The sequence below is a fragment of the Lactuca virosa genome, chromosome 8, assembly GCF_052849685.1.
Source record: "Lactuca virosa cultivar CGN04683 chromosome 8, Lactuca_virosa_CGN04683_v6, whole genome shotgun sequence".
In the NCBI taxonomy this organism is placed as follows: domain Eukaryota; kingdom Viridiplantae; phylum Streptophyta; class Magnoliopsida; order Asterales; family Asteraceae; genus Lactuca; species Lactuca virosa.
In genome coordinates, this window is record NC_136433.1 from 21,130,911 (window position 1) to 21,202,999 (window position 72,089).

The following is a 72,089-nucleotide window of genomic DNA, read 5'->3' on the forward strand; positions in this document are numbered from 1 at the left end:
TTCGGAGGAAGTTGGGACATCTATTTTCCCTTGGCTGAGTTTTCTTATAACAACAGCCATCATTCCAGTATTGGTATGCCTCCCTTTGAGCTCTTATATGGGAGGAGGTTTCGGACTCCCGTCTGTTGGGGAAAGGTAGGGAATAGAGTGATGGGTAGCACTGAGATAGTGCTCAAGAGGACTGAGCAGATTTAGCAGGTCAGACATAATTTACTGACAGCTCAGAGTCGCCAAAAGAGTTACACATATCGGCGACGATCCGAGCTAGAGTTCCAGGTTGGAGATTTTGTCCTCCTGAAGGTATCCCTGTGGAAAGGGGAGATTCGATTCAGGAAGCGGGGAAAGTTGGGTCCTAGATATATCGGTCCTTTCAGAGTCACTGCCAGAGTGGGGAAGGTAGCTTACTGGTTGGAGCTACCTGCAGAGTTAAGCCAGATTCATAACACCTTCCACGTATCTCAGTTGAGGAAGTGTGTAGCCGATGAGACGGCGGTGGTGCCCTTAGAGGATATTCAGGTAGATGCTAGCCCGAACTACATTGAGAAACCGATATCAATTTTGGATAGAAAAGTTAAGACCCTGAGGAATAAGGAGGTGCGGCTCGTTAAGGTGCAGTGGGAGCACCGCAGAGGATCCGAGTGGACTTGGGAGCCGGAATCTGAGATGCGTGAGCAGTATCCAGAGCTGTTTCCGGAGCATGACTTCGAGGGCGAAGTCTGATTCTAGTGGGGGAGACTTGCAACATCCCGACTCCCAGGTATAATATTTATACATTTATTTATGAGTTGTATGAGCAACTCGACGAGTTGGATGCCCCAACTCGTCGAGTAGAGACGAATTTAACCAGGTGGGTTTTACAACCAAATCGGCGAGTCGGAGAGACCAACTCGGCGAGTTGGCGCTGTGAGAGGAAACCCTAATTCTCCAGGGTTGGGCCCTATTTAAAGGACCTTAAGCCCTCATTTCCGCCTCACCAGCCACCTTACTCCCCTGTGTGAAACCCTAATCGCATGTATTGAGCTGAGAGAGAGAGAGAGAGAGCTAATATTTGGGCATTTTAGTGCACTTTTTGAAGAGAAGAATGGAGTATCAAAGCAAGGATCAAGAAGAGACTGTTGGATCTGGTGTTATTTCATCTAGAGCTTCTGTTGAAGGTAAAAAGTCGCTACCTTGCTCATTAGTTTGATTAGATCTCATTTTATGGAGTTTTAGGGCTTATTCTGTCTTTCCTTGAGGATTTGAGTGTGTTGAACTTATAAAGTGGTTGAGACTTCAGATTTGGACTTTGTGAGGTCCCTAAAGTTCAAAGGTCCGAGCTTTATCTAGCTAATAAAAGAGCTTTCATGATTAAGACCCTAAATGGAAGTTGTTTTGGCATTTCAAGCCCTAAGTGCCATGCATGGACGTAAAGCTTGTAGCTTTACGTGGTATATCAGCCTTGGGAGGCTAGATCTAGAGTTTGGGGTTGTAAATCTGCCTTAAAACGTCTGAATGAGAAATAGGACTTAAGGGACTCGCCGAGTTGATGAGCCAACTCGACGAGTCGGCTAGGGTTTTCCCCGATGAGTCTGACATGAGTAACTCGGCGAGTTGATGAGACAACTCGACGAGTTAAGTTGGGTTTTCATGACATTTCTGAAGGAACAAGGGGACTCGATGAGTCACATAGATGCACTCGACGAGTCGGGTCAACCTGGACTGTTGAGTCGAGTGTTGACTTTAGTTGACTTTAGGGTTTGGTCAAGACAGGGTGTACAGAGACCATGGAGGGGTAGAATGGTCTTTTACCCATTCCAAGTGTTAGAGAGAGGGAGAGAGAGAATAGCCATTGGTTATTTAGAGTTGTGAATGGTGTGTTAATTAGAGATAATTATCATATGTGTTAGGTGGAGGCTAGATCGGTGATTTGTGTACGAGATTCATTTGCTTGATTTCGAGGTGAGTCTTCTCACTATACTTACCTTGAGTGGTAATTTTGTGTGACCGGAGGGTCTTATGTGCTTATATTGAGTATTGTGATATCCTGCATTATGTCTTTGTGATTTATGTTGTGTATTATTCTGAGCTTACTGAGTTAGGACCGGAGGGTTCACCCGAGTTGTGGGACTAGAGGGTTCGAATGAGGCACATTGACCGGAGGGTCTTGTTTGAGTATAGCCATGAGAGGCTAATGAGATGTATGTGGTATTTTGGGGAACTCACTAAACTTCGTGCTTACCGTTTTATGTGTTATATGTTTAAGGTACTTCTCAGGATCACGGGAAGGCACCGGCTTGATTGTACACACGAGGCAGAGTTATGAGGATCTTGGATTGTGTTTAAACAATTATTGAACATGTGTTTTTGATACATTGTCATTTTGGGATTTGTGAACTATGTTTATGAGAAATATGTGTTTTTTTTAAAATGAAAAATTTGTTTGAAAATTTACGGTGTTACAAGTTGTAATAACTTGGCTGGGTGTGTCATGGAATTTTTTTTGTTATTGACATATGTGTAACATTCCGTTTGAAATTAAATAAAATAAGTAAATAAATAATAAATTCTAAAACCCCGAGATGTAAATGATATTTTTTTTATGTTATTGTAGCCAAAATCAATAATAATTTAGCAAGGTGTTGGCTTCGAGGAGATAAATGTCATAATTTTGGAATAGGGGGTTAAAGTGTAATTTCCAGGGTAGTTTTTGTAAAGATTTTCAGAAGTCAGGGAGTGTTTGGTAACTATTGGACTTAAATTGAAAGGATTTTGGAATGCTGAGGGCTGAATGGTAAGTTAAGGATTTATGTTGAAAGGAATTAAGAAAGAGTGGATAGAATTGTAATTATGAAATAAGCTTACAATTGGACGGGTATAAACCCGTCACCTTCTCAAACCAAAACCTAAACCTAATCTCTTCTTCAGCCGCCACCATGAGAAGCCATCCCAACTGCCGCCGCAACGTCGATTTCGACCGCCATTCCTCCACCTTCTATCTTGCTGTCGGCGCCAACCTCAACAACTCCTGCCGCCGGACATCGTGTGTAGCCAGGATAAACCACCGAGACCGATGTTGTAGTCGTGGGGAGACCAGCTGAACGCGTTCTGTAGCCGTCATTTCTCCCACCGTCGATGGCGCAACCCCCAGTTCTACCTCCTTGCTGCTACCGATGTGTCTCGCCGTCGCCGTTGCCGCCATGCAGTTGGTTCGTTTTATTGATATCCTCCGACCGCCACCTGCTGCCTCAAGGGTGGCTGTGTTGGGTGCATGTTACAGTGGCCTCGTGAAGGTATGTCTGGCTTCCGCTAGATGAATGTGTGTGTGTGTGTGTTGTGTGCTCGGGAATCAAAAGAGAACCACCACCACCACCGTGAGGTGGTGGCTAGCACCTCCAACCACCGCCTGCCGCCACGAGGGTGGCTGAGCATGTGTGTGTGTTTATTTTGGATATTATATTGTATAATCGTATTTTTGGCTAGAATAATCAAGGAAATCGCCATCACCACCACCGTGAGGTGGTGGCTGCCGCCACCAGCCACCGTTTTGGGTGGCGGTGTGCATTTATGTGTGATTGGATTGTTAATTGAGTTGCTTGGACATGTGTTGGACTAGAATCATAACCACCACCACCACGAGGTGGTGGCTGCCGCCATGAGCCGCCGTTGACCACCACTACCTGAGGTGGTAGTGGGTGGTGCCCGACTTATTTAATACAAATTGACCTAAAAACTTAACCAATGGACTAGTTGGCATGCGATTGGGTTGGAAACCCTAATTAGGGTTTACAAAACCCTAGTTTTGGATATGTTAGTTGTAATTGTGGGGACCCGCGTTTGGACCATTGGATTGATGATATGACTTATGGCCGATTACATTGTATGCTTGGCGTAGTGGGGTGATGGACTTAAAGGATTAAGTCCTTAATGAGTTAAGTAAGAATACTTAACCCTAATCGTCATTTTATGTGAAAACCCTAATTAGGTTAGGGTTCTTGTTGGGTCATTTCTTGGACTAAGTTGTTGTGGGCCTTTGTGGGCCAATAGGGAACAAGTTTATGGATTAAGGAAATTATTGGGCTTTAGGATAAGGCCCATTGGAAAGGCTTGGGCCCAATTTGGAAAATTGGGCCATAATTGGGCCTTGATTATTATGAGATATTGGACCATCGGAATGCCAAGTGTTTGGACTAGAATTAATGGTTGGGCCTTAGGGTAAGACCATGTAGAGGTTTGGACCCAATTTGGAAAATTGGGCCATATGTTGGGCCTTGGTTGATTATTTGGCTTTTGGGCCTTGGTTTTGAACCAAGCTAGGTTAGGGGTAAAATGGTCCTTTTACTCCAAGTGTGGATTTATGGTTATGCATTGAAACCCAAATGGTTAATTGAGTGTTGTTTTGATATGGACAGTTCGGGAGTCTGTCATCGAACAGCTAGATTTTTATCCGCAGGACTTCAGCAGTGTGAGGTGAGTCTCCTCACCATACCAATGGGTCGAAGGCACCAAGGCCGACCCATTATGTGTTATGTGGTATGCTAGTTGGTTACATGTTAGGTGGTATACTAGTTGACTATGTGGTATGTTATATGCTAGTGTCTTTGTGATACTTACATGAAAGACCATGGGGGTGCCCATGTCACTTGGTTATAAGATCATGTGGGGGTGCCCATAGAATTCCAAGTAAAGACCATGGGGGTGCCCATGGAACTTGGTTATAAGACCATGTATGGTGCCCATGGCATTCCAGGTAAAGACCATGGGGGTGCCCATGGCACTTGGTTATAAGACCATGTGGGGGCGCCCATGGCATTCCAAGTAAGACCATGGGGGTGACCATGACACATAGGTGTAAGGCCATGTGGGGGTGCCCATGGCATCATGGAGTAAGACCCTCGAGGGTGTCCAGGGCATCCTTATATGTTTATATGCATGCCTTATGTGATTGACATGGATTATGTGATTATGTGGATTATGTGGGGTATGCTCTGGGGAACTCACTAAGCTTCGTGCTTATAGTTTTGTTTATGGTTTCAGGTATCATTGGTTTGGAAGGAAGGGCCCGGCTTGATCGCAGCGCACACACCCGTATTTTCCGCATTATGTGATTTCGGGACGTAACTCTGATGAATGTTTTAATTAAGCAATGTTTTTGAATGATTGGATGAAGTAACATTTGTGTTTGACTATAATGAAAAATGAAAATTTTACCCTTGATTGTTAGGTCGTTACAAGTTGGTATCAGAGCCTTGGTTTGAGGGATTCAGACATACTTTCGGGTGTGTCTGAACTCAGACTGAGGATCTGTAAAGTTTTCAAAAGAAAAATGTTTTCAAGGAAAGAGTTTTCTAAGACAAGAAAGGGTGTGGTGCATGCACTCGGCCGAGCTCAAGTAAGGTTTCCCTAGAATACCCATATATGTTATCTGTTATGACTTGATTTATGAATCTGTGAATCGCATGGTAGTTAGGGATAAGAGAGATGCCTTTATATGTTGTATGAGCTGGTAGACTTGCATGCTAGTGATGAGTAGTTAGCGATAGATTGGCCTGATATGTGATGCTTGTAGCCTTGGGGATACTGGATGCCATGATGGAATGAGAATGACTATTGGTATTAGTAATTGCTAAGTGTATGCTTTGAAAATTGTATACGGTTAGGATCTTATAGCCTTAGAATAATTGATTTGGCCTTATTTCCTGTTCCTTGTCTGGTTGTGGTCCTAGGGTAGAGGCTATTATTCGACAGTCTATTAGACCCTGTTTTGTGTATAATTTGCATGCATAAGGCAGCCGGCGGTGAGGATGGATGTGGATAGCATGAGTTGTGGTATGTGGGCTGAATGTTCTATGATAGTTTCATGGGTTGGAGAGTTACTGCACAAATGCTGCTTGCTTTGTGCTTTGTGGAACTCTTGAATGATGGGAGTCGGCTACTAAGTGGATATGAAGATATCCAAGAGGTGGATGGTTGGCATCATGGGGAGTTCTTCAACAGCTGATGGCGGGTTGAGGTTGGGAACCTAGGAAAGCGTAGGATATGCTCCAATGAGTTAGTGGGGGTGGTTCGGTGAGGTTGGGAGCCTAAGAGTTGCTTCGGTGGGTATCGTGCTGCTGTTTAGCGGATATTTGGTGCATCAGTGGAGTAGGTGACTTAGAGGATTCGATAGTATTGCTGAGGAAAGTATGGATAGGTGTGGAAGGTAGTATTGGGCCCGCACTATTGAAAGCACAGGATCCATACTCGAATCGGTGAGAGTCTTGGAGAATCTAAGAAGATTATGGGAAGGAGAATTCTTGGTTATGTTTTGATCGTGGGAATAGCTGCTTTACAAGATGAGGATAAGCACGCATGGGGAAGGACCATGGTTTGGTCCCGGCTCCGGTGGTGAGCCAGTTAGTGGAAGGATTGACAGATGTTTGACTTCACGTTGGATTAAGGAAATGGAAAGTGTTTTCCGCACTAGTTCCTACCCCTTAGGAGTTAGGATTCGGTTCGCCTTGGATCTCTTGTATCAGGCGGCAAGGATTGATTGTGCGATCTATTGCACTTTCGGGATTGTATACTACTGATGGGTTTTGAGCACAACATCAATCCTATGGTGTACATGCAACCCTAAAGCTTTGGATCTAGGTTTTCTCTAATTATACATGCAATAATCATCCAAAGCCATAACTCTTATCTAGCATGCTTATTTGAAAATTGACATAATAAACAAGTTAGAATGGTACCTTTCTTTATATATTGAAGATCTTTAACCTTTGAGAGCTTTAGTATCACAAGTGTAATACCTCTAATCGATCACAAACACCAAGAGCAAGTTGGAAGAATATGAGAGAGAGGAGGAGGGATACTAATTTTCGGCTGGAACTCTTCTTAGGGTTTCTAGTGGCCGAAATCTAGAGTCCCAAGGGTCCTTTATATAGCTGAGCTGCTAGGGTTTCAGTCGAAATCCTAATCCAGTTGCTTAGTCCTTAAGCAACCCATAGGATCCTTCCAGAAGGCCCCTTGGACGAATTCTATGTGAGCTTCCACATAAATTTCATCCATCCCTTCTTTAGGGATCCTAAGCCCAACTTTGTAACTATCTTATAATTACAATATCAGTCCCCTTTAACTTAATTAATATCTTTTTGACCACAAAATTAATTCTAAATTAATTCTTGACCAATTTCAATTAAATAATATGATTTCTCTTTTAATATATTATTCACATAATATATTAATAAATCATAATCAACCTTTTTCTCCATAATTCATCCAGTCAAGTTGCTTTGGTGAAGGCAACCCAAAAAGATTATGCTACTATCGGGTCAAGTACATACCAAATATAGTTATGGGCTTAGACACCTAATCCAACAGTCTCCCACTTGGATAAGTCTAATAAATATAAATGCAAGTATGACTTCAAAATCCGATTAGCAATCGTAGCTCTCAAAAGCGGCTGTCGAACTCTGACATGTCCTATTGATAAATCATGTAGTCCTCCGTTCTCAAGATATCATGTGGACAAATAAATGGAACATAGTCATACCTATTGTCCAACAGTTTGTTTCTTGATTTCTGATTTGTATGACATAGAACTTAATTGAACACATCAATTTAGTCATGACCGGGCCCGACACAGAAGTCAACACAAAATCATCGAGGGACCTAAGATATCGCTTTTAACCTCTTAGGGTAAAAGGAACAGATAAACTTTGACTTATATGCTTGTACTATTTACTCATCAAATCATACATAACAATATGTTTTATAACATCAAGTTACTGATGCGTTTACACATTATCAATGCACAACCAACTTGTAAACAACAACTCATATATCTCTGTTTAAAGACTATACGATATTATTGTCTCACAATCACTCGTGATAAATTCCATGAAGTGATTCATGTGAGCGTGGGTTTAATCCAATACTCAAATCTTATTTCAGGAGCACTCATGAACGTTGCATCAAACTTTTTTTTATGTCTAAACACTCAGACAATCTACAAGCCAATTCATGACAGTCTTGCCTCAATAACTACTTCCAAAGTATGATCGACTGTGGATAGTTTGAATAATCTTATTATTCTGGAAGTCAAAACATGCAAAGGAAACAATAGTAAACAATCGACACAAGACAGTAACACTACTTATAAATAAAACTCCTTTATTTAATCATCAAATGTCCATTACATTTTATCTATTACAAGTTTCTAAATAGCTATCTAATCAGTAAAACTAATATCGTCCTTCAGCCCAATACTCCTAGCATGCTGTAAGTGCTTAACCCTACTCAGTCCTTTCGTAAGAGGATCTGCTAGGTTATCCTCTGACTATACCCTCTTCACTACGAGGAGTCCCTCTTCTACCCGATGTATGATGAAGTGATATTTTCTGTCAATGTGCCTGGATCTATGATGATCCATCGGTTCCTTGGTTAAGGCGACCACACCCTCATTATCATAGAAAATCTCCATAGGCTCCTTTATGGCAGGTACAACTACAAGGTCTCTGATGAAGTTCTTTATCCATATTGCCTCAGTCGACGCTTCGCTCGCTGTTATGTAGTCTGATTAGCACATTGAATCAGCTACGATCTCCTATTTGGAACTTTTCCAAGTCACTGCTCCTCCATTCAGGGTAAACACCCAGCCCGACTGAGAACGGAAATTATCTCGGTCGGTCTAAAAACTGGCGTCACTATACCCTCACACTCTCAAGTCATCACTCCCACCGAGGATAAGAACCCAATCCTTAGTCCTCCGCAAGTACTTAAGAATGTTCTTTACCGTAGTCCAATGAGCTCTACTAGGGTTCCCTTGATATCTGCTGACCATGCTCAAAGCGAAGGCCACATCAGGGCGAGTACATGTCATATCATACATGATTCAGCCAACTGCGGAAGCATATGGTACTCAGTTCATCTTTGCTATCTTTGTATCTGTACTCAGACTCTAAGTCTTACTCAGTTTGGTATTGCCTTGGATTGGTAATTCCCATTTCTTGGAATTTTCCATGCTAAAACGTTTCAGCACTTTATCCAAGTAAGTACTTTGACTAAGTCCTATTAGTCCTTTACTCATATTTCTCAATATCCTTATCCCCAAAATATAAGTAGCTTCTCCGAGGTCCTTCATATCGAAGCACTTCCTAATCCAGGACTTAACCTCCTGTAAGGTTGGGATGTCGTTTCCTATGAGCAGTATGTCATCCACATACAAAACGAGAAAGCTAACTATACTCCCACTGGCTTTGACATATACACAAGACTCATCCTCGCTTCTAGAAAAACCAAACTCTTTGACTTTCTCATCGAAACAAAGATTCCATCTGAGAGACGATTGTTTTAATCCATAGATGGATTTATCAAGCTTACACACTCTATTAGGGTGATTCGCATCGACAAAACCCTTTGGCTGACTCATGTAAACATCTTCAGCCAACTTCCCATTTAGGAAAGCGGTTTTGACATCCATCTGCCATATTTCATAATCATGAAACGCAGCTATGGCTAGCATGACCCTTAAAGATTTAATCTTCGCTACTGGTGAGAAGATCTCATCATAGTCAACTCCAGGAGTTTGAGTAAAGCCCTTCGCAACCAATCACGCCTTATATGTGTGTACTTTCCCATCCATGTCGGTATTCTTCTTGAAGATCCATTTGCACCCGACCGTCTTACGACCTGGCACATTGTAAACCAAGTTCCAAACTTGATTGTCATACATGGATTGAATCTCGCTGTCCATCACCTTTTTCCATTTCGCAGACTCCGGGCCTGCCATGGCTTCCTTGTAATTGTTAGGTTCATCCAAATTTATTAGTGTACTATCACTAATAAACGTATCACCCTCAGCAGTTATATGGAAACCATAAAAATCAGGTGGAACGCTAGCTCTACTGGAACGTCTCAGAGGTAAGGACTCGTCAATTGGTTCAACAGGAGTTTTCTCCTCAGGTTGAGTGCCAGTGTTAGAGGTTCCTTCATCACTTTATTCTTAAAGCTCTTCAAGATCAATTTGCCTCCCACTGTCCTCTTGGCATATGAGTTCTCTCTCTCTCTCTCTCTCTCTCTCTCTCTCTCTCAGAAAACCCTTCTCCTCGCAACGAAGACAACATTGTCACTCGGTCTATAGAAGAGATATCCAAAGGACTTCTGTGGGTAGCCAATGAAAATACATCGCTCGCTACGAGGTTCGATCTTGTCGTGGGTCTCTTGTCTTACGAAAGCCTCGCAACCCCAAACCTTGATATGTGCCAACGAGGGAACCTTCCTTGTCCACATCTCGTGAGGTGTTTTAGAAACATTCTTAGTTGGGACTAGATTAAAGATATACACGACAGTCTCTAAGGCATACCCCCAAAATGAGATAGGTAATGAAGCTCGACTCATCATGGAACAAAACATGTCCAACAAGTTTCGATTGCGCCTCTCAGCTACACCATTTAACTGCGGTGTCCTAGGTGGCATCAATTGCGAAACAATTCCACATTCCTTGAGATAGTCGTGGAACTCGATACTAAGATACTCACTACCTCGATCGGATCGGAGCATCTTTATCTTCCTGCCTAGGTGATTCTGCACTTGTTTAAAATCTTTGAACTTTTCAAAAGTTTCCGACTTGTGCTTGATTAAGTAGATATACCCATATCTGCTATAATCATCGGTAAAAGTCACATAGAAGCAGTTCACATCCCTTGTGGTGGATCTAAAGGGCCCACATACATCAGTATGTATGAGATGCAATAAACCCTCACCCCTTTCACAAGAACCAGTGAAGGGTGACTTGGTCATCTTTCCAAGCAAACAAGATTCGCACGTGTCATCGGACCTAAGGTCAAATGACTCCAATACTCTATCCTTTTGGAGTTGGGCTATGCGCTTCTTGTTGACATGTCCAAGAAGAAAATGCCACAAGCATGCTTTGTCCAAACCATTGGACGAATTGATATGCAACACATTATTTCCTAAGTTGTCTACAACCATCACAGTTTCATATATACCATTACAAGGCAATGCTTCAAAATAGAAAGTACCATTCAAGAAAGCATTAATAGAACCAATTTCATTATATAATGAAAATATAAAACCTTGTTTATACAAACCATGGAAAGAAATAATGTTTCGTGTCATTTCTGACGAATAACAACAATTATTTAACTCTAATCCTAACCCACTACTAAGAACTAAAGAATAAAATCCAATCTTGGTGACAGGTGACGCTTTCCTATTTCCCATGATCAAGTTCATCTTCCCATGCTCCACATCCCTACTTCTTCTTAGACCCTGCAAATCAGAACAAATGTGAAAACCACATCCTGTATCAAGGACCCAAGAAATAGCATGTGAGTTGTTAGATTGAATAGTGTAAATACGTGCGAAGGTGGGCTTTATCTTCCCATCCTTGATGTCTTGCAGATATTTCGGGCAGCTTCATTTCTAATGCCCTTTGTCGTGACAGTGGAAGCACTCTGCATCCTTCGGATTAGAAGAGGGAGCAACAGAACCACCTTTGATCCCACTTGAAGAGGATCCATCATGGGACTTTCCTTTGTGGCTCTTAGAAGGAATCTTCCTCTTCTTCCCTTTCCCTTGTCCAATTGCCAAGACAGGAGCAACAGCAGTAGGAGTAGATGCAACAGACTTACCTTTCAAACTACTCTCATGTCACATCCCAAAACCGTAACAGCGGAAATGTTCTGGGGTGGAGGACGTCATGTTTAGTATCACAAGTCATGCATCATAGTAAGCAAAGTAATAAACAACCATTTCATTAGAAAGAAAGTGTTTACAAAATATGTGATTCACATAATATAGAATACATAGAAAATAACAAAAAGACATGAAGCTATACTGCTCCATCTTCTGAATCCCAGTGCGCGTACCTATCTACTGGTCTCCTGAGAATACAAGTTATTTTGAAAGCGTAGATAAACATTTAAGCTGGTGAGTTCATAAGATTTTAGTGATGTAACTAAGTAGTAAGAAAGTTGTAGTAAGTGATAGTAAGTTCTGTGTAGAAAAGTTTGTCTGTTCCTCCAGGAAATCCTATATTTCCTGCTTTGATGAAAGATAAGTAAAAATGATTCTACAGTCCTTTCTATGAGTACTAAAAGGATACCAATTATATAAAACTCAGAGTAAACAAACAATCAGTTGCGTGTATCTGCCCTAAGCCCACGACCAAACAAGGAACATGAAATGAAGCGGAAGACACATATCCCATTGTTTGTTAGATCGTCGTTGTATATAACCCTGACGTATTCACTTGGTACTCACGGAGTTAACTGTAATAGTTCCTTTATATTTGATGAAAAGATTCTTTAAGAAAACCCTTATTTCTTTTAGTAAAAATGGTAACCACGGTGGTTCCTTCTATAATCACTTAGTTTATACTAGTTATATATAATCTAATATCGAAGAGATAGTTAATTGTGTGAATCTGCCCTAAGCCCACAACCAAACAAGGAACAGGAAGTGAGGCGGAAAGCACACATTCAACTACTTATCGGGTATTAATTATATATAACCCTGATGTATAAACTAAGGTATTATAGAATTGACCACCTAAGGTCCTTTAAGTTATACTGGTTTAATAAAATGGATTAAACCCTTTACTGGTTAAGTTTATAGTTTTGTATACCAAAAGTTCTTTATTTGAAAAGTATGTTTTGTACTAGAAAACGGTGCATTGAATTAGTGTCCTAAGACCTGACCCATACATGGTACCCCTTATGATTACCTGGTGTATACGGAATATATACATAGCTAAGGTCGGATAGATAGTAGGTTGGGTGAATCTGCTCTAAGCCCACAACCAAACAAGGAACAGGAAATGGAGCGGAAAGCACACATCCTACTACCTGTCAGATCTGATTAATATATATCCCTGAATGCATGCACTAAGGAATCATAAGGTTAGCATTATAGGTCCCTTTCTACTGAATGTACTAGACCCGACTGTTCTGTTTGTCGTTTGTAAAATGTAAGTTTTCCATAGTTTATAACGATCTTGACTCGAAAATAGTTTGCATTAACTTTCAAGTGGAACTGTCACAAAATGAAAGTAATGGGAAAAATATAAGTACACAGTTGTCTTTTGAATTGACAACCTGCAGTACTGATTACCTTAAAACATGTTTGTTTTATTAAGGTCATAGTGTGATGGATAGTACCCATACTATACGCTCTCCCTGCAAGAGATTCTAGGGACCAAACGTGACTTCCGCAAACAAATTGCTAGGCCGTGTAAATTCACATTATAGTTTTATGATCATGTATACCCAATTTTACTATCACCTTTTGTTTAGAACAATGAGTTAGTGATTCATTGGTATAATTAGATCCTGTGGTTCTTATGCTATAGCATCTTAGTATGTTCGTTCTGTTATAGTATCTTAGTATGTTCTCATTGTATAGTATATAGTATGTCTCTCTGATGTATTGTATCTACCTCCCTGTTTCTCTTTATAGTATGATCTCTATGTTATCGTGTATTAACTGAACCTCTAAACTATACCCCTTATAGTTTACTAGTATTTACTTGAACTGTTACTGAAAAGACTAATTTTTCTACTAAGTTATGCTTGTACTTTAAGAACGGAGTTTTGTTAAACTATAAAGTAACATAACTTGAAAAGAGTTTTTGAAATGTTTTGATCACTTATAAAAGACATAAGCAATCTTTTGAAAGATGTTTATAACAAATAATTACACAATTATCATTGTGTTCAACTTGTATTCCCCCCTTAAAAGCATTTCAAACAGTTAAAAGATTCATTATAGGGGTATGAACTCAGCTTATGTGGGTGATTCAAACGAATATGCGCATAAGGATGAGAAGTTCCACGAAAGAAGTCCCGAGACTATACGAGTCCTAAATGACATATAATGGCATATATTGACATAAATATAGTGTTTAGAAGCAACCAAATGCAATGAAACACCTTTAGGGACTAGGAATCACTTTGACAAAGTGTTAGAATCACACGTGATTCACTTAAAGGGAGTGTACGGCCATATGAAGGAGTGTGCGGCCATGAGTGTGCGGCCAAGGAGTGTGTGGCTGCACACTCATGGTAATGAGTGCACAAAAACTTTTTCCAAGGGTAGGGAGGCTTGTGGGACAATTGATCAACAAGTGGTGAAGCTGGAATGCACTTTGAAGGCCCCTTTAAGGGTGTTTTGAGGGGTGTACGGCCACACCTGGGTGTGTGGCCACACACACCATTTGATCATGAGTTCTAGGCATTTCTAAGGTGCTAAACTAGTGTTCTAAAAAAGATTCAAGCATAGGGAAAGGGTACTTACGATCCGGAAGCTCGAGATGGCTCAAAATCACCAAGAACAAGTGTGTGTTCTTGGTGGTCTTAGTGAAATGGTTGAAGATTTAAAGATCTAGCCAAAATATGATTTCCAATGGATGAAATCAAAGGATGTTACTAGTTTAAAAGGATTAACAACATCAAGGGAAGAACACTTACTATCTTGAAGATCTAGGCTGAAAATCAGATGATAGTTGAGAGAGAAATCATGTTCTTGGCTTGGGAGGGTGAAAAGGGATGAATGAAGGCTAAGTCCCAACCTTATACACATAAGTGTGCTGCCAGGAGAGGGGTGTGCGGTTGCACACCTAAGTGTGCGGCCGTACACTCCTCATGATGGAGTGTAAGGCCTGATTTTGGTGCTAGAAGTATACGCGATCCATTCTTATACTCAATGCTTGAATGTACTGAGCTTTGAACCTTTAAATGGACTCTAAACAAGGCTTAATGATAGCAGAAACGAGTCTGAAACTTAGCTGAGTTGACTGCCTGAGCTTTACAAGTCAAAAATTTTCGGGTTGTCACATCTCAGAAGTTCGCAGAAGGCCTTGGAGCCATCTTAGAGTGACCTCCTCCTTGTTCATATGACAGGTCATACAAAAATGATCATAACAAGGAGGCAAAGAGTGTAGAATGATATCTATGGCCAACTCTTCGTCGAAGTTAACATTAAGCTTCAGCAAGCGATCCACAAATCTCTGCATTTTCTATAAGTGGGCGGTGATGGACTCTCCATCCTTCATCTTGGTGGTGATCATGGAGGTGATGATCTCTTACCTTTCCTACCTCACACTTTGATGGTACCTTTCCATCAAATCTTGGTGCATCTCATAAGGATAGTAGTCCTCATAGGACTTTTGGAGTTCGGTAGTCATGGTTGCGAGCATGATACACGACACCTTTGTCGCGTCCCTCTCATGAGCATCATATTGAGCGATTTGCTCGGGAGTAGCAGTGTTATGATCGATCTCCTTAAGCTCATTGTCGAGAACATACTCCTTGTCCTCGTAGCGGGTGACCATGCGGATGTTGCGAACCAAATCATTAAAATTGGATCCATCAAATATCACCCTCCCACACAAGTTCATTAGTGAGAAAGAGCCAGAAGGGTTCGAGCCAGAAGTGTTGTTGTTCGAGGTAGACATCTGAAAAGGAAAAGAGACAAAGTTTAGATTAGATAAGAATCCCTAATTTAACACCCAAATGAAAACTAGGGCTAGGACCCAATACAATATTTCACAATTCAGAAGAGGGATTCCGTAATCCAATTGCAAAATATTTGAAGGTATGTAAATGACGATTTACCAATTTCCACCATGAAAAACGAAAAGAATATTAAGTTTTAGATGAATTTGAAATTCCTAGATTCTTCTGAGATTCAATGAACTTTTCAATGGCATGTTTAAATCTCGATTATGCCCTTCAAGTTTGTGACTGGGATACCGAGGATCACAAACAAGGTGTGAATAACTATGCAAATGTGCTTGGTACTCTCGATGTCATTTATCCCTAATCAATGTGTCGGTTAACCACACACGCTCCATTAATCTATGATCAACATCGAGCTACCCTTTGCCACCCTTGCTAGTCCCACATTAGTGTGTCGGTTAACCACACACGCTCCATTAACAACTTGGCAAGGTGCAAAGTGCAATTTCATGGAATAGCATCATTTTCACAATTTTCCTAAAGTAACTAAGATTGGAAATTTATGAAAACATTTAGTTACTTTATAAATCATTATACTTATTAATGAGGAATTAGTTTGTCCTATCCTACCCGTTCGGCTAACGACCCACCACCAATTAAGGAAGCGGTGGGTGAGAGTGGACACCCATTCAACCGCCATTTTATAGACAATTTCCTTATACCCCCCTTATAGATTAGATTCGTGAATGAGGCCTACTAACGGTAAGACTGACTCATCTTATACATATATATAATAATTAATCCTTTAATATTATAATAGTATAAGGGTTGAAATTTAAACTTTTTAAACTCTAGGGTTTAGAATTTAAATCTTTCAAAATTAAAACCTTTTAATTAAAACTTAAATTCCAAAACTTGTAGGCAAGTTTTGAAACTTTTCGAAACCTTCTAGATCAAATTAAAATAATTTAATTAATCAGTAAATTTTCATTATCTAAATTCGACCTAATTCAACTAATGGCAAGATAATTCACATCAAATAATAAATAATTATCTTAATCATATATACAAATAATTATCTTATAGATCGACAATTATCTTCTAATTGGATTAAGATATGCATTACCATAACAGATAAAAACGAATTTTTAATTAGAAAACAAATTATGGCAATCATCTAAATCCAAACTTAGCCAAAATCCCGAAAATTTTCATTCTGACCCGCCACCACGTCGTGGCAAGATATGCCACGTTGTGGTCAGCAGGCAGATGCAAAATCGAAAATCTTTTTGCTTTGAACAATTAAACATAGCATCAAATACAATAGAAAAACGACCTAGGCTCTGATACCACTGATGAGTTTGGAGCATAACATCAATCCTATGGTGTACTTGCAACCCTAAAGCTTTGGATCTAGGTTTTCTATAATTGTACATGCAATAATCATCCAAATCCATAACTCTTATCTAGCATGCTTATTTCGAAATTGACATGATAAACATGTTAGAATGATACCTTTCTTTGTAGCTTGAAGATCTTCAACCTTTGAGAGCTTTAGTATCACAAGTGTAATACCTCTAATCGATCACAAACACCAAGAGCAAGTTGGAAGAATATAAGAGAGAGGAGGAGGGATACTAATTTTCGGCTGGAACTCTTCTTAGGGTTTTTAGTGGATGAAATCTAGAGTCCCAAGGGTCCTTTATATAGCTGAGCTGCTAGGGTTTCAGTTAAAACCCTAATCTAGTTGCTTAGTCTTTAAGTAGCCCATATGATCCTTCTAGAAGGCCCCTTGGACGAATTCTATGTGGGCTTCCACATGAATTTCATCCATCCCTTCTTTAGGGATCCTAAGCCCAACTTTGTAACTATCTTATAATTACAGTATCAGTCCCCTTTAATTTAATTAATATCTTTTTGATCACAAAATTAATTCAAAATTAATTCTTGACCAATATCAATTAAATAATATGATTTCTCTTTTAATATATTATTCACATAATATATTAATAAATCATAATCAACCTCTTTCTCCATAATTCATCCAGTCAAGTTGCTTTGGTGAAGGCAACCCAAAAGGACCATGCTACTATCGGGTCAAGTACATACCAAATATAGTTATGGGCTTAGACACCTAATCCAACAACTATGTCTTGGGAGTAGTTTGTAGTTCGGTTTAGGTCAGAGGTTGCTCCAGCTATTGCAGTTCAACCATTGACGATTGAGCTGGTGAGTGTGTCAGGGTGCGAGACCGTGAATGATATGATTTCTAGAGCCGAGGGCAGTAGATCGACTTGGGGTACCTCGGGAAGAGAGGTTCAGGTCAGTTGCATATATTGGAGGGTCCCGGGAAGAGACCCAAGATCTCAGATCAGCTTTTGAGAGGCCAGCAGGGCCGGATTCAGTGCAACACTTGCGGGAAACTACACGATGGAGTTTTTCGTTCCAAGGGTTTGGGTAAGTGTATCTTTGGGTTTGTTTCCCTGCTTGTGTTTGGGTTATATCTTCAAGTGATCTCACATGCCATTTGCATATGATGAATTATTGGTGGTTAACGAAAGGTTATTTCCATATTTGAGAGTTGGGAGTGTTCAGTATGATCTTGGTTTATGGCCGAGATCGGTTCAGGGGTATTATGAGGAAGGTATGCGGTCCGGGTTCCACAGGATGGCTATTCATCATCGTCATGATTCGGTGGTTTTAGTAACCGTTATTGCTTGACTGATGGAAGCGCCAAGGGAAGTGGCTCGTTGATGAGGTAATGGTTGGAGCATCTGTCTTTTCGTCTTCAAGATTTGAGTGTGGTATCATTTCAAGCATCAGGGGATATCAGTTTTTGCTGGGATTCGTGAAGTGTTCATCTGGTCTACAGAAGTTGTGTGGTCTGTTGGGGATTGGCTAGTAATGGAGCACTAGTTGGTAAGCGCTGGTTGTCATTGGACCTGTCGTTGGAAAGTGAGAAGGATTGGGAATTCTTCAATTCTCATATGCTATGAGAATTTATTCGAATCAAAGTAGGGGAGAATCATTCATGTATTCAGGAGCGGGAGCGGTTATAAAACTATGATGAGTTTTGCATCCCCGTCAAGGAGGAGGGCCGCCGAAGTGGCTGTTTGGTTTGAGGGTTGCGTGAGTTGGAAGTTCGGTAAAACTCCCCAGCATGTAAATCGCGTCTTCTTGGTGCTTGATAGCAGAATTTGGGGAAATCAGGTTGGGGTTCCAGTCATGAATTGAGTTCAGTTTGGGTGTTCGGTCGAGTACGTGCTCGACTTTATGTGCGTTTCGAATTGAAAGATTAGGGGTAAGGCATTGGGCTGCGGTTGTGTTAGGGCGAAAGTGTTGTAAGACTATGGGGGAGCCGTAGCATTCACTAATGGCCAACTGGAGTGAAAGTGTTGTAAGACTACGGGGGAGCCGTAGCATTCACTAATAGTCAGTTGGGGTGAAAGTGTTGTAAGACTGCGGGGTAGCCGTAACATTCACTAGTAGTCAGATAGTGTGGGAGGTGTTGTAAGACTACGGGGTAGCCGTAGAGTTTACTAGTGGCAAGATAGTGTGGGAAGTGTTGTGAGACTGTGGGATGACCTGTAGCATTCACAGATTATTTTGGATGATTAGGCCAGGGTGGGCCAGTTCGCAAGATTGTGGGTAGACCACAACATGGTTGGAATCAGGAAACGGCAGGTCGTTGGAGACTGGGTATGATGTAAGACTACATATATTCTGGTAGCATTCACCTTTTTGCGTCGGATTCAGTGGCGACAGGTTGTCAGCCTATCATGATCGGATGGGTCAAAAGGATTGAAGGAGCCATGAGTGGCGATATAGATAGGGAAGTTATTGTTAGACGATGTATCCTTCAGAGGTCGCATGGGACTGTTGTGTGTATTTTTGGCCCAATAATCGGTTAGGTGTCCGGTGTTTCGAGTAGTTGACAGATAAGGTGGGATCAAAGAGGCCTCAATTGCCTCTGAAAAGCAACAAGTGGTAGCAAGAAGAGTCGAAGTGGGTTCAGTGACTTGGGATTCATGTGTGGAGTTTCTTGTATTCGGGGTATATGCTAACTTGTTTGCAGCTGGATTAAATAATCTCAGAGTGGTTGATTTGACCCTGTTGTGCAACTTTCGTCTGAGTCTAACCGTTGCAGGGATAAGTCTCCTACTCGAAGGATTATCTGAGCTTCTTGTCAAGTATAAGTGTACTGTAGGGAAATTTGGTCTGTAACTCTGTTTTCTAGTGGGAACCTCAAGTTATCAGAAGTTGAGTAGCCAGTTAAGAGATAAGCGCATTGAATTCGGCGATGATTCAGTGTGGGCGGTCTGTCCGGGAGACAGACCATCTCGAGACTACAGATTTCAGAATGAGTAGATGTGATCATGTTGCAAGGAACTCATTCATCCTTGGGTTTTAGAATCCTATGAGGGATGGTTTCGGTTGCCTTCGAAAGGCTGGGATATGCTTGTGGTTGTGGCCGTGTTGCTCAAGTTGTTTGGTGTGTCAGGAGTGGTAAGGAATGATTTCGAGAGGGGCTAGAGTTGTAAGTTAAGGATTTATGTTGAAAGGAATTAAAAGAGAGGGGCTAGAATTGTAATTATGAAATAAGCTTACAATTGGACGAGTATAAACCCGTTACCTTCTCCAAACCAAACCCTAAAGCTAATCTCTTCTTCAACCGCCACCATGAGAAGCCATTCCAGCCGTCGCCGCAACGTCGAGTCCGACCGCCATTCCTCCACCTGCTATCTTGCTGTCGGCGCCTCCTCAACAACTCCTACCACCGGACGTAGTGTGTAGCCAGGAAAAACCATCGATACCAACACTGTGGTCGTGGGGAGACCAGCTGAATGCGTTCTATAGCTGCCATTTCTCCCACTGTCGATGGCGCAACCCCCAGTTCTACCTCCTTGCTGCTACCGATGTGTCTCGCCGTCGCCGTCGCCATCGTCGCCATGCGGTTGGTTCATTTTGTTGATATCCTCCGACCGCCTCCTCCTGCCTCGAGGGTGGCTGTGTTGGGTTCATGTTACAGTGGCCTCGTGAATGTGTGCGTTGCTTCCGCTAGATGAATGCGTGTGTGTGTTGCGTGATCGGGAATCAAAAGAGAACCACCACCACCACCGTGAGGTGGTGGCTAGCACCACCGACGACCGCCTGCCGCCACAAGGGTGGCTGAGCGTGTGTGTGTGTTATTTTGGATTGTTTATTTTGGATATTATGTTGTATAATCGTATTTTGGCCGGAAAAATCAAGGAAATCGCCACCACCACCACGGTGAGGTGGTGGCTGCCGTCTTCTGCCACCACCAGCCGCCGTGTTGGGTGGCGGTGTGCATTTATTTGTGATTGGATTGTTAATTGAGTTTCTTGGACATGTGTTGGACTAGAATCATAACCACCACCACCATGAGGTGGTGGCCGCCGACGTGAACCGCCGTTGACCACCACTACCCAAGGTGGTATTGGGTGGTGCCCGACTTATTTAACACAAATTGATATAAAACTTAACCAATGGACTAGTTGGCACGCGATTGGGTTGGAAACCCTAATTAGGGTTTAGAAAACCCTAATTTTGGATATGTTAGTTTGGAATTTTCGGGACCCGCATTTGGACCATTGGATTGATGATATGACTTATGCCCGATTACATTGTATGCTTGGTCTAGTGGGGTGATGGACTTAATGGATTAAGACTTATTGGGTTAAGTAAGAACATTTAACCTTAATCGTCATTTTATGTGAAAAACCCTAATTAGGTTTGGGTTCTTGTTAGGCCATTTCTTGGACTAAGTTGTTGTGGGCCTTCGTGGGCCAATTGGGAACATGTTTATGGATTAAGGAAATTATTGGGCTTTAGGATAAGGCCCATTGGAAAGGCTTGGGCCTAATTTGGAAAATTAGGCCATAAGGTGGGCCATAATTGGGCCTTGATGATTATGAGATATTGGACCATCGGAATGCCAAGTGTTTGGACTAGAATAAATGGTTGGGCCTTAAGGTAAGACCATGTAGAGGTTTGGGCCCAATTTGGAAAATTGAGCCATATGTTGGGCCTTGGTTGATTATTTTGCTTTTGGGCCTTCAGAGTGTGAGTTTGGGCCTTGGTTTTGAACCAAGCTCGGTTAGGGGTAAAATGTTCCTTTTACCCCAAGCGTGGATTTATGGTTATGTATTGAAACCCAAATGGTTAATTGAGTGTTGTTTTCATATGGACAGTTCGGGAGTCTATCATCCACCAACTAGTGTCTTTGTGGTACTTACATGAAAGACCATGGGGGGTGCCCATGACACTTGGTTATAAGACCATGTGGGGGTGCCCATGGAATTCCAGGTAAAGACCATGGGGGTGCCCATGACACTTGGTTATAAGACTATGTGGGGGTGCCCATGGCATTCCAGGTAAAGACCATGGGGGTGCCCATGACACTTGGTTATAAGACCATGTGGGGGTGCCTATGACATTCTAAGTAAGACCATGGGGGGTGCCTATGGCACATAGGTGTAAGACCATGTGGGGGTGCCCATGGAATCCTAGAGTAAGACCCTGGAGGGTGTCCAGGGCATCCTTATATGTTTATATGAATGGCTTATGTGATTGACATGGATTATGTGATTATCTGGATTATGTGGGGTATGCTCTGGGGAACTCACTAAGCTTCGTATTTACAATTTTGTTTATGGTTTCAGGTATCATTGGTTTGGAAAGGAAGGTCCCGGCTTGATCGTAGCGCACACACTCGTGTTTTCCGCATTATGTGATTTCGGGACGTAACTCTAATAAATGTTTTAATTAAGCAATGTTTTTGAATGATTAGATGAAGTAACATTTGTGTTTGACTATAATGAAAAATGAAATTTTTACCCTTGATTTTTGGGTCGTTACAATATGTGACACTCATTTACATAACACTTCACATCCTTTTATATACTAACCCAAAATCATTCCCGAGCTAGTCATTGGAATGGTTTGAGTTCAACCTAATATCCATTGGTTGCAGAATCATGATAGTTAAAGAGGAGTTTCACAATATGAGAAGAATTTCTCAGAATAACCAGCCGCCTTTTATAAAACTACCGCCCTTATTCAACTTCAAACTGAGGTAGTGGTTGATCTTGCAGCTTCAACTGTTCAATTGTTTTCCGGATAAAAGAGTCTGCTTCTATTTCTTTGTACAAAGTATCCATAGGAAAAATGTAATAAAAAGTAACGGTACTTAGTTCATAATCAAAGAAATTCTTAAAGACAACACACCCACAACTTTTGTTGGCAGCTCCTTTCTTGTATCGTATGTCAAAACTAAAGCCCAATAACTTGCAAACCCACTTTTAATACTCGCTTCCAATCTCACGCTTCTCTAATAAGAACTTCGAATGTTTTTTATCAGTTCGTATAATGAAATGTTTCCCAAGGAGATAATGTCTATACTTTTGAACTACCATGTAACGACATGATTTTTCAAAACAAAATTTTAAATTTTAAAACTCATAAAATATATGTCTCATAATTGATTCTCAAAAACAACCAACAAGTTTTCAATACAATTATTCAAATCCAGGATCCACAATCATAGCTCCCTATCAAGAGTGTGTGTACAATCACGCCGGTGCCTTCCCGTGATCCTCTGAGGTACCTGAAACACATAACACATAAAACGGTAAGCACAAATGCTTAGTGAGTTCCCTAAAATACCACATACAACACATATTAGCCACTCGAGGCTATAATTCTGTACGACCCTCTGGTCAATGTGTCTCAGCGGGACCCTCCAGTCCCGTAGCTCGTTGGACCCTCTGGTCCGGTCTGGTTGAGAACCCTCTGGCCTCATAATTCGTTGGACCCTCCGGTCCGGTCTAAGCATAATAATATAGCATATAATACATATCACACAATCATGCATAACTCAAGCAAGCACATAAGACCCTCTGGTCACACATAGATACCGACCTAGGTAATGTATAGTGAGAAGACTTACCTCGGGTAACTCGAATGATCTCGAACTCGAAACACTGATCTAGCCTCCGCCTAATCACATACAGAAAATATCTCTACTTAATAAAAGCTCTCAAAGGCTAGACTAATCCCTTCCTATACTCTCTCAGAAGGGTAAAAGACCGTTCTACCCCTCCAATGGTCCAAAAGTCCATTTGTTGACTAAACCCTAAAAGTCAACATAAGTCAAACCTAAGGAGTACGCGGCGCGTACCAGACTCCTACGATGGGCGTACTCGACCGCTATGCTGATATCGGGCTGATTGAGCCCTACGCCCCGCGTACTGGGATTTACGCTCGGCATACGTCCCAGTTTCACCGTTATCTCACTTATGGTCTTAATCAGTTAAGACCTTGGCTCAAAATACAGATCTGGACCCCTTACAGCCTCCTAATCCATAAAGTCAAAGACTTTATGCCTTTGCATGGCTGTAATGGTCATCAACATCAAAAACACACCACTTCCTTCACTAAAGAGCTCATATCTCATGCATGGCTCACTCCTAACGTCCAAGATTGGATTTTTATGGATCTATAACTCTTTACACACTGAATATGGACAGATCAAGGTCTTATGGAGCTCCTTTACTCATAAAGTCTCCACCTTTGGGACAAAAACCCTAGAAATGGTCCATAAAGCTCAAATAAAAAAGGTTGAGAAAGCTTTGAGCTTTTTACCGCCAAATGATGCTCCAACCTGAGAAAGTTCAGATCCAAAGCTTACCCTCCAACTCTAGCTCCTTCAATGGCACCTCCTTCTCTTCAAAAGCACACAAGAACACTTTCAAGCTCAACCACACTCACACTAGCTCTAGAATGAGGGTTAGGGCCACTTAGGGTTTTGCTCTCTGGAAATGGTGGCTAAAAGTGAGGCCATAATGCTCCTTATATAGGGCTCACCCCCAATCTGAACCTAGTATGCACAGCGTACACTATGGTACGCCCAGCGTACTAGGTAGACTCTGCGTCAAGAATACGCCCATGAGTACGCGCAACGTAGTCTCCCTTACGCCCAACGTACTCGAAAGCCAAACATTCTATTCAAGGACTAATTTGGCAACTTGAGAAAAGAAAAGGATCAAAGAGATATACCTGAATTTCGGGATGTTATAATTCTCCCCCACTAGAATCAGACTTCGCCCTCGAAGTCTTGTTCAACAAATAACTCAGGGTACTGCTCTCGCATTTGCGACTCTGGTTCCCAAGTCAAATCGGATCCCCTCTGATGTTGCCACTGGACCCGAACCAGGGATACTTCCTTGTTCCTCAGAACCTTCACTTTCCTATCTAGGATCGCGATCTGCCTCTCGATGTTATTCAGGATCGCGTCCACCTGAATGTCCTCTAATGGCACTACTGCCATCTCATCAGCCACACACTTCCGCAACTGGGACACGTGGAAGGTGCTATGGATCTGGCTCAACTCCTCTGGTAGCTCCAGCTGATATGCTACCTTGCCTACTCTGGAATTCACTCTGAAAGGTCCAATATATCGAGGCCCCAACTTGTCCAGCTTCCTAAACCGGATCACCCCCTTCCATGGGGAAACTTTCAGAAGCACGAAGTCTCCGACCTGGAACTCAAGCTCGGATCGCCGTCTGTCCGCGTAACTCTTCTGACGACTCTGGGCCGTTTGCAATCTCTGTCTGACCTGCCGAATCTGCTCGGTCGTCTTCAACACTATCTCAGTGTCGCCCATAACTCTCTACCCACCTTCCGCCAACAGATGGGAGTACAACACCTCCTCCCATAAAGAAGCTCAAAGGGAGGCATACCGATGCTCGAGTGGTGGCTGTTGTTATAGGAAAACTCAGCCAGGGGTAGATACGAATCCCAACTCCCACCGAAATCCATAACGCATGCTCGGAGCATGTCCTCGAGCGTCTGTATCGTCCGCTCACTTTGTCCGTCTGTCTGCGGATGGTAGGCGGTACTAAAATGCAATCGCGTTCCCAACTCCTCATAGAACTTCTTCCAAAATCTTGAAGTAAAACACACATCCCTATCCGACACTATGGACGTCGACACTCCATGTCGTGCTACCACCTCTCGCACATAAATCTCTGCCACCTTCTCAGTAGAAGAGCTCTCACTAATAGAAAGGAAGTGAGCACTCTTCGTCAACCGATCCACAACCACCCAGATTGCGTCAACTCAACGCGCCGTTCTCGGTAATTTAGTGATAAAGTCCATCGAGATCTGCTCCCACTTCCACTGGGGAATCTCCAAAGGCTGCAATGGACCATGTGGTCGCTGGTGCTATACCTTGACCCGACGGCAGGTCAAGCACTTCTCGACCACCCAAGCAACATCCCTCTTCATACAGGGCCACCAATAGCCTCTTTTCAGATCCAAATACATCTTAGTGTCCCCGGGATGGATCAAAAATCTCGACCTATGCGCTTCCTCCATCAGAGTGCTACGAGCTCCGCCCGTATAAGGTACCCAAATCCGACCTTGAAAGGTCATAAGTCCCCGACTATCCGTCACAAACTCAGATACTTGCCCAATCACCCGCTCCCTCTTGCGGTTCTCCGGTCTCACGGACTCCGCCTGGGCCTCTCGAATGATGTCCAGCACCGGAGTCATCACTGTCATCCTCATACATATATCCCGAATCAGGGCACTCTCCACCTTGCGACTCAGGGCATCAGCTACCACGTTAGCCTTGCCCGGATGATACAGAATCTCACAGTCATAATCTTTTACCACGTCCAACCACCTCCTCTGGCGCATATTCAGGTTGGGCTGATCCATCAGATACTTCAAGCTCTTGTGGTCCGTGTATATAGTACACCGAACCCCGTACAAGTAATGGCGCCGGATCTTGAGGGTGAACACCACTGCCCCCAACTCTAAATCGTGGGTGGGGTACCTCGTCTCATGAGGCTTTAGCTGCCTCGATGCATATGTTATCACGTGACCTCTCTGCATAAGCACTGCACCTAACCCCGATATAGATGCATCAGAGTAAACCATGAAGTCCTCTATTCCCTCAGGAAGAGCTAACACTGGAGCTTCGCACAATCTCTGGCGAAGAGTCTCAAACGAGATCTGCTGCTCGGGACCCCAAACAAAAGCAACGCCCTTCCGGGTCAACTTGGTGAGAGGAACAACAATCTTGGAGAAATCTCTGATAAACCTCCGGTAGTAGCCGGCCAACCCCAGAAAGCTCCTGATCTCGGTGGGGGATCTCGGTACCTCCCAACTCATAACCGCCTCAATCTTAGCTGGGTCGACCAAAATCCCATTCTGATTAACGAGGTGTCCCAGGAACTGGACCTCTCGTAACCAGAAATCACACTTGGAGAATTTGGCATAAAGCCTCTCCGATCTCAATACTCCGAGAACCTCTCTCAAATGCTCCTCATGCTGCTCTCTAGACCTCGAATACACCAAAATATCGTCAATGAACACGATCACCGAACGATCCAACATAGGCCTGCATACCCGGTTCATGAGATCCATGAATGATGCTGGTGCATTGGTGAGTCCGAAAGGCATCACCACAAACTCGTAATGCCCATAACGAGTCCTAAATATTGTCTTCTGAATATCCTCATCACGAACCCTCATCTGATGATAACCAAACCTCAAATCAATCTTGGAAAACTAAGATGCACCCTGCAACTGATCGAATAGATCGTCGATCCTCGGGAGTGGATAACGGTTCTTGACCGTCAGCTTGTTCAACTCCCGGTAGTCAATGCACATTCGGTGCGAACCATCCTTTTTCTTGACAAAAAGGATCGGTGCTCCCCACGGCGAGTTACTCGGCCGAATAAATCCCTTTCCCAACAGCTCCTGAAGCTGCGAGAATAACTCATGCATCTCTGGCGGCGCAAGGCGATAGGGTGCCTTGGCGATAGGTGCCGCCCCCGGAAGTAAATCAATACGAAACTCCACCTGCCTCTCGGGAGGCACATCAGGTAACTCCTCGGGGAACACGTCCAGTAACTCACTCACGACCGGAACCTCAGCGACAGAACTCGGTCTCACTGAAACATCCCGCATATCCGCCACATACGCTAGAAAATCCATGCAACCCTGCTGCAAGCTCTGCCTCGCTTGAGCAGCCGAACAGAATGCTGACCCAGATCGGGTACCCTCGCCGAATACCATAAGCACTCCCCCACTAGGGTTTCAGATGGTCACCAGCTGACGCTCACAGTCGATCATAGCTCCGAATCGACTCAACCAGTCCATGCCCACAATGACACAGACATCCCCCATTGCGATAGGTACCAAATCAATCAGAAACTCGACTCCAAAAATCTCAAGCACACATCCCCGGATCACATCAGTCGCAAAAACTGCATGCTCATCAGCTATGGAGACTCTCAAAGGTCGACTCAACGCCTCTCGTCGGATACTGATGTGATGGCTAAATGCTAGCGATACAAAGGATCGACTCGCACCCGAGTCAAACAACACCAAAGCAGGTACATGACTTACAAGAAAAGTACCTAAGCACAACACAACAAGCACCATATATATATATATATATATATATATATATATATATATATATATATATATATATATATATATAAACAAAAGAATAAGCAAAAGATCACATACCAGCAACGTCGGGTGCTGCGCGGACCTCCTCCGCTGTCAACTGGAAGGCTCTACCGCGAGCCTTCGGTGCCTCAGCATTCACGGGCCGACTCTCTGCAGCTCGAGTAGAAGAAGGCGCAGATCCCTGAAGCAACTGCGGGCACTCGGCCTTCCTATGGCCAGTCTGGATGCAATGGAAGCAAACTGAAAATCCCTTGGGGGCAATCCCTCACGATATGCCCCTACTTCCTGCACTTGTAACACATATCTGCTCTGCACACCCTATCATGGCTTTTGCCGCACTTCCCACAAGTGCGGCCCTTCTGACCTCCCAATCTCGAATCAGCGGGCTTTGCCCGCTTGGCCGTCGGCTGAGACTGCGCCGGCCGCCTATCCCTCCTCTGAGACTCCGCCTCCTCCCTGGCCTGAGTCTTTAGCTCAATCTCCCTCTTCTGGGCATTTGCCTGGAGCTCGGCAAATGTCCGGTATGTCGAGTTCACCACAAACTCTCGAATGTCTCTCCTCAATATGCTCAGATATCGAATCATGCGTTCCTGCTCGGCAGACACGTGCTCAATGCAAAACAACACCCTCTCATGAAACATCCGGGTGATCACAGTCACAGACTCAGTTCCCTGCTTGAGAGACAAGAACTCCTAGGCCAACCGTTCCCTCTCCACCGGGGGAACGTACTCGTCTCGAAACATAGCGGTGAACCTCTCCCAAGTCACCGCGGTAAGCTCTGCAGTAGTGAAATCAGCTGTCACAAACTTCCACCAGTCCTTCGCTCCCAAGCGAAGCTGGTTCAGCGCGAACCGAACCCTCAAATGTTCCGGGAAGGAACAAGTGTAGAAACACCCCTCAATATCGGAGATCCATCTCATAGCAGCAATCGGGTCCTGCGTCCCGTCAAACTCTACTGGCTTCGTGTTGCTGAACTCCCGGTACAACAACGAGTCACCCCCCTGTGGCCTAGCAGCGGCGACGGCTGCGTGGCTGCAGCAACAACAGCCTCGGTCAGAGCAACATATCGCTCGTCAAATGTCTCAATCAGCGTGGTCTTTATAGACCCAAACATCTCCGATATCTCAGCTCGAATGGCTGCGGGGCACCTCCTCGTGAATCAACCTACGAATCTCTTCATCACTGGTACCACTGGTACCACTGACTCCTGGGTTGTGGCGCGTGCCCACAATGATGCCTCTGAAATACAACATAAAACAATCAGAGACTCGATCGAGATTACTCACACCCGATCACTCAACCCTACTTGTTCCTTAGTACCATAAGGATTTTTACTTGGGATGCTTACCGATCCGGTGCTTTCAGTAGTATGGGCCCAATACTACCTTCCACACCGTATCCGTATCCACCCCAAGTCCTCCTCCTAGGATCCCAACTCGCAAGTACTCTACACTACACATAATACAGCCTACTCTCTAGCAGACTTCTCATAAGCTACTCTCTGCTACCTATATGCACTCAAAGCAACTCACAGTAGCAGAACTCCTAGGCTAAGGCATCACAAATCAGGCCACTCTAGTCCTAAATAATGAATTACCTAGCCTACTCTAGCATGCATATTACTACTCATAATATCATAACACATAACGTAAGGGTATTTTGGGAAATCACCGTTCGGGCGCTGGCTGATTGTACACACTGCTCTTTTCCGCTCTTTTGGAATCTTTTACTCTTTTTAGAAAAATTGTTTCTTTTTGAAAACCTTTCCCAAATCCTCAGTTTGAGTTCATATATGCCCGAAGGTGTATCCGAATCCCTCAAACCAAGGCTCTGATACCAACTTGTAACGACATGATTTTTCAAAACAAATTTTTAAATTTTAAAACTCATAAAACATATGTCTCATCATTGATTCTCAAAAACAACCAACAAGTTTTCAATACAATTATTCAAATCCAGGATCCACAATCATAGCTCCATATCAAGAGTGTATGTACAATCACGCCGGTGCCTTCCCGCGATCCTCTAGGGTACATGAAACACATAACACATAATACGATAAGCACAAATGCTTAATGAGTTCCCCAAAATACCACATACAACACATATTAGCCACTCGAGGCTATAACTCTGTACGACCCTCTGGTCAATGTGTCTCAGCGGGACCCTCCAGTCCCGTAGCTCGTTGGACCCTCTGGTCCGGTCTGGTTGAGGACCCTCTGGCCTCATAATTCGTTGGACCCTCCGGTCCGGTCTAAGCACAATAACATAGCATATAATACATATCACACAATCATGCATAACTCAAGCAAGCACATAAGACCCTCTGGTCACACATAGATACCGCCCTAGGTAATGTATAGTGAGAAGACTCACCTCGGGTAACTCAAAATGATCTCGAACTCGAAACACTGATCTAGCCTCCGTCTAATCACATACAAAAAATATCTCTACTTAATAAAAGCTCTCAAAGGCTAGACTAATCCCTTCCTATACTCTTTCAGAAGGGTAAAAGACCATTCTACCCCTCCAATGGTCCAAAAGTCCATTTATTGACTAAACCCTAAAAGTGAACATAAGTCAACCCTAAGGAGTACGCGACGCGTACCAGACTCCTACGCTGGGCGTACTCGACTGCTATGCTGATATCGGGTTGATTGAGCCCTACGCCCTGCGTATTGGGATTTACGCTCGGCGTACGTCCCAGTTTCACTGTTATCTCACTTATGGTCTTAATCATTTAAGACCTTGGCTCAAAATACAGATCTGGACCCCCTACAGCCTCCTAATCCATAAAGTCGAAGACTTTATGCCTTTGCATGGCTGTAATGGTCATCAACATCCAAAACACACCACTTCCTTCACTAAAGAGCTCATATCTCATGCATGGCTCACTCCTAACGTCCAAGATTAGATTTTTATGGATCTATAACTCTTTATACACTGAATATGGACAGATCAAGGTCTTATGGAGCTTCTTTACTCATAAAGTCTCCACCTTTGGGACAAAAACCCTAGAAATGGTCCATAAAGCTCAAATCAAAAAGGTTGAGAAAGCTTTGAGCTTTTTACCTCCAAATGATACTCCAACCTCAAAAAGTTCAGATCCAAAGCTTGCCCTCCAACTCTAGCTCCTTCAATGGCACCTCCTTCTCTTCAAAAGCACACAAGAACACTTTCAAGCTCAACCACACTCACACTAGCTCTAGAACGAGGGTTAGGGCCACTTAGGGTTTTGCTCTCTGGAAATGGTGGCTAAAAGTGAGGCCATAATGTTCCTTATATAGGGCTCACCCCCACAATTAGCGTTTCAATGTGAACCTAGTACGCCCAACGTACATTATGGTACGCCCAGCGTACTGGGTAGACTCCGCGTCAAGAATATGCCCATGAGTACGCGCAGCGTACTCTCCCTTACGCCCAGCGTACTCGAAAGCCAAACATTCTATTCAAGGACTAGTTTGGCAACTTGAGAAAAGAAAAGGATCAAAGAGATATACCTGAATTCCGGGATGTTACATGCCAAGCTCTTTTCCACATATCAGTTTCATCCAGTTTCTCACTCGAAAGTACTTGATGTACTAGGCGATCTGATGGGAATTTTGCAGTAAATACGCACCCACCCTAAACTCGGAAGTGTAGGTCTCTATAGCGAATATTTTTTGAAATTATGCATTGCTAGAATAGGAGTTGTGGTCATGATTTTTTTTAGCCTTATGAAAGAAACATTTGCTTCCGGAGTCCACCTAAATTTCCCCTTTTTTAGCAAGTTGGTCATCGAGGTTGCCATTGTTGCGTACACGTCTATGAATTTTTGGTAGTAGCCGATAAGTCCCAAAAACTTAAAAAGTTTTATAAAGTGTATAAAAAAGTTTTTAAAAGGTAAAAAAAATTAAAAAAAATGAAAATAGAAAAGTGTTAAAAAGTTGTGGAAAATTTTGTAAAAAAATCTATAAAAAGTTTGTGTAAAACTTCTATAAAAAAAAAGAATTAACTTGAGATTTTTTTGGGACAATTTTGTAAAAGAAAAAACAAATCAGACCAAATTTATAATAAAAATTAAAAATTAGACCAAAAATATAAATATATAAATAACTTGGTAAATTTATAATAACAGATAAAAATACATAAACTCTAATACCATTACTTTTTTGCACATAAACCCTACATGTATTATCGTATTTTATTTTCATCGCTTCTTATTGGAACTTTATATTTTTTGATTTGTTTGTATTTATTACGGAAATTTTATGTAGACATAAAGTGAAAACTATTTTGTTAATCGGTGAAATGATTGCAACTCAACATAATTTTTGATGTACAACAATGTAATAAGATAAAATATAAATAAAATATTATAGGTAATAAGTTTATGAAAACATTGTTTTAAAGTAAACTAGTAGGTGATCTCGGGCGCCCAAAGCTTTTTTTTTTAAAACAAAAATGGGACCAAAATTGTCGAATTCAACAAAATCTAGGGACCATTCTTTTAAATTAAGCCAATTCCTTCTCAAAAATCTTTTATATATATAAAAAACAAAATTGGGACCAAAAGTATCAAGTTTAACAAAATAAAGGGACCATTTATATAAATCAACCCAATTCAGGGACCATTTATTTAAATTAAGCCAATTCCCTCACAAAAATCATTAGTACATGTAAAAAAAATAAAAAATGGGACCAAAAATGTCATGTTCAACAAAATCTAAGGACCATTTTTTGTAAATAAGGCCGATTCCTTCACAAAAGTCACTGTTCATAAGCATCTTATGTTTTTCATATGTATATTAATAAAGCTTGGAACAAAACCACTCGAGAAAGTAAAGTGAGAACTAAATTGGAAAGGAAACCACTTTATTACTATTCATTCAAGCGATTATTAGAAGAGAGGACTACATAACTTAAACTTAAGTGATGATTAACGATGAAAGGGAAAATACATATTAATACTTGGTGAGAATTCATGAGTGGTCATTATTCAGAAACTCCTATTTATAGATGTTTGGAAGGATGTTTCTACATAAGTTCCATCGCCATGTTCTTGATATCTCTTAAACATTCATGATCCTTGCAAGACATTCTAGATTCTTGGTTATCATTTGTGTATGATGCATTATTCTCTTGATATTTATTGTTAAAAAACAACAAAATTTCAACTTCCAATTAAATTAATTCCTAAGTACTAGAGTTTTTATTATGAGAAAAAGTAAATGTTTAAACCAATTAAATATGGCAAAAACATATTTCCATATGCAAGCCAAGAAATTAATTGAGATACTCCTTTTACGGATAACATTTGAAAAGGCAATTATGAATTTCCGGTGTTTGAATATAGTGGTTCTGATTATAAATTATAAGATTATTTAGGGGTCTAATAACTAGTTTCATACCACCTTCATCAAAGTTAATTATTCCAGGGAAAAGTAGATTACATATTTACCCCTCTTTTACCTTATATTAGAGATGGGGTGGTTTGCCTGGAGAGAAGTGTGAGCATCAACCACCTATGTATTTTGCAGCTGATGAGCTTGAATATCAGGTCATGTATTACAACATATTCTTTTTTAAGATTAATTGGAATAATTGAATATCAGGTCATGTATTACAACATATTCTTTTTTAAGATTAATTGGAATAATGCACTGAACATGTTAAAGATGAGCACAGGCTGTATTTCCTTGTGAACGTCTTGGCATGGGGGCTTTCAGGATTGCTCTAGAAAGCATCTTTAACAGGTATTAAATAAATAATAATCAACAAAACAAAATAAAATAAAATTTATGTTTATTGTAATGTCTTTTCCCTTGGATCAAGATTTATGTTTGTATGAACATTGATGTAGGATTCACCACAAGCCATTGGAGTATACCTCATTTGGAAAACCAAATCCAGAAGTGTTCAAGAATGCAGAGTCCATATTGAAGCAACTTCTTAATGAAGATCACAAAGACACAATAAATAATTCACACCATTTTGAAACCCTGTACATGGTCGGGGACAATCCTTCGGTTGATGTCAAGGGCGCAAGACAGGTTTGTTTTTATTATTTTTGAATTTTTATTAAATTGAATTGTAGTTTTATATAAAAAAATCATTTTCCCTTTTTATATATTTCAGGCGGGACATCCATGGTTTTCTATTTTGACAGGGACATGTGTTTTTAGAGGAAAGGAGAACCATACGGATTATCCCGCTGATAAGGTAAGTCATAGTTGAGATGATTTATAATCTTTTTTTTTTCAAAATTTATTTAAATTTTGATGATGAAAAGTATTTATTGATGCTTAAAACATGAAGTAATTTAATTAATTACCTATTGCAGGTTGTTGATACTGTAGAAGAGGCTGTGGAATATATATTGCAAAGAGAGGCTATATAATGCTTAGCAAAAACACATTTTTTTTTATCAATGAGCTCCTCTACACAAAGAAGGCTCTAGGATTTTGACGAATTTAAATTTCAAAATGAAAGTATCTCATGTTTTTTTATTAAAAAATCTTTTTCTAATTGCTTTAATTCAATGTCAACTCTATTACCTTCAAGTAGGGTACTTGCGGGGTGTACCATTGTTGATGAGATGCCCGTAGCTATACAAAATCAATTATTATAAAAGAACAAAGAAACTTGCTTTAATTCAATGTCAACTAGTTTTCCATATATTTTCTTGTAAAAGAACACAAACAAATTTTCAAAAACAAGTTTCAATTTTAGTTTCCTTTAGTTCAATCAAGGTCTAAAACACATACAAATCCAATGGTGGCACCGGCAACGCCTAACTTACTTGTACACATTACGGAAAATTTCGATTTTTTTTTTACTATCGTGCCATTGCTTAAATTTTTCAAGCCACCCTTCAGATGAAATCCTGCGTCCGAGCATAGGAAACCATGCCACATTTGATACAGTTTATTCCTTCTATCTCCCTTAAACATACACATTAAAATAAAGAACATTGTACAATCAAATACTATATAAAGCTTGGATTGAAAAGATAAGTTGTGAAGCATGCAAATATGTTTCTAGTGTCTTACATCATCATTAAACCTACATATAAAAGAGTCCAAGTCATAAGGAGTACATATCTCGTATTTTGTATTATTATTGTAAAGTGCTATAAAAAACAAGAAACAAATAAAATTGAAAAACGAATAAAAATCTCGTATTTTGTATTATTATTGTAAAGTGCTATAAAAAACAAGAAACAAATAAAATTGAAAAACGAATAAAAGAGTGATGTATACCACATGATATAACTAATAACTAATAACTCCTTGTCATCAAAATCTATATATCCAAACAACCACAACTTTCATGAAAAGGGCATTCGTCAAGCTTCTTCTATCACACCTTTAAATATGCACATGAGAATTTTACAAAGTGGAGAAATTGCCAGATTAATGCTATGTTTAACCAAAGCCAGTTGTGGTAACCCCTACTGGTGCGTATAGTCTGGAAAATGAATTTCCAAATTTTATGAAGCAAGGCTTCTTCTTGGTATCTCTGTTAACCAATGACATTTTCTTGTTAAGTTTTTCATTTTTTATGTTTCTTTCGATAATCAAATCTCGTTCATGTATGCATGTATTCACGGGCGGACCCAAGAATTTTCCGAAGAGGTGGCAAATTTTTTTTATAACTTTTTTATGGGGGGCAAATTTTTTTTGATGAGTCAAAATATATAATTTTGAAGGGTTAAAATATATTTTTTTTGAAAAAAAAAACCTATTTTTAATGAATTTTTTTTGTTGTGGGGGCAATTGCCCCCACTTGTAACATCCCAAATTTCGAGTCCAAAAATTTCATTTTAATTAAGTGATTATAAAAGCATTCATAAGAAAACCACATAAAATATATCATTCCGTAAATCAATATATCATGTCTGAAAACCCAAATCATAAAATATCAACATGTTAGAGTACAATCCCAGAATATCTCAAGTGCGGAAAATCAATACGTATGTGTATGATGTGCTGCTACTGCGCCAACTCCTTCCCCTTCGCTTAAGAGGTACCTGAAACCAAAACTATAAACTGTAAGCACGAAGCTTAGTGAGTTCCCCCATCGTACCACACACCATACAATCATATGGCATACATACTGCCGATCAATTCTGGGGTGCCCGACCTACCCGGTACGGCCATTCTGGGGTGTCGACCTACCCGGTACAGCCATTCTGGGGTGCTGACATACCCATGTCAAGCCATTCTGGGGTGCTGACCTACCCGTCGGTCCTAACAACCGAACTTGGGGACTATTCCACCCCCTACTGCTACTATCACATATATCATAACATAAACATACTATCAGACATATCTAGGGTGTCCGAACTACCCTTCGGTCCTAACAACCGAACTTGGGGACTATTCCCCTCCTACTACCGCTATCACATATATCATATCATGCCAGCATATAAACATATCATCACATACTGTCAGACATATCTGGGGTGCCTGACCTACCCTTCGGTCCTAACAACCGAACTCTACTACTATCACATATAACATATCATGCTAGCATACAACATATCAGGTAGTAGCAAACCTGGATGATATCACAAAGACAATCATCCAACATACAACTCCTACTGGTGGGCCGACATTGTGGCCGTAGACCCACTGCTACTGGAAGGTAACTCACCTCGTACGAGTAGCTGCTGATAACCTGCGTGAGGAATCTCTGTCTGCGGCTGCTCCGGAAATCCTCCGGTTATAAACCCCACAAAACACTCAGTCAGGACCTGATATCTACTATTAGGGTAAAGTGACTATTTTACCCCTGACCAAGTCCAAGTCAAAGTCAAAGTCAACTTCCAGTTGACCTGACTCGCCAAGTTGGGCCGCCAACTCGTCGTGTCCCTATCCTTTTAACTGTCCTCATCTACGACTCTACTCGTCGAGTCTAGGAATGACTCGACGAGTTCTCCTTCTATACGAACATCGAATGAACCTTCATCCGACTCGCTGAGTTGTATGAACAACTCGTCGAGTTCATCCTCATCCTATGAACCAGTCTGGTCCTCGACTCGCCGAGTTATATGAACAACTCGTCGAGTTCATCTTCAGAGTTGTGAGATTGCCTTGGACTCGCCGAGTTGGTTCATCCACTCGTCGAGTCCTATGAACTCCAGGACTATGGCTTATCCCAATACGTTTGGGTCACTCCCCTGGACCCTCTAAAACCTTCCTGACACTCAATTAGGTCTCTTTGAATCATAACAGAAAAGGGGAGCCTAACCTCGTACTCGCCGAGTCCCAAGAACGACTCGCCGAGTCGATACTGTCCAAGTCTATTTCTTCGATTTCTGGTGTACAACTCTTGTCCAAATGATAGATCTAGGTCCCTAAACTCGATCTAGCACGTAAAGTTACGAACTTTACGTGCATGCATGGGACTTTGAGCCTAAAAGGCTCTAAAAGAGACTCTTAAGTTGCATGGGGGCTTCCATGGGTGCAAAAGCAGCCCTTTTCTGCCTTGTAACTCCTTCATGGACCTAGATCCGAAGCCTCAACCCCCAACCATGCTTGCAATCATGGTTGGTTACCAATAATGGCTTATAAAAGCCCTAATTCTCCCCAAAAAGGGATCTAGTAAAAGAACAAGCAAGGTATCGACTTTATACCTTCTGGGGGCTGCAAATGATGCACAAACTTGAACTCCCTTGGTCTTCTCTTGATCCCTCAAGCCTTTCTCTTCCTTCTTATGCTCCAAAACCACCAAAAACCACCACAAAGGCCTTAGATCTTTACACAAACGATTAGGGTTTGATATGGAGAGTTCTGAGGGCAATAGGGACGAAGGGTGGCTGGATGAGATTTTTAAATAGGGTGCAAACCCTTAGATTAGGGTTTTGTCCAGTCAGAGTCTACTCGTCGAGTCTGGAAGCCGACTCGACGAGTCCTTCATTTAAATCCCGTATCAAATCCGCTTCTACTCGACGTGTTGGGCCTTCAACTCGCCGAGTCCCAGGCCAAAAATGCAAAATACTTAAATAAAATACATACCAGGAACCAGGTGTTACACCACTGCCCCCACTGTAGGGCCGCCCATGCATGTACTGCCCAAGAAGATTATAGTCACCTTTATCACATTTTTCTTGTCAACTCTGTTTTTGTTGGTTGGTTATGCTTATGATACCTGTTGTATTGTCTTTTATCGTAAAGATTTAACATAGGTTCCTTGTGACATAGAGAAACCCATGTCAAAGCTTTATGATAAAACACAATGCAGTAGATAGCATAAGTATAAACAGTCATCAGACACATCACATAATTGACAACAAAATTATGATAAGGCTGACTATAATCTTCCTTGGGCAGTACATACATTCGAGAACAAAACGTAATTATCGATAGAAACATAAAAAAAGTACTCAACAAGAAATTTTAATTGGTTAACAGGAATAATAAGAATACATCACACTTCATAAAGATTGAAATCCATTTTCCTCACTATACTCAGCCAGAGCGGTTGACATAGTTGCAAATGAAATAGTAACAATAAGCGCGATAGCAACCATCGTTTATTTTATCCACCCAAAACCTATTGAAGCTAATTCTTTGGTTTTCTCAAGAAATAATTCATTAGTTGTTTTACCATTCATTGTTCCTAACACTCACCCCTTAGAGTGGGTGTCAATATCTTCTCTACTTCGTACATGCATTATGTCAAAATTTATAAATTATTATATTTTATATTGTACAGTACTAATGTAGTCGTATAAAAATTCTTTGGGCATATATAAGATTAAACATACCCGAAATTAAAGAGATTTCTTTTGGAATAGTAAGTATGATCGGAAAGTGCTTTCGAGTTCGGCTCTCTTTGATGTAATTCCAACCAAGTAGAATAAGAATATCATATTGCCATTGTTGACCACCTCGAATGATCCAAATCTATTAGACCCCACTTTATAGAACAACACACTGTACAAGTCTAAATGGCGGTGCATTACATCAACGTGTAATATCTTGTTTCCATCTACATTAGTCTTTGTTTATACTTCTCGATAGATGCGGATAGTTTCCATAAGAAAATTAAGTATTCCCGCTCATCACTGCTTTAAATAATCATTTGTATGCAGATAAATCACCAGGCCCTCAAAGTAATGAATCAACACTTGCCCGATCGAAATTATTGATAACTCCTATAACGCTTACGAGTATACTTAAGGCTTTCTTAGTCTCATCCTCTGTTGCAATTTGTCCCTTGATATTCAATACTTTTAAAACTGAAATAATAAAAAAAACAATTAGATTTAAAAACCAACCCAAATAAAAATTAATAGGAATATACTTGTTCTAATGTAGTAGAAAAATTATATTCTTTTTCTTTCAGTTGAGTGCATTCCGCTTTCCGACCAAAGCATAGAAGACATCCCCACAAAAACGATGAGACATTTACACAATCATGATGTGCATCCATAATCATTCTAGTCATGTCTACAAGTAGTTTAACAATCAATTAATCAGCAAAAATTGAATTGATATGCATGATAAAGCAAAATGAAAGAATAAGAGATATACAAATTAAATTTAATGCCAAATAGTTATCAAACATATCATTCTCGATGCAGTGGATGAGAATATTACTTCGGATCTTAGATGTCCACATTGTAGTGCCTATCCCGTTACATGTTGCATTAAGATACAAGGTCATTTCACGAATTTCACACTTGACACTTCTTGTTACTGGAAAGGCCTGGAGCTTTAGGGATAGTCCGAAGTTGTGGGCACCTCTCTAGAATTAATATGGCAATTTCTCTACTTTTGTGTGAAGCATCTATATAGATGTTTGTCTCTCTATTTGTGTTTACAAGTCTGAAGTGGTCTGTCATAAGGTGTGCTAAGTTGTTCAAAAAGTACTCGATGTCTTTGTGGACAACAGAAGAGGTTGTAACCATTACACGTGTGTCTAGACTTGTCGTAATAGCCAGCCCCAATGCCTTTGGGTTTTGTATAAGAATGGACCTAACAGGTCTCCGGTCACCGAGGACACTAAAGGCAGACACTTTGTATAAGGGAACCACGACTGTAGCATGTAGCATAGGCAACTCTATTACCTTCAAGTAGGGTACTTGTGGGGTGTACCATTGTTGATGAGATGCATGTAGCTATACAAAATCAAATGTTATAAAAGAACAAGGAAATTTGCTTTAATTCAATGTCTAATAGTTTTCCATGTATTTTCTTGTAAAAGAACATAGCAACAAATTTTCAAAAATAAAAAAGTTTCAATGTTAGTTTCCTTATGTTTAGTGTTAAGCAATGTTTTAAAAACCGGTTTTTCAAGTGAACCGGTGACCAGTTTCCGGTTCAACCGTCGGTTAAATCGGTTTTTATAATTTTCATCTTTTTCCTATTTTCCTACACACTCACACATAGACATCCACAAGTTTAAACATTAAAAATACATATAAATATAAATTGAAAATCAATCCAAATACATTAAAAACACATAACCGTAAGTTTTACATCAATCTACGTACATCAAAAATAAAATAAAGAAATCTAAATAAATATTAAAAAAAACTAAATTTTTAGATGAATATAAACACATTAAAAAACTATATAACATTTACCATGTGTTTTAATTTAAAAAATCTAAATAAATATGAATAAAAAACTAAAGTTTGTTATTTAAATGATTCATTTTCATGTGTTTTTATTTAATTAAACGGTTTAAATTAACAAGATCAACCGGATTTTTATAAAAACCAGCCGGTTTGAAATAAACATAAAATCAATGCTAGTTGAACCGCTCCCTTTTTCGCTACCGGTTCGACCGGTCGGTTCAAACCGAATTATAAAACATTGGTGTCAAGTAGTTTGCATATATAGTTAATGACTTTGGATCCATTTGACCTACAAACATCTATCGAATCGAGGTCCAAACACATGCATAGCATAGGAAACCATACCATATTTGACACAATCTAGTCGTGCTATGTTCCCTAGACAAACACATTAAAATAAAGAAGAAAAGCATTGCATAATGAAATACTATATAAAGCTTGGATTGAAAAGCTAAGTTGTAAAGCATGCAAATATGTTTCTAGTGTCTTGGATCATCATTAAACCTACCTATCAAAGAGTCAAAGTCATAAAGTACCTATTTCGCGTTTGCATTATTATTGTAAAGTGCTATATATAAGAAACAAGAAATAAAATAAAGTTGAAAAACAGATAAAGGGCGATATATTTCACATACTTTTTTATTTATTAACTAACCATGTCTTCTACTTTATTTCACATGTTTTTTTTTTATATATGTATTAACCATGTCTTCTACTTTATTTTATGTTATGTTATGTATTTATGTGGTTGTTTGTGGGAAAATCTCCGATAAAGTCCCAATATTTTAGAACATTTTACGGTTTAATCATAATTTTTATTTTCTGAACAGAAAAATCCCGACTATTTTATATTTTACCTAAATTAACGAAATAGTTCTTATTTTTTTCAACAGAAAATGACATATTATTATATAAAATTAGATAATCGGGATTTTTCTATTAAAAAATAAATATTGAAATTAAACGGTAAACTGTTATTAAGATTTTATAAGAGATTTCCAGAAAGAAACATCCTCTTTCCTCTTTCTGCCAAAGTGAATACCCACGTATTCACCTCTTCCTTCCCATGCCAATTGATTTTTTTTTTGTTATTTTGCTAACCTATATAGAACTCTAGGTGTACTATTAGTCAAACCACTACTAGTCAAACCACTACCCTTTATTTCATTCTATTTCTTGTATAAAGATTCGATGGTAGCCCTTCCTTTTATCTCTTAAAAAATTTCATTGTTGCATAGAACTGAGTATTACCTATCTTTGCATACATTCTTTTCACTCATACTTAGTTATATTTAATAAGGATTGACTAGGAATGTTAGCAAGGTGTTTTAAGCATGTTTTAAAAATACTTTATCAAACAAAACAAGGCAGCAACAACCCTAACAGATGCAGATAAAATAGTCCCGTTTTCTGATTTTCTAGACTATAAACAAGGGTTTATATATAGGAATAAGATTCAAGAACAGCTAGACTACATGATATTCGTTCAAGACTTCAAACAATGCAAAGTTGTGGCTATTCTTGGTGGATTTTAATGTCAATTAACACACACACACACACACACACACATATATATATATATATATATATATATATATATATATATATATATATATATATATATATATATATATATATATATATAGCTGAAATCTAAGACTCATACCAGGACGGCTTTGTGTTAGTCTCCAAATACATTCATGGCAGGAAAATTTGTGAGAATCGGGGAAGGAAGAAAAAGGAAAGAACTAGAAATCAGTCAACACGAAAATTTGGACGACAAACACCCTTTCAGGCCACCCCCATCTATGCCGAGCCCCATAATTTCTGAACCTCCCCTTGTAGCAGACTTTGGCTGTGTATTTGGTTGCATCAAATCCTTCCCTAAAGGAACTTCTTGCGGGAGAGATGGCTTGAGGGCTCAACACTTATTAGATGCCCTTTGTGGAGAAGGATCTGCTATTGCCATAGATCTCATACATGCTATCACTTCAGTGGTTAATTTATGGTTAGCGGGAAGACGTCCAACCATTTTGGCAGAGTTTGTTGCGTCCGCTCCTCTCACGCCTCTACTTAAACCTGACAACGGGATCCGTCCGATTGCAGTAAGCACTATATGGAGACGTCTGGTTTCCAAGGTTGCCATGAACGGTGTGGGTAAAGAAATGACCAAGTACCTTAATGATTTTCAGTTCGGGGTTGGTGTATCCGGCGGTGATGAGGCTGTGTTACACAGTGCCAATAAGGTGTTGAGTGAACACCATGCTGATGGGTCTCTTGTAATGCTGGCTGTGGATTTCTCGAATGCCTTTAACCTGGTGGATCGATCAGCATTGCTCCACGAGGTTAAGAAGATGTGCCCTTCCATTTCTTTGTGGGTGAATTTATTGTACGGGCAAGCAACGAGACTTTATATCGGAGATCAACATATATGGTCTGTCACTGAGGTGCAGCAAGGTGACCCCTTGGGCCCTCTTCTTTTTGCCCTCGTTTTGCACCCGCTTGTGCACAAGATTAGAGACAATTGTAAGCTCTTTCTCCATGCTTGGTATCTAGATGATGGGACTGTCATTGGGGATTCAGAGGAGGTGGATAGAGTTTTGAACATTATTCGGTTGCACGGTACAGGCTTGGGTCTTGAGTTGAATATCAAGAAAACAAAGATTTTTTTGGCCCTCCTGTGATGGTAGGAAGCTTCGTGCCGATTTATTCCCAACAGATATAGGGAGACCTTCTTTGGGGGTGAAGCTCCTTGGGGGGGCTGTTAGCAGAGACGCAGGGTTTATTAGCGGGCTGGCCATGAAGAGAGCAGTCAATGTTGTTGATTTGATGGGCCTTCTTCCACAACTATGTGACCCGCAAAGTGAGCTCCTTTTGCTCCGATAATGTAGGGGCATTGCAAAAATTTCTTTGGTTTAAGGACATGCCAGCCGGTACACATAGAAGAGGCAGCTTTGTTCTTTGACAAAGGATTGCGCAGGTCTATCGAGGATATGGTGGTATGTGGATGCCCCTTCTTTGGAGACATTCAGTGGCGCCTGGCTTCCTTACCTATTCGTTTCGGTGGTTTGGGTTTGCACTCGGCATACGAGGTTTACTCCTACGCATTTGTAGCCTCGAGGGCCCAATCTTGGGCATTACAAGACCACATCTTACGTGACAGTGGCGTATTTGGTATGGACTCGGATTACCTATGTGCCATGACTCGTCTTCGCGATACGATTCTGGGATTTGACTGTAGCGGTTTCACTAATAAGGACACCGCCCCCCTAAATCCCAAAAAGCTTTGGCGTGTGCCCTTTTTAGCAAAATCGTCCAAGATATGGAAGTTGACTTCGACATGACTCTTAGACAGAAAGCAGTCTTTGAGTGTCTGCGGGCACCTCATGCTCAGGATTTTCTGCTAACTATCCCTATTGATGGTCTTGGCCAGCATATGTCTCTTGTGGAGTACCGAACTATCCTTCGCTACCGCCTCATGATTCCCCTATTCCCAATTGACGAGATATGCCCAGTTTGTCGCAAGGCATGTTTGGATACCTTTGGGGAACATGCGGTTCATTGTAGAGAGCTCCTTGGTTTCAAGTACAGACATGATATGGTTCGTGATGTTCTCTTTGATGCTTGTCGGCATGCTGGTATTTCTATGAAGAAAGAAGCGCCAGTGAACTTTATGACGGAAGCGGGGGTTTCACAGCAGGACATTTTGGTCTTTGGATGGATATGAGGGAAGCATGCATGCGTGGATCTTACTGGGGTCTCTCCTCTCGTTGGTTTGGGAAGCGGGGGTTTCACAGCAGGGCATGCCGCTTTGAAAGTCGCTGCGTGCAAAGTGGTAAAGCACTAGAATGCATGTATAGAAAATTAACATGTGTTTGTACCTTTTGCATTCGATATATTTGGTTTTCTCGCACCAGAGGCGATGGAGCTCCTCAATAGAGTCCAACGGGTCATGCATTCTAATGTCATATCTCCTAGATCCACCAATGTTGTTTTCAAAAGAATTAGTTTTTCCATCCAGAAAGGGCTAGCGGCGCAGCTTGTTGCACGTTTGCCTTCAATCGATATGTATTAAACTATCTTATTTTGAAGGAAGAATCAGCGTTGGACACATTAAAATAGCAGTGGTTAACTCGAAATCAGCAAAGGATTGGTAGAAAAAGGAAGAAGGCTTACTAGGAAGATTCTGAAATCGATCATCTCATGCTTTACGTACCTCAGAGCCCTCCGAGCCATGAATCAATTTACTAAAAACCCTACGACGACCTCACTCACTTCCTCCGTCTAGTTCTATCGGTTTGCATGCTTTTAAGGTCAAAGATATTGATAGTTTGGGGATAAGATTAAAGATCTTCCCTCTTTCCATTGTATCACAAGTTTCAGGCCTAAATCGAAGAAACGATCAGGCTTCACGTGTCACTGATCTGATTTCATGAAGCATTTACAGGTTTGGTCCTTGAAGTTTGGCGTGTTTTGGTTTATTCTCCAGAACTCTCTGCAACTTAGCCTGGACTTTTATATTCCTTTAATTTAATTCTAATAAATTTAATTAATTTAATTATTTATATATAAATTTAAATTCCCATTTCTTTAAAAGCAATTATTTCAATATCTTTTTAATTATTGTAATAATTTGAGAAAATTTTAAAATTATTTAAATCTCTTTTATTAAATTTTAAATCTCAATTAAATTCTTTTAATTAATTAAAATTTTAATAAATCCCATTTTTTTAATTAACTAAGGGGCTGTTTGACAAGATCTGAAATTTCAAGAAGTCCGAATTTTTAAAATGGTCTGAATTTTTAAGATATAAAAATTTCACATGTTAGTTTGGTCGAAACCTCTAAATTATTGTGATGAATAATAAAATGATCATTTTATCCTTATGTATTATTTTTTGCTTAATGAATGTTTATGTTTTAAAAAATAATTGATCCAACTCCTTGAATAATTAATTAAATAATATATATATATATATATATATATATATATATATATATATATATATATATATATATATATATATACACACACACCAACTCTATCACTTTTGTGTTTAATTTTGTTAAACCATTCTACCACCAGAAATTGTTGCCAAAATCAAAGTGTAAAGTGTAAACATGAGAGCATTTGATATACCAAAAACTATTGCAAGTTAACAAAAATACCTTTATAAATTTATAAATAATCATGTTTCCTTTTCAAACGATAATCACCAAGCTATTATGTAACATCTGTTTTCGAAAAGTTTCAAAAGCATGGGAAACTTGTGTGAAAGCGAGGTCGACGATGGGAGGAGGTGGTCGGTGATGGGAGGAGATTATAACCGGAGGTGGGAGGATACCAGAGGGATGATGAAGGTGGCTGTGTGTTTGATGGACACATGTGTATGAGGGTAGAAGAGGGCTAGGGTGTGTCTTTGTTTCTTTTCAGGTGTGCCTTATCATCTGATTATGTAAGTGGTTATTTTCATACTCGGACCACATATTAAGTGGTAAATAAACACTGAGAGTTACCTCTTATTAAGATGTATTAAATGGTAAATAAACATGGACTAAGTCTCTTAAATATTATCTTATTACTTTTGATCATTTAATTCATCAAAATAATTATTTATGATGTTTTTATTCTTCTTGAATGTCGAAACTCGTAACCCTAAAATATGGGTGTTACATGGAAGTTGATAAAGATGGCAAGAACACTAATATGTACACCACTTGAAGTATCCACAAATATTATCATAAAGTAAACTAGAATCCTATTGCATCTTAAGTACATACTATGCCTTTAAGAACTAAGATCAAATTAGTCTTAAAGGATAAGAACTTAAAACCACTAACTTCTTTCCATGATATTCAAATAAGAGAAAGAAGAAAGCTAGAGAGAAAGTTTGGATTCTTAGAGAATAAAAAGAAAGAAAAACCAACTTAAAAAATGTCTATTTTCTTTTTCTTATATACTCACACACATGTACTATAGCCATACCTTCATTAAATGGAAAAACATGACACTTAAGAAAACATGGGATGTGTAAGACTATGGAAGAAAATCAAGCTTTCTCCCATACATGGCAACCCATGGTTTCGACCTAAAAAAGTCAAAGAAGAGTGTCTTTTACTCAATTTCCTTAACTAGCATGTGCATGGGTTATGTAATATTATATAAATGAACTATAACTGGTCTATATAGGTGGAATAAGGTATATTTACTCGATACATGTTCTAAGGTATTATACAAAAATTTGGCCTACAGAACCCATCGTGCCCAATTGTTAGGTTTTCCTTAAATGCAACACCTGAAACGCAATTCCTAAAAGTACCCCTAGCCTTATCCTAGCATGTGAACATTTATATCATATATCATATCAACATGTATGGGTATTCTGGGAATCACTTACTTGAGCTCAACTAATTGCACGCATCACACCCCCTTTTTCTTTATAAAAATCTTTTCAGAAACTTATTTTCTTTACTAAATACTTTTTAGAAACTTATTTTCTTTCAAAAGATTACCAATTCCTCAGTTTGAGTTTAGATATATCCAAGAGTGTGCCCGAATCCCTCAAACCAAGGCTATGATACCAACTTGTAACCTCCCAAAAATCCAAGGTAATGTTTTTTATTTTAAAAACAATAAATCATACAAACAAGTTGTTCCAAAACCGATCAAAGTGAATATATCATTTAAACATTACAGTAATATCATTAATTGCCAATGCAAAAAACTTTAGGGGATGTAGTGCAGTAATGTCGGGCCCTTCCCTTTCAAACCGAAAGTACCTGAAACCATATATATGAAATCGTAAGCACAAATCTTAGTGAGTTCTCCAAAATACCACATACCAAAACATACAAGTGTCATGGGCTACCGCCGTGGTCTTTCCTTGCAATGTCGAGGGCCAAATCTCAGTCTTACATACAAGTGCCAGGGGCCAGATCCTGGTCTTTCATACAACTGTCAGGGGCCAGATCCTAGTCTTTCATACAATTGCCAGGGGCCAGATCCTAGTCTTCTGTACGATTGCCAGGGGCCAGATCTTGGTCCTTCTTGTAAGCATCACAGAGACAACTAGCATTCTACATAACAAGTGATGGGCCAAAATTGGTGCATTCGACCCATGGATATAGTGATAAAACTCATGTAACGCCAGGGATTTGTCAGGTATTATGTTGCTTCCTATTCAAGTTATAATTATGATATGGTTGGAATTTTGGGGCGGAAACATACACTGGGTGTACAAGGTGTACGTACGGCGTACATGTATGAGGCGTTGAGCGGGGAGTACTCATGTGTATGCTGGGCATACCCATGCGTACACTGGGCGTAGGTTGATCAAATGCAAACCCTAAATTTTAGGGTTTGTACCCTATTTAAGCAACTTATAACCCTCCAAACCCTTATCCTCTCAGCCTCCCTTGTCCTCATAGTGCCCAACTCGAAACCCTAACCCCATTGCATGTATCTTGAGCTTACTTTGAGCATTTTGGTGTTATTTTGGTGGTTTTGAAGAGCAGGGAGCTTGAAGAAGGATCAAGGACTTGAAGAGAGCTTGTAGATCCAGAAGTTTGGCATCTTTTCTGACTCATTTGAGGTATCAAGCTCCATCCTTGACCATTGCATGCTTAGATGTATTTCTGGGGTGTTTTATGTCACATTTTGGTCCCATACTTGAGGTTCTTTGAGTTTTGGAAGAATTTGTCCAAAAGAGCTGTCCTTTTGAGCTCTTGGAAGCATTTAGAACCATAAAAATCAGATCTTGATGGTTTAGCCCCAACCATGCAAGTGATAGATGGCCACAAAGTGAGCTTATGGACTTAATGGGTGTCTTAATACCCATCCATGCATGCAAAAGCATAAAGTTCATAACTTTATGGTTAAGGACGTTGTTAGGGGCCTAGATCTATGTTCTGGACGTTGGGACTTAATGGATTAAGTCAAAAGAAGGATTTTAGGGTGACTGGAAGGAACGATGGACGTACCCCCTAGTACGCTACGCATTCCGGGTCAGCTTCCCGCTTCTAGTCAAGGCCAGCGTACGCCGGGCGTACGTGCCAGGTACGTCACACGTACGCATGCTGTAACATCCGGAAATAAGGTATGCATCGATGAACCTAACTTTTATTTCATTTGTCAAGGTTAGTCCTTATTTAAGAAATGGTGGCAGTGAAGTATGCGGGGCGTACGCATGTGTACGCTCAACGTAGTCATGTATTTGCATGGTCGCGGAGGCCACTTAGTACGCTGGGTGTACCAGAGGGTACGTTGGGCGTAGTAGGCTCATAGTGAAAAACCTAATGCCTTGTGTTCCCCTATTTAAGGAACATGATGGCCTCATTTCGAGCCACCATTTCCAGCCTCCAACTCCCTCAAACCTTAAATCTCGTTTTCATAGCTTGTGTGAGTGCTTGTGGCTTATTGAGTGTTCTTGTGGAGTTCTTTTGTGAAGAAGGAGCCTTGAAGGAAGGATATCTGGTGTTCAAGATCTTGGATCTGAGTTTTTCCGTGGTTAGTGCATCATCCAGAGGTATCAAGCTCGAATCTTGTTCATTGTTTTGATTAGTTCATGTTTTGGGTCCATTTCTAGGGTTTTATGTCCCAAGTTTGAAGCTTTCTGAGTTTGATGAACTCCAGAGCATAAATCCTGTCCTTTTAGGTGTATTTAGACGTTTAGATTCATAAAAATGAGATCTTGGTCGTCAAAACATCTCCATGCTTAAGATATGTGGTCCTTTATGTTTAGAAGGTTAGAGTTTGTAAGTTTGAGACTTGTCCAGCCATAATAAGGCTTAAAGTCATCAACTTTGTGGAGTATTAGGCTTTAGTTAGCCCGGATATGAAATTGTAGCAATTGTCTTAACGAGTTAAGACCAAATGGATCGAAAAGAGGAAGTCTGGGGAGTACGTCGTGCGTACTCCCAGCTACGCACAACGTAGCGCCTTGAGTCCCTGATGCATGCATGTTTAGCTGTACGCCCAACATAAAGGGATGTACGCCCTGCGTACGCGCTGGGTATTGACTTTCTTTGACTTTTAGGGTTTTGGTCAAGTTATGGACTTTTGTGTTGTATTATGTGTCTAAGCCCATATCTATTATTGGTATGTACTTGACCCGATTATGAGCATGGTCCTTTTGGGTTGCCTTCACTCATGTAACTTGATAGGATGATAAGAGGAGAGAGAGTAGAATTTATTATATGAATAATAAATTAGTACTCAAAACGATTTTTTTAATATATTACAAGATTAATATATTATTTGAAAATCATATTATTTAATTAGTATTAATCATAAATTAATTTGGAATTAATTTGGTGATCAAAAGAGACTGATTAAATTAAGGGGACTAATATTGCAAATCACTGATAGTTGCAATTGTGCTGATGGATCACCTTGGAATAAAGGTTGGACGAATTCTATGGGAAACCCATAAAGAATTCGTCCAAGGGCTATTCTAGAAGGTGTCCATGGGATGCTTAAGGCTTAAGTAGTCATATTAGGGTTTCCACCAAAAACCCTAGCATCCACAAGTATAAATAGACCCCTTGCCTTGTGGAATTCGGCCCCTATGAGTTTCTAAGAGAATCCAGCCGATTTCAACCTCTCTCCTAAGTCTTCCTTTGAAAGAGTGTTTGTGACTCCATTAGAGGTGCAACACTTGGGGCACTAAGCTTTCAAAGGTCAAGTAGTTCTTGTTATTACTACATAACAAGCGAGGTAAGGTTTCTAACCCTAATCATATGTAATTTTTCGAAATTAATATGCTAGATTAGGGTTTATGCTTTGGATGATTATTTGCATGTATAACTTGAGAAAAACCTAGATCCAAAGCAATTTGGGTTGTATTTACACCATAGGAATGTTGTCATGCTCAAAACCCATCAGTGGTATCAAAGCCTAGGTCATTTTTCTGTTATATGTGATGCTAATGTGAATTGTTCAAAGATGGAAAATTTTCGTTTTTTGCTTCCTGCCTGATCACCACGAGGTGGTGGGCCATCATGAGGTGGTAAAAGTCACCACGACGTGAACTCGGTTCTGATGGCAGATTTTTCAGATTTTTGGCTAAAATTAGGTTAGGATAATTACCGTAATATATTTTACTAATTAAAAATTCGAATTTTTGATATGGTAATGGATATCCTAATCTAATTGGAAGATAATGGTCAAAATTTAAGATAATTTCTAGATTATATGATAAATTAATTATTTGTAAATTTTAAATTGTATTTATCTTGTCAAATTTAGATTAGGTCAAATTTAGATAATGGTAAAATTATATGATTATTTTAATTATTTTAAATTTGATCTAGAATGTTTTGAAAAGTTTCAAAGCTTGCCCTCAAGTTTTGGAATTTAAAATTTGATTAAAAAGTTTGAATTTTGAAAAGTTAAATTCTAAAACCCTTGATATTTTGAATAGTTCAAATTTCACCCATATGGTTTTGTTAAATTAATTAAGTGTTTAGTTAAAAGAGAGAATTAATAAACCCATAATGACATAGTTTAAATTTAATTAAATTAAGAGTGTAATTTATCAATAGATTAAACCATCTAGTATTTTAAATGTATAAGATACACCCTTATACTATATAAAATTAAAAGTTTAATATATTATATATGTATAAGTAAAAGTCAGTCTTACCGTTAGTAGGCCTCATTCACGAAGTTGGTCTATAAGGGGTGTTTAAGGAAGCGGCCTGTAAAATGATCGCCATTGGGTATCCACTCTTACCCACCACACCCTTAACCAGTGGAGGGTTGTTAGCCGAACGGCTAGGATAGGACGCAAACTCTCATTAATAAGTATAATGAAATACAAAGTAACTAAACACTTTTATAAATTCTCAAATCTTAGTTACTTTAGGAAAAATGTGAATTTGATGCTAACTCATAAAAATGCACATTGCACCTTATTGGTCGTTAGTGGAGCGTGTGTGGTTAACCGGCACACTAATATGGGACTAATGAAGGATGGAAATGGGTAGCTCGTAGATTATCATATATCAATGGAGCGTGTGTGGTTAACCGGCACATTGATTAGGTGATAAACGTTTTCGAGAGTACCAAGCTAATTTGCATGGTTATTCACACCTTGTTTGTGATCCTCGGTATCCCAGTCACAAACTTGAAGGGCATAATCGAGATTAAACATGCCATTGAAAAGTTCAATGAATCTCAAAAGATCTAGGAGTTTCAATTCATTTAAAACCTAATGTTCAATTTTGTTTTTCATGGTGGAAATTGGTAAATCGTCATTTACCTACCAACAAATAGTTTACAATTGGATTACGGCATCCCTCTTCCGAATTGTGAATTATTGTGTTGGATCCTAGCCTTAATATCTCATTTAGGTGTAATATTAAGGATTGAATCGATTAACTTGAATTTTCTCCCCTTGTTGATGTCTAGTTCTGACAACTGTGGTCTTCCCAAATCCTTTGGAAAAGGTTTTCCATTCGAAGATGATGTTCCACATGTCGATCAAGGTGAAAGATCAATCCCTTCTTCACGCAAAGGTGGAACTGGAAATCATACTTCTCTTCATACACCTCCTCCAATAGTTCTCCCTAACCCACGTGTTCATCGACTTGAAAAGTTGAAGATCAATCAAGCCCTATTGGCAAGCAAACACCAAGATGGAAGGTCTGTGTGTGCACACGTCTTGGAGATGAAGTCACACATTGATAGACTAGGGATGTTGGGTGTGGTTTTCCCGAGGAAGTTGGCTGTTGACTTGGTTCTTCAATCACTTCCCGAGTCGTATAGTCAGTTCGTTAAGGACTACTATATGGCAGACCACGACATGGCCCTTATTGATCTAACCTATTTGCTTATTGCTGCTGAATCAACAATGATTTGGCGCACTGGTAAAGCAAATTTGAATGGAAGATCAATCTCCCAAACTTCCATGGACATTGACAATGGTGACAATGGAAGTCCAGAAAGGTTTTCTCTTCCAAATGGAAAGGGATTGGCCAAGGTCAAACCGTTTGGCCCAATGGTAAAGAGAAAGGCTAAGTATGAGATTTTCCCATGTACAATTCTAAAAGAGTCTTTTTGTTTCTATTTCCAAGAGAAGGGGCATTGGATGCGAAGCTGCCGTATTTACTTGAAAGACCACAAGGATGGTAAAGTCAAAGTGTTTGACTCTGCTTCAGGTAAGTCCACTACCTAACTCTATTAAGTTGCTATTTATAGATTCTTAATACATGATGTGATAAGATTGCATTTTGATGTTTTGAAGGATCGAAGGAAGCTTAAAGAAAGAGCAGGCTGAGTCTGATCGCGAAGAGATGTATTTTAATCACATGATTCAATGATCAGATTTTTGAGCTGCTACTTAGGAGTTATGATAGATTGCTTAGGAATATTTAGTGATATAATTTTCATTTGTAATTGCATTGTAAGGACAAGTTTTTCCGCACTTCTATAAATAAAGAAATTTTTTGATTTTATCTTATTTATATTTCCTTGCAATGGCATTTGTGAAAATTAGTGTTTATATATTTTAGCAAAATTGAAAATGGATTTGATTCTTAGTAATATCGTTTGTGGTAGTGTCAGAAATTTACCAAATAAGGAAATATTCTCATCACCCAAGTTTCAATTGGACAGAAACTTGGAATCATACGACTTGTATTGTGTGATGAATGAGAATTTTCATCTTTGGGAAATTAAGACTAATTCTTTGTTCACATATAGATGTGAATCAAGTGAAGGACCGGGGGATCTAGTACACATTGTTGTGCACTGGTCAAGTCCACCACAAAGAACGATAAGACCATTCGTCATGATTTACTAAAAGTTTAGTAAACATGGTTATGCTTACAAGATTAAGTGTGATTCTGAATCATGGTAAAAGTTTCAATGTATAGCAGAACTAATAAGAAGAATCAATTAGGCAGAAAGATAAAAGTTTCTCTAATCTGAAATGTCACACCCCCAAACCAAGGATGGCGGAAACGTCCGGGGGTGGAGGACTTCATGTATAGTATCACAACAACGAGTATAATAGTGCTCAAAGTAATACAACCATCATAAATATAATTGAAAAGGTTACACCATAGTATATGTTTACATGTTTCAAAATCAATTACATTATGATGACAAAATGAACTGTTTGACGATTTAACGTCCCATCCTCAAAATGTTGTTGATTTCTTGTTTCACTGATTTCCTGAGAATACAAATAGTTTTGAAAAGTGTCAACAATTAAGTTGGTGAGTTCATAAGAGTTTTGTTTGAGGAAAAAGCCGTTTTCCTTGTAAAAACGATAGAGTATGATTCCAGAAAATCCAATATTTTCTTTATTAAGTGTGAAGTAAATGCTCTTATGTTATGCGATAATGAATCCTAGAAAGACTCGTAGATTCCCTCTATAATCACCCAGTGTATATAAGTTATATAATATTTAAGTTGAATAAACCGTCGAATATAATGGGTCTGCCCTAGGTCCACAACCAAACAAGGAACAGGAAGTAAGGCGGGCCCACCAATTCTAAGTCGATTGTGACTAGATTCTTATATAACTCTAGCATATACACTTAGCAATTATAGCTGAAGTCTAACAATTCTAGATGAAATGTAGTATTAATAGAATATGTTTCCAAAGAAAATCCAATATTTTCCTTATAAAAGTCATGTAGTCCTAAATCCCAGGACCGAGAATATGTGTGTGTTTTATACTTATAACGGGTTTGTAGTTTTAAAATAGATAAAACCCCTTTTCAAGGTAGAATTTTCCCTGTAAACTTGAAAGATTGTTAACTCCCTATGTGAGTCACTATAACCATACTATGACGAGAAATAACCTGCACAACGTTTTTCAGACGTTAAGATCCTATGACTCTTGTCACCCGCAGACCTGTCGGTCCGGCTGTAACTAGCAGCGAGGTGTGGGGTGTCAATCCCAATATATATCTATACACAATTATCACGCTCTCTCTACAAGAGACTCTGGTTATAACTTACAGGAATTGGAATCCCGTACTCGAACGTACGGGGAGAGAATTGCCTCACAACTCAAGTTAACTAGTTTACACATAGTTTGATATTAAAACCCTTCCGTGGAGGAAGTAAAATCACCTTTTATGAGTAAATTAGTGATATGAAATCCTTAAACTATTACTATTATAGTTTCTCATGTAGTATATGAAAAACCCATTTGTTTTGAGAGTAAAACCTTTTTCATGTAGTAAAAATCCATAAACTATGCTTATTGTAGTTTATTATATGTGTTCGAAATGAATGAAGAAACCTTATCATGAATGACTAAATTTCAGTTTATGATGATATACTAACAAGAAAAGACATTCAATATTTAGAACTTATTGTTATGCACTTTGCTCAACATACTACAAAGTGTTATGAAAGTTGTAAGGTGTGAACTAGTTTTTGCCCTTTCTACACTGTTTTAGAAAATTCATAGAAAAATCATACGAAGTCGAGAACTGAATCCGTAAATTCTGAGAGTTCACACAATGTGTCTAGTTTATTCATAATTTTTATTATGATATTTAGAAGTCTTTAACTTGTTTTAAAATGTTCATATTCGCAGACTGGTCCGAATTCGTTTCTGAAATGATAGGCAGTTTTGTAAAAATTACCATAAATCGTAGAAAAATCGTATGTAGATGTGCAAGTAGTCATTTTAAAGGTATGAACCTGTACTATTTTCATATTAAACATCTTTGAAAGATATTAAGTGTAAGATAGTCAAAATAGTTTGTGAATAAGACTCAACTTTTCTGATGAAAGCTGTTGTTTGAGTTTAGTTAAGTTTTTGGTATTTTAACTTGTATTCCCCCCCCCCCCCCTAAAACTTGATGAAAACATGAAAATGTAGGGGTATGAACTCACCTTGAGTGATTTTAGTATATGGGTGATGAAGAAAAGGAGTGTTCAACTCAAGAACACTTAGAAGATGCTTGATGATTCGAAGATCTAACAACAAATATGACGATATTTGTGTAAGGAACCCGTGATTTGAGTGAAGAAGTGTAAGGAAATCAAGTGTGGGAAGAGATTTACTTACCAAGGTGTGTGAAGAGCTCAACATCAGCCTTGAATCTCGAATTCTTGGTGAGAGGAAGTGAGAGAGAATGTGTTTTGCTTTTTGGTGAAAAGTGAGTGAAATGGGAGGAGAGAGGAGATTTTCAGCTTTTGATGAACCTTTACAGCTGGAGGAGGGGTGTCAAGGGACCAATAGTTGGCTACGTAGGGGGAATAGTGACTGAGGGTTGTACTATGAAGGTATGGGGGAGATTGCTTGTGTCATACTCAGGATAAAGTCAACACCCTACCCCAAGATCTAACTTAATAGATTTTATTCTTGGACAACGATTTCCCCCAAAAATATGATTAAAAATGAATATTTATGGTTTCTTATATTAAATTACGAGTTTTGGTGAAAATCCCGCGTTAAAATCACGAAAAACGGGCCTAAAACGAAGATTGGGTCAAAAACCGGGAAGAAAATGCTAATTTCCGAAGTGTGGCCGAAGGTTGGGTCTTGAGAGGGTTAGAACCGAAGGTAGGATTCGGTTGGTGCATTGGAACCGAGAGTAAGAGGTTCGGTCCGAGGGGAGGTTCTGTGGCAAGGTCAGGACCGAAGGTGAAGTTGTCAGAAGCGAATCTTGTCAGAAGCGAAATTGGGCGAGGAGGAACCGAGAGCAAGATGGACTGAACCTTAAGAGGCTTCGGTTCTAGGAGGCTTCTTAGGGTTTCGCTTCTTAGGGTTTCAGCTCTAAGAGGTTTCGGTTCCTTAAGGGAGGTTCGGCTCCTTTAGAGGTTTCGGCTCCTTAAGAGGGTTCGTCTCCTTAAGAGGGTTCGGCTCCTTAAGAGGTTTCGGCTGCTTAAGAGGCTTCGGCTCCTTAAGTGGCTTCGGCTTCTTAAAGCTGTTTTTCGCGTAAACTTCCGTTTTCGAGCGATTTTCGACTAAATTAAGGGTCGGGATGCCCCGAGTGATTATAAAAAGTTGAGAGAGATTTTGAGAGAGATTTGGGAGAGATTTGACATACTTGGACAGATTTCTCATACAGAAAGGGATTTGGGAGAGATTATAGAGAGAGATTTGGGAGAGATTTTACACACTTGGAGAGATTTCTCATACAGAGAGAGATTTGGGAGAGATTTCACACACTTGGAGAGATTTCTCATACAGAGAGAGATTTGGGAGAGATTTCACACACTTGGAGAGATTTTTCATATAGAGTGAGATTTGGGAGAGATTTCACACACTTGGAGAGATTTCTCATACAAAGAGAGATTTGGGAGAGATTTCACATACTTGGAGAGATTTTGGAGAGATTTCACTCCTTTGGAATGATTTCTCATACATAGAGAGATTTGGGAGAGATTTCACACACTTGGAGAGATTTCTCATATAGAGAGATTTGGGAGAGATTTCACACACTTGGAGAGATTTCTCATACAGAGAGAGATTTGGGAGAGATTTCACACACTTTGAGAGATTTCTCATACAGAGAGAGATTTGGGAGAGATTTCACACACTTGGAGAGATTTCTAATATAGAGAGAGATTTGGGAGAGATTTCACATACTTGGAGAGATTTGGGAGAGATTTCACTACCTTGGAAAGATTTCTCATACAGAGAGAGATTTGGGAGAGATAGAGTGAAAGAGGTTGAGAGAGACTACGTTTGTGACCTTTTTGAGTGTTTGGCTTCGTAACGCAAGGTTCTTACACTCTGTTAAGCCTTGTTATGAATGTTATACGCTCCCGAGGGGTATGGAAAAATGTTTTATCGAGTAGATTCATCACTTACCCTGTTTAGGGTTTAGAATTTCCAAACACGTGAAAACTCTAAGTGATACTTTGTATTAAGATTGCGAGTTGCACAATAAGAAACGTAATCGAAACCCTAACATACAAGGGTTAGATGAGTTGACCGGTTTGACTTGTTGACTTTAGTTGACTTTGACTTGACCAAAAATTGACGGTTGTCACATCATCCCCCCGTTAGAAAGAATTTCGTCCCAAAATTAGTGTTTTGACTGGGACTTCAAGAATTTGGAGAGAAGATGGGGGAACTTTTCGTAGTACAAGAAATTGATATGGCGGGGACCAATCCGCTTGATGTTAAATGACGACCTTGGAATTTCTTATTGTAACTTGAGCTGAGTCGATTTAAAAGGAGTTATTGTTTTGGAATGATAGTGTATTCTATGTGTGCCTTTATGCCCCCCGTTCTATCCTTGTTGTTACTATTACAAATATTCCAGGTTGTAGTCAGTGAGTATTAGTATTACAATTGCTTCAACAATTTGTGATGAAATTTGCATTATAAGTCCTACCAGATCTTTTATAATCGCCTGGTGTAAACTAATCGTATATCATTAAAATTGCAAGGGCATTCGGATGAGTGACCTCGCCTTAAGCCCACAACCAAACAAGGAACAGGAAATGAGGCGGAATCACACATTCTAAGTCCATAGAATCTTAATGATATATGACCATAATGTTTACACTAGCCATCATAGATTCACTAGTAAAAACCCTGCGTTTTTATATAGATGATAAGACTTATTCGGGTTTTGCCGTGTTCTCGAGATGCTTTCAGCCTTTCTCAAATTTGTACTAAGTCATAAGTGACAACTTCTCTTCGGAGCGCTACATAGGGCCTGTTTTAGTGTTTCTCGTCTGATTGGATCGGTATGGAACATATGGGTTTGGTTTACACGACTAGACTTATTCGGATGGTAGAACGTTCACTCGCACTCCTGGGTAGCCTGGTCCCGAAGTTCATGGTAGGACTCGTACCTGATCCATCTATCATTAACTTGCGCATATAGGTCATATGTAATTAAGGTTGGTAAGACAGTTGGATGGGTGACTCTGCCCCAAGTCCACAACCAGACAAGGAACATGAATTAGGGCGGAAACACATATCCAATGTCCGTAGAATCTTAATTATATATTATCCTCACGTATACACTTAGTAGTGATAGACTAACCGTATTCGTCCCAAGCTTCTGTGCTTGAACCTTATCTGCTGCATGCGTGACATTCCCGAAGGGCCTTCTGGAAATACTTGTGGAAGGGTTTTGGGAGGTATAACACTCCTCTGGTGAGTGTTTTGGGGTTTCACAGCGAGAGATGACCCGGAGGTCCGTGTCGGATTTGTGTTTATGAGGGACGAGGGTTTCAATATTCAGTGGGTTAGGTAAAGGGTCTTTTCGTAGCCGTTTAATCGGGAGGGTGAGGAGTATGCCAATCGAAATCGAATGACGACAACAAATATTTTTAGTGATACATGTGTTAAGTTGTATTCGTAAGAGATATTCGTTAGAGTGATAGCGCATCCTGTGTTTCTTTTTAATGTGTTCCATTTTGATCGATGTTATTGTTACTGCAAATGATTTATACCACAGTAGCTAGTACTGGTAGTAAGTGTGTTCTGATAGCTAGTATTGATACTTAATATCATGATCCCCGACAGGCCACTCTATGATCGAGCGGTATATGCAAGTCGTATGAAATTTGGTATTGATGAAATCGTCGAGTGAGTGGATCTACCCTAACCCCACTAATAGACATGGAACAGGAGTCAGGACATAATTATTCGCCTTAAGTCTGTAGTATTTTGATTATAATTAACCCTGATGTATAAACCAAGTCATCGCAGCTCACTGGTAATGATCCTAAGGTCATATATGAGTGTCTTTGATTTGATTGAACGAGAGAGTATTTTAACTACTTTTTGAAAGACGGTAATTTTAGCAAACATACCAAATTCATTACAAACATATGGTACTTAAACGTTTTTGTTGTTGGAAACATTACAAAAGTCCTATTGAGTTTCCTTGTTGCTTCCTCTGGTTCAGTTGTCACACTCCTCCTGCTCCTCCGTCATTCTTCTCGGTTGGACAGTCTCTCTTGAAGTGTCCCATTTCACCACATTTGTAACAAGCTCGGCTTATTCCAATGTCGGGGACCTGGTTGATGGGATGCGCCGGTGCCTTACAGAAACGGACAATGTGTCCCTTCCTGTTGCAATTTTTGCAATGCATCTCCCGGAAAACCCCAGTATGATGGAAGTTACACTTGTTGCATTCTGGGAGTGATCCATTATATGGTCTGGCCGTTGCTTGGGTGACAATTGTTGTGGCTGATGCCGAGGCATGTGTCGTGACTGCTGTTGTAATGGCAGGGGTGGCCATGGGTTGTTGTCTTTTAGCGAATCTTTGAGATAGGTTGCGCTCCTTTTTGTTCCAAAACTTTCGTTTATTACTCTTAGGTTTGTGGTCTGAGGCGTCTTTGTTGGTAGACACTCGCTGGTGTCCCTTATTGTTACAACAATTAGTATTTCCGGCACCGCTTCCACCTCCGCTGGCATTGTTAGCATTGATTTGCGCCATGGCGGCTGTCACGGCTGCTGTGACTGCAACTTGAAAAGTTGTAGAGTCTATCTATAGAATTGGTGCCTTGCTAGTTGACTGGTTACCTCCTTGTGAAGACATAATTCTGTTGTATGGCGAGAAACGATCTCGTGAGTAGAGATGATTATTACTAGATACATTCTTACGATTTATATACACATATGTAAATTTCGCACTTTGTTGAACTATTCTCAATGTTTCTGCTAAACATTCTTGGGACGGGGTTATGGTGGTGGGTAAGTTTTGTATGTGTGTTAAGTTTGTCCAAACTAGTACTATACTCGCCCAAGCACGCTTAACTGCGGAGTTCTGATGGGATCCGGTGCATTAGTGCTGGTATGATCGCACCCTAAAGGTCTACGAAGAAGACATCTTTCAACCATAAGGTTTAACGATGTAATGGATGTAAGTCTTTTAGTAGTGGTATAAGTCGAGTGTAGTTTAAAATAAGTTATCTTAGTTCCGTCATAAGTTTGTAAAGACGAACAGACGGTAAGTTTCCAATAGCAGTGACAAGTCGGATGTTATTGAACTAGATTTTTCTGTATTATGATCCGACTTGAAAGTATCTTGCATGCAATTCATAAAGAAAGTCCATATGAATGAATTTATGAGTTTAGTAGTAGTGACTCGAATGTAATCTTGTGATTTGTTCCATGCCTGATCCACTCCTAAGATCACCCGATGTATACCAATTGTGTGCAATGATAGTTTAATAGGCCGTTGAACTTAATGAGTCTGCCCTAGGTCCACAACCAAACAAGGAACAGGACCCAAGGCGGACTCATCATTTCTAAGTCGATCTTCTCTTAATTACACATAACCTTGAGGTATACATGAAGTACTTTTAGAGTTATCATAAGTAAATCGTTTGTAATACCAAGTTATGAAATGTATGGTAAACTCCTAATAGAATGAAATGCATGCCAATTTTTATTGATATAATCAGGTGCATAGGGTTCAGGAAAATTTGACCTTAAAACAGGTCTACATTTGTTAATGCAATGGGAAAGATTTTGACGGTGACACAATCCCTTGAATAGTGTAGTCTCTAAATTTGGAGGGTCGAATTTATGTATATGACGGGGCAGTGTTCAAACGCACGCCAGGAGTTTGAGTCTGTAATGATATGTCAGTAGTGTACATACTACTCGTGACGGGTGATGTTCCGTGGGTCATAGAATGAAGACATGTAAGTCTGTATTGTCTTATCCTCTGCCCTGGCTTCTGCCATTTGATGTTCTGCTTTTACCATGCATTTTCTCTAACGCTATGTGAAGTTCCCGATACTCCTAATTTCGACTCGGGTTGCGGTCACTTCCCTCTGAAGGCTTTGATGTGGTTTCCGATCTGTTCATGGTCTCCATCCAGGTGACGAAGGCGAATTGCGGTGATCTTGGTGGTAGTGTCAACCTCCATGATTTCGACTGACCGATGCTCGTGTTTGTACGCTTAAGTGAGTGATGCAGCGTATTATGACAAGGAGAGCCTTGTCTACCAATCCTCCTCTGTTGAGGTTGTAGAAGCCTCATCCATGTCATAGGGAGGGTGTTTACCTTGTTCCTAACTCCGTCTTTGTAGTTCTACGGCTTATCGAGGTGTCGGACCATGGAAGCCTCGTCGGGGTGTGGCGACTGGAGGGTGTATTGTAGTCCTCGGGCTCTTCGTCAGGATCTTCTCATATTTCTTCTTTGTCCTTGCCTTCTTTTGGTTTCGCTTCCTCCGGATCCTCATCTGAATTGTCTTCGGGGTCTTACTCTATTATTTCCTCAGGGTCCTCTCCGGGGCTTTCTTCGTTCTAACCACCATCTTCGTGGGTAGGAGAATAGGGGTCTCCTGGTAGTTGAGATTTTGCCATGTTGCTCATGCGAGAATAGGGGTAGGAGAGATAATTAATAGACGTCAAATCCTACAATTACTTATAGGAGGGTGATCCTTATCAGTCATGTCTATAATCACATAGTGCATACCAGTTATACATAATCTGAGATAGAATAGACCTTCGAATAAATGAATCTACTCTAAGTCCACAACCAAACAAGGAACAGGAAGTAGAGCCATAGTCATAGATTCTGAGTCTATAATATCTTTAATTATGTATAACCTTAGCGTATGCACTCAGTCATTATAGACTTACTAATAGGGGTCTTTAGTTTTCACATAAGCTAGTTATAGTAACACAAAATACTCCTATAGTATTTTAAATGTTTGACTTATGTTCTTAATGTTTCTTGGTAGGTAGAGTTGGTAAGTTTTTAGACTTTTTGCAACACCACAACCATTCCTGGGCATATGTTAATCACTTCTGGGTCAGACATAGTTGATCAGGCTATGTCATTCCCAGACCTTACTACACATCCCCAAGCCTACTTGTGTTGTTCAACAATCACCTCTTTTGTTTTGTTCTAGTATGATGCTGACCTTAGTATGTATGCATGCATGTATACCTTTAACAAAAAACTATTTATTTCTAAAAGTATAGTCATTTGGAAATGTTTAATCAGAGACTTTAGTCCCAATGCATTTATAGTTTGTATATCTTATGTGGTTTGATATACTTGGTTCACTATAAACAATGCTCTGATACCAATCTGTCACACCCCCAAACCAAGGATGGCGGAAACGTCCGGGGGTGGAGGACTTCATGTATAGTATCACAACAACGAGTATAATAGTGCTCAAAGTAATACAACCATCATAAATATAATTGAAAAGGTTACACCATAGTATATGTTTACATGTTTCAAAATCAATTACATTATGATGACAAAATGAACTGTTTGACGATTTAACGTCCCATCCTCAAAATGCTATTGATTTCCTGTTTCACTAATTTCCTGAGAATACAAGTAGTTTTGAAAAGTGTCAACAATTAAGTTGGTGAGTTCATAAGAGTTTTGTTTGAGGAAAAAGCCGTTTTCCTTGTAAAAACGATAGAGTATGATTCCAGAAAATCCAATATTTTCTTTATTAAGTGTGAAGTAAATGCTCTTATGTTATGCGATAATGAATCCTAGAAAGACTCGTAGATTCCCTCTATAATCACCTAGTGTATATAAGTTATATAATATTTAAGTTGAATAAACCGTCGAATATAATGGGTCTGCCCTAGGTCCACAACCAAACAAGGAACAGGAAGTAAGGCGGGCCCACCAATTCTAAGTCGATTGTGACTAGATTCTTATATAACTCTAGCATATACACTTAGCAATTATAGCTGAAGTCTAACAGTTCTAGATGAAATGTAGTATTAATAGAATATGTTTCCAAAGAAAATCCAATATTTTCCTTATAAAAGTCATGTAGTCCTAAATCCCAGGACAGAGAATATGTGTGTGTTTTATACTTATAACGGGTTTGTAGTTTTAAAATAGATAAAACCCCTTTTCAAGGTAGAATTTTCCCTGTAAACTTGAAAGATTGTTAACTCCCTATGTGAGTCTCTATAACCATACTATGACGAGAAATAACCTGCACAACGTTTTTCAGACGTTAAGATCCTATGACTCTTGTCACCCGCAGACCTGCCGGTCCGTCTGTAGCTAGCAGCGAGGTGTGGGGTGTCAATCCCAATATAGATCTATACACAATTATCACGCTCTCCCTACAAGAGACTCTGGTTATAACTTACAAGAATTGGAATCCCGTACTCGAACGTACGGGGAGAGAATTGCCTCATAACTTAAGTTAACTAGTTTACACATAGTTTGATATTAAAACCTCTTCCGTGGAGGAAGTAAAATCACCTTTTATGAATAAATTAGTGATATGAAATCCTTAAACTATTAATATTATAGTTTATCATGTAGTATATGAAAAACCCATTTGTTTTGAGAGTAAAACATTTTTCATGTAGTAAAAATCCATAAACTATGCTTATTGTAGTTCATTATATGTGTTCGAAATGAATGAAGAAACCTTATCATGAATGACTAATTTTCAGTTTATGATGATATACTAACAAGAAAAGACATTCAATATTTAGAACTTATTGTTATGCACTTTGCTCAACATACTACAAAGTGTTATGAAAGTTGTAAGTTGTGAACTAGTTTTTTCCCTTTCTACACTGTTTTAGAAAATTCATAGAAAAATCATACGAAGTCGAGAACTGAATCCGTAAATTCTGAGAGTTCACAAAATGTGTTTAGTTTATTCATAATTTTTATTATGATTTTTAGAAGTCTTTAACTTGTGTTAAAATGTTCATATTCACACACTGGTCCGAATTCGTTTATGAAATGATAGGCTGTTTTGTAAAAATCACCATAAATCGTAGAAAAATAGTATGGAGATGTGCAACTAGTCATTTTAAAGGTATGAACCTGAACTATTTGCATATTAAACAGTGTTGAAATATATTAAGTGTGAGATAGTCAAAACAGTCCGTGAATAAGACTCACCTTTTCTGATGAAAGCCGTTGTTTGAGTTTAGTTAAGTTTTTTGTATTTTAACTTGTATCCCCCCCCCTAAAACTTGATGAAAACATGAAAATGTAGGGGTATGAACTCACCTTGAGTGATTTCAGTAGATGGGTGATGAAGAAAATGAGTGTTCAACTCAAGAACACTTAGAAGATGTTTGATGATTCGAAGATCTAACAACAAATATGACGATATTTGTGTAAGGAACCCGTGATTTGAGTGAAGAAGTGTAAGGAAATCAAGTGTGGGAAGAGATTTACTTACCAAGGTGTGTGAAGAGGCTTCGGTTCTAGGAGGCTTCTTAGGGTTTCGCTTCTTAGGGTTTCGGCTCTAAGAGGTTTCGGTTCCTTAAGGGAGGTTCGGTTCCTAAGAGGGTTCGGCTCCTTAAGAGGGTTCGGCTCCTTAAAGCTGTTTTTCGCGTAAACTTCCGTTTTCGAGCGATTTTCGACTAAATTAAGGGTCGGGATGCCCCGAGTGATTATAAAAAGTTGAGAGAGATTTTGAGAGAGATTTGGGAGAGATTTGACATACTTGGAGAGATTTCTCATACAGAGAGAGATTTGGGAGAGATTTCACACACTTGGAGAGATTTCTCATACATAGAGAGATTTGGGAGAGATTTCACATACTTGGAGAGATTTCTCATACAGAGAGAGATTTGGGAGAGATTTCACATACTTGGAGAGATTTGGGAGAGATTTCACTCACTTGGAAAGATTTATCATACAGAGAGAGATTTGGGAGAGATTTCACACACTTGGGGATATTTCTCATACATAGAGAGATTTGGGAGAGATTTCACACACTTGGAGAGATTTCTCATATAGAGAGAGATTTGGGAAAGATTTCACACACTTGGAGAGATTTCTCATACAGAGAGAGATTTGGGAGAGATTTCACATACTTGGAGAGATTTCACTCCCTTGGAAAGATTTCTCATACAGAGAGAGATTTGGGAGAGATATAGTGAAAGAGGTTGAGAGAGACTACGTTTGTGACCTTTTTGAGTGTTTGGCTTCGTAACGCAAGGTTCTTACACTATGTTAAGCCTTGTTATGAATGTTATACGCTCCTGAGGGGTATGGAAAAATGTTTTATCGAGTAGATTCATCACTTACCCTGTTTAGGGTTTAGAATTTCCGAACACGTGAAAACTCTAAGTGATACTTTGTATTAAGATTGCGTGTTGCACAATAAGAAACGTAATGGAAACGCTAACATACAAGGGTTAGATGAGTTGACCGGTTTGACTTGTTGACTTTAGTTGACTTTGACTTGACAAAAAATTGACGGTTGTCACATGAAAGGAAAGGAGAGTACTTGAGTATCGTGTTTTATGATAATCTTAGTGATTATGAAACCATATCACAATTGATCCTCTAATAAAACCTTAGTGCACTTGTATGGCTAAGAAGAGGAATCGGGATTTGTTGAAATGGTTAAATCAAAAAGGTGAATCATACTTCGTTCCAAAGTCAAGTCTTAGAGTTATACTCCAAGATTGTGTCTTCAGTGAAATGTCCTAAGAAGGTTTGTAATACATCATGAAATGTGGAGTAGAAAAGTTTTCTTGCTCTTACACATTTAAAATTGGTAGTTGTGATGTCTTGTATAAGACAAAGACCAACTAAGACCAATTATATGAAGTGTTTTTCTTGATAAGAATATGTACTAACACTTGAATATTTGTTTGTCGAGGAACGTTTCTTAACAGAGAATCTTATATGTCAAGAGGTCAGTGGGAGTCTTAAAAATCTTGAAAAAGGTTTCAAGAACTAATCAAGAGTAAACATATTGTTAATCAATAGCACACGACTTGAGGTTTGTAACCTATCGTCTTGACACATTCTTGTTTCTGTGCCCATTCCTTTTGACTATGCATGTGAGTTCTATAAGTTCCCATTTGATTACACAAGGCAAAGCACCTTGATGAATGAAAGTATATTGACCAGTATAGGTGAGCTGCGGAACAACTTGGAAGACATGGTAGGCCCTTGTGCTACTAGATGGCAAGAAATAAAGATTGAACAAGTTCACTCCATATGAGTTTGGATTTGTCACAAACATTGTCTTGTGATCATGGTTATGACAAATTCACATGGATAGGAATACATACACCATAAAATCTAAGTGGTAAAGGTTTCTCTCCAGTTCATGAAAATGATTGTGAGGAAACGCTTTCGCTAAGTGGATTTGAAGAGATAATAGTTGTGTTAATTGCATTCTCAAATTTGATTATGATTACGGCATCCCTCTTCATAGTTCGAATTGTGAGAAATGGCAAATAGTATGAAATAGTTTAGACACACATATGAGCTATCTAAGGTAAGGTGTATGAGTTTGAAAAGCCTAGATAAAAGTCTTATCGAACCATCTTGTATCAGAAATCTGAACATTGGTATGAAAGTCTATAAGTATTGATTTCTAGAAGTCCAGCTGATTTCTGAGTACATGTCAAAGCTAGTGGGAGCATAAGTGTTATGCTGGTAAGAATATAATTATCATGATAGTGGGAGCATGATTATTATGTGAAGTGTTGCAAGTTAGAAATACTAGTCATAGGAAACAAAGGTTACAAATTTGCGAAGTTGCAGATTTTGAAAACTTGTTTCGCTATAGTAAGGGAGAGGAACTTATACTTTATTTCGAATCTAAAAGTTTAGATTGAAGTATTAATTAGACTTAGTCATGGATATATATATATATATATATATATATATATATATATATATATATATATATATATATATATATATATATATATATATATGATTACCATATTGGAATGTTTCAACATGGAAATTCTATATATGCAAATATTATAGCAAAAGATTGGTCAAGTATGATGTCTTTATGTAAGACATTATGAATCGTATCCCATATGCTTCGGGTATAGGATCGATTGCATATGCTATAATATTCACATGTTCTAATTTTCAAATGCCTAGGGCATTAAGAGGGAAAAAGGACTAGAAACAGATATGACTAAAGTGGTTAAACAACTATCAAGGGCAATCTAAGGTTTGCTAAGGATTGGTTGCTTAAGGATAGTTGGAAGTATAGTAATGAATGGACCATATTGACATTATTATGAATAGATAGAATTCTATTAAGAATGAGTTGTCATATGGCATATATATTTATGCAAGAAGGATGTTTAAAGGAAAGTACTTTGAATTTGAGACTTCGCTTCCTTAGAATTGTTTTGTTATCAATCTCCAATGGAATGTTTTTTAATTGGCAAAGTCTCTGTGACTTTGGTGCCTAGACATTACGAAATGATCATTGCATGATAGCTTAGAATCTAACACATTCTAATAGTGGAAGAATTTGGTATTCTTACACTTATGATAAGGATTTGGAATTGTGAAATGAGCATAATTGGAAATGTGTTCAATTGATCTATTTCACAAAGTAAGGACCATAGGTAAACATGGTGTGCATGCTTGGAGCATGGGATAACTATTGTTTTAATTCAAGTATTAAGTTGATTATCCGAAAAATTATACAATGATAATGTATAATCAATGTGGTGACTAAATAAAAGGTGTTTTATTTATACTCAAAAGTTTTGAGGCCATGTTGGATTTGATTATTCTTGTGTTTCACTTCGCATGTTTTGACTTCCAGAATAACTAGGTTATTCAAATATCCACAATCAATCATACTTTGGAAGTAGGTAATGAGGTAAGACTGTCATGAATCCGACTGTAGATTGTCTAAAACGTTTAGACATAGCAAAAGTCTGATGCAGTGTTCATGAGTGCTCGTGAAATAAGATTTGAGTATTGGATCAAACCCACACTCATGTGAATCACTTCATGGATTTTATCACGAGTGATTGTGAGACGATAATATCTTATATTCTTGAAACAGAGAGATATGAGTTGTTGTTTACAAGTCGGTTGTGCATTGATAATACGTAAACGCATCAGTAAATTGATGTTATAAAATGTATTGTTGTGTGTGATTTGATGAGTAAAATAGTACAAGCATATGAGTCGAAGTTTATCTATTCCTTTTACCCTAAGATGGATAAAAGCGATATATGTGGGCCCCTCGATGATTTAGTGATGACACCCTAAGCGCTTGGCCAAGCCTGGACTAAGTTGATGTGTTCAATTGTAGTCTATTGTCAGTCATCATAAATCGGAAATCGGGAAACAAAACATAGACAGAGAGAATGATTATAATCCATGTCTCATGTCTATAAGATATCTTGAGAATAGAGGAATATATGATCCCTTATCTAAAGGACGCGTTACTGATAAGATCAGAGTTCGACAACGGCTTTTGAAAGCTATGATTGCTAATCAGGTTCTGAAGTCATACTTGTAATAATAGTTATTGGACTTATCCAAGTGGGAGACTATTGGATTATGTGTCTAAGCCCATGACTATTATTGGTATGTACTTGACCCGATTATAAGCATGGTTCTTTTGGGTTGCCTTCACTCATGCAACTTGATAGGATGACAAGAGGAGAGAGAGTAGAATTTATTATATGAATAATAAATTAATACTCAAAATGATTTTATTAATATATTACAAGATTAATATATTATTTGGAAATCATATTATTTAATTAGTATTGATCATAAATTAATTTGGTGATCAAAAGAGACTGATTAAATTAAGGGGACTAATATTGCAAATCACTAATAGTTACAATTGGGCTGATGGATCTTCTTTCGCAGCTTCGAGTGTCATCTGAAAGGCTCTTGCCTTCGGCTTTGGTGGAAGATTGGGCTTTGCTGCATCCTTCTTCTTCGGGCAATCCCTCAATATATGCCCTTCTTCATTGTACCCAAAACAGACGTTCTTATCGAAGGTGCATTCATTGGCATAATGCCCTGGCTTTCCACACTTGTAACAAGTGATTCTACGCTGCACTTCCCAACATGTTTCTTCTTGCACTTTTCACACCACTTGGCTTCGGCTCCTCCTCCGAATTTTCTCGAACCAGTCTTCGAGAACTTGTTCTTTTTATTGGAACCTGAAGTTCCTTCAAACGTTCTCTTTTCGCCAACTTCAACCTTGCTGGCGGCTCTCCCCTTAATCATATCTTCAACAGACTTGGCAGCCCAGATAGCTGCCTCCAAAGTATGTGCCTGACGTACTGGCACCGCATACTGTGACAACCGTCAAATTTCGCTCAAGTCAAAGTCAAACAAAGTCAACAAGTCAAACCGGTCAACTCCATTAACCCTTGTATGTTAGGGTTTACATTATACAATTCGCTATTTCAATGAGAAAACATCATTTGAAAAATTAATGTGTTTGATTTTCCTTACCTTAACAGTGCTAAACAACAAACCAAAGCGATAAAACACTATTGCACAATCATCGGGATTGTGTAAGACACTAAATCATGGCTTAACGGGGTTTATGGACCTTTCGTTGCGAAGCCGGACACTCAAAAAGATCACAAACGAAACCTCTCACAATCTCTTTCACTCAACCTCTCTCTATTAAAATCTCTCCCAAATCTCTCCCGAATCTCTCCCAAATCTCTCTCAAAAGTTCCTTTAATTTTTTTGTAATCATTCGGGCCATCCCGACCCTTAACTGGGTCAAAAACCACTTGAAACGGGGTAAAAACGGGTAAAATAGGCTTAAGGACCCAAAACTGAAGCTTCAGGACCGAAGTCCCTGTCATAAAGGAAGACGACACACATTTGTCTGTCGTAACCTTACGACTCGCGTGTTGATGACACGCAATGAGTATCAAGGAAGCCCCTGTCATAAAAGAAGACGACATGCATGTTTGCGTGTCATAATTTTTCCGGTTTTTCGACTACGACTTCGTTTTAACTCCGTTTTTCATTATTTTAACGTGGGATTTTCACCCAAAACTTTATTTTATAAACTAAGGCCCCAAAATATATAAATCTCCAGGGTTTTTATAAAAATGTATTAAAAGAATTGGTGGTTGGACTAATTATTGAGGGAATATTTGCTTTTCCTTATTTTATGACAAAAGCAAGCCACCACCACCTCACTCTATGATCATCCACTCTTTCCCACTACTCCTTGTCACCTTAGTGGACCTTTACACCCAATCTCCAGCTCTTCCCACGTTCTAAGAGCTGGAGGATTGATCCTCTCTCCTCATTCTCCATAAAAACTCTTTCATTCTACACTTAGCAACCAAGAACACTCTCCAAAATTCTCTCATCTTTTCTCTTAACTTCAAGAACTTCAAGGCTTTTCCAGGGATTTCTTTCTTCAATTAGTAAGTATCTTCATCATTCACATAATTATTAAACTCCATTCTACTCAAATTATTGATATCTTACACAAGTTCCATCTTATTCGGTGTTAGATTTTCGAATCATCAAGACATCTTCTTAGTGTTCTTGAGTTGAACACATCCTCTCTCTCACTTTCATCTACTGAAACCACATAAGGTGAGTTCATACCCACACATTTACATGTTTTTCTTAAGTTTTAAGGGGGGAATACAAGTAAAATCATCAAGAACACAATTAAACTTTTTCTAACAGATTGCATCAGAAAAGATGGACGTTAATCACAGACTGTTTTGGTCAACTTAAAAATTTTAGTTTTCAAAACTGTTTTAGGTGCAAGTAGTTCAAACTCTTAGCTTTAAAATGACTACTTGCACATCTCCAAATGATTTTTCTACAATTAATGGTGATTTTTACAAAACTGCCTGTCATTTCAGAGGCAAACCCGGACCAGTCTGTGATTATGAACATTTTCACCTCTGTTAGAGATCACTAAAAATCATGATAAAATTTACGAACAAACTAGACTCATATTCCAAACTCTCAAAATTTGCGGATTTGGATTTAGAGTTGTGATGATTTTTCTATAAATTTTCTAAGAACGGTAACAGAAACTGTTTTTAACGAAAAGTTGCTGTTAATTTCATTTCACCTTGTAACATGTTGAGCAAGGTGTATATCTTTATGTGACTATATGTTACTGCAATATATGACATTTTATCTTAATATTTAGACACACATCAGTTTACAAATGGATTTGGTCATATAAAATATAAAGAATAACAAGTGATTATAATCAAAGTACAATCGATACATTCAAACATTAAATAAACTATTTTGAATATAGTTTGCATACATTACCACGTACTACCCTTGGTTGATAAACTATAATAGGTATAGTTTATGATACATTACATAACACATACATTTAAAAAGGGTACATTTATACAAAGGATATTTTCATTAAGCAAGGTACGGCCATACGGTACCAAGTTTTCATAACACGAAATTCCGTTAATGACTTTGTGAGACAATTACTTCAAATTACCATTAAGTCCTGTATTGTAACCAGAGTCTCCTTGAGGGAGAGCGTGATACTTGTGTATAGATCTATATTGGGTTTGGCAAACCCACACCTAAACTGCATGCAACAGTTAGACCGATAGGTCTGGGGTGACAAATGTCATAACATTTCCGACGCCTGAAGAACGTCGTTTTAGGCAACCTTGGTCATAGTATGGTTATAATAAACTCACATAAAGTATTAACAAACATTGGAATTTACGGGAACTTCATTAAAATTTAACGAGTTTATGTCGATTTAAACTTGCATTGTTTTACTATAAATATGACAAATTACTTGTACATTTCGATCTTTGGGTTTTAAGACTACATTTACACATTAAGGAAAATATTGGATTTTTCTAACACAAATACTACTTTTACAAACGAAAAGTTTATGAACTCACCAACCTTTGTGTTGACATTTTTTTT

The 72,089-nt window shown here is 39.3% G+C and overlaps 1 protein-coding gene and 1 long non-coding RNA gene across 2 annotated transcripts in view; both read left to right on the forward strand.

The window, feature by feature from the left end:
• The first annotated feature begins 3,149 nt into the window (after positions 1-3,149).
• LOC145130154 (cardiolipin synthase (CMP-forming) / mitochondrial hydrolase fusion protein-like) lies at positions 3,150-34,326 on the forward strand. Its single transcript, XM_079064997.1, has 6 exons — positions 3,150-3,269; positions 33,409-33,486; positions 33,615-33,682; positions 33,790-33,979; positions 34,065-34,148; positions 34,270-34,326. Exons 1-6 carry the CDS (start codon positions 3,150-3,152, stop codon positions 34,324-34,326), a joined length of 597 nt encoding a protein of 198 aa, XP_078921123.1.
• A 36,035-nt stretch (positions 34,327-70,361) lies between these two features.
• The window catches only part of LOC145129325 (uncharacterized), a 1,809-nt gene continuing 81 nt past the window's right edge, over positions 70,362-72,089 (forward strand). Inside the window, exons 1-2 of the long non-coding RNA XR_013717456.1 lie at positions 70,362-70,579; positions 70,670-70,754. This is a non-coding gene — a long non-coding RNA (uncharacterized LOC145129325). The remainder of the gene's footprint in view (positions 70,580-70,669; positions 70,755-72,089) is intronic.

Bases quoted from the DNA above. Each gene is read 5' to 3' on its own strand.
- LOC145130154 (XM_079064997.1), top strand. From the start codon at position 3,150: ATGTGTCTCGCCGTCGCCGTTGCCGCCATGCAGTTGGTTCGTTTTATT. The intron at 33,683-33,789 runs GTATTAAATAAA...ACATTGATGTAG, and splicing joins CTAGAAAGCATCTTTAACAG to GATTCACCACAAGCCATTGG. The intron at 34,149-34,269 runs GTAAGTCATAGT...TACCTATTGCAG, and splicing joins CGGATTATCCCGCTGATAAG to GTTGTTGATACTGTAGAAGA.